Raw genomic sequence first — 72,089 nt, 5'->3', positions numbered from 1 at the left:
ACGCAATACCACCTCTCTTAATGTTGTGGCAGGTTTAGAGCAACCTGATTGGTCAATAAAAGAGAGGGCCGGCCAAGCATGGGCGTGGCCACACTTCTGGTGCGCGTGGTAGATTTAACGCGACCTGATTGGTCGATGGAGAAAAGGGCCGACAAGTATGGTCCCAGCCACAACTTATGTGCGTGTGGCGGGTTTAAGGCGACCTGATTGGTCGAGGGAAATAGGGCCGGTTTAGGCAACATGGGACGTGGCCAATGGAAAAGGGCGCCGGCTGGCCTGAGGCATGGCCACGCCTCTCTTTACTGCTGCTCCTATTCTGCGGCTCCTTTATTTCTTTTTTTCTGATTCTGGGCAAGATTTTACACCTACTCATCCATGGAGGATTAATTACCCAGTTTTCCTACGCTTAATTTCGACAAGAAAGGTCTAATATACTGCGCAAGGCGCAAAACCCTAATTTTTACAAATTAGTCAGGGTAATATCTTAATCTTGTGAATTATCACAAAATCGATCGAAATTTATGTGTTGGCACAAAGTTCTTTTAAGTTCATTGACAGAGAGAAGTACGCTTTCTGATTGAATACTTTATGCAAAGAATTTATCCTTGATATTTGGAAATCCGTGCTACTCTGCTGCGAGTGAACACAAATCGTCATGCCATATCAACATTAAAGGTTCAGCTGGGGAACATACCACAGAAAGCATTCAAAGAGACTTATATTAATTGAGTAATACAGGTAAGGTGCCAAAATTTACAGAATATCTGGGATTGTTGCTACATGCACCATTTTGGACAAATTTCATGAGAAAATATTGAGATGCTCAATAAATGCGCCAGTGAAGAGGTTGAACACTCATCACTTTTACAGGGATCCGTTTCCTTCAGAGTGACAGCACATCAAATGCAGGGTTTTATAAATTTATCCATGAAATAAAAACTACCATCAACATTAAGTCCCCTTCTTATCACGTAATAGTGGCATTGTTGGGGGGTAAGCATGAGATGGTGACAGACAAGCGAAAAAGGCCAAGCTAGAGTAAGTAAATATTACCAGGAAAGTGACTGCCAGGGCTTCAAGATGGAGACGCATCTGTCGTTAGACTATCTGGCCATTTCCCTCCAGTCTTTCTTAGGGTTTCGATGAGAAACGTTACCCGGTCAGGGTTGAATCTTGGCTATTGGATAAGTCCCGTAAGGGTTGTTCGGCATCCGTTTCTTCTTATGGTTTCCTCAATATATATGTAGATGAAACTAAATTGTTCCTCTCAGTTCAGAATAAAGGCCCTTCTCGTCGAATTCACATCTCTTCATTATGTCGAACAGATGTGAATCATCCTCGAGTCAGCCAGATTCCTCAGTAAAACACATGCGGCTCGTTTCCAGAGTATGATTCTAATTATCTCCTGATTTTGAAGTGATAATTCCTCTTTTCCTCATAACATTGCTGCTTCTTTTTTCTTCCAGAATGGGCAAACTCCTGGGTCTTGTGACAACTCCCCCATCCGGGTCATCTAAGTCAAGAAGATCATTCCGGTATGCTTTTCACTGACATATAGATATTTTCTTGCCACCATCAGTAGTTAACAAATAGATTTTTTTTTTGTGTAGAGGTACCCAATTGGAACATGCGTGACTGTGGTTGATGACGACGATCTGACCACACCTCTTCCTTCAAAATCGAGTACGCCAACTGTTGCAAACCTGGAAAATGCTGATTTGGGTATTTCTTGCTACGAATAACCCAATGTAGGTTTGCTGTTCGATATCCACATGAAGTGTTTATCTTCTAGCTACCGAAGTTTAGGTAGATTCTTGGTGCGGAAGGAGTTCGTGGCTTTGTACACGAAAATATGGAGAAGATACGGCCACATTCCAACCAGGAACGTGGTGCAGCATTGCTCGTCTGCGTTGGTCACCACAGTGAACTGTTTTCTTCCCATGATTCCTGAAATGGAAGGCACATCCATTCTCGATGTCACTGAAGCAACTGTTGAAAAGTGGGAAAACATGGTATCTATCCCTGAAGTTTAATGTAAGCTGGCTGCGGAACCGCCTTGACATTGTTAAAGTTGATCGAGCCGGAATCTTTTCCAACGTCGTTCATGCTACAAAGGCTATTTTGGAAGAGGAAAAGGCTCTGACTGCTGAATCTCAAAAGGTGGAACAGGAAATCCGGGATTTGAAGAGTAGGACTGAAAGGTACCAAAACAGGCTGAAAATGATGCTTTCAAGAAACTACAACTTATTGAATGGTCTTTTATGAGTTGTTATTTTGAATGTGTAGCCATGAGAACGTCTGATTTTTCTTTTGGGTTCTGAACATTTTTTTTTTTTAATTATATTGGTTTTCGGAAAAGCAAATGGAATTTTCATTAATACGTTCTGACTAAATGAAATTATGATAACTCAAAAACGAGGAAAACGGAAAATGCCTGGCTGGCCGCGTCGTGGAACGGCGAAAGATGGAGTGATGGTCACGCGTAGTACGCCTTGAGCCATTTTCCATTGATGACCGCTTCCAATTTTCCTCCATCTTCTTTGACAACCTTGTAGTACCCACTGTTATACGCTTTGGTAACCACATAAGGTCCTTCCCATTTTGGAGAGAACTTCGGTGTAGACATGTCATGTTGAATGTGATTAGCAGTCTTCAATAACAGATCTCCTGTTTGAAAAAATCGAGGTTTACGACCTTAACGTATGCCCTGCAAACTCTATTTCTGTATACCTGAGTATGTTCTTCCGCCTTAGTTCTCTTAGAGTCCAGAGTATCTAGCTATGTTATTCTTGCACTTGATGCTGTCAATTCCCCAGCTGTAAAATGTCCATAGACTACTCACCGAGTGCAGGGGAGTAGAAGGTGCGTGGATGAGGCTTCCGTGAATTTGGCACTCATGACACTTTTTAACAAACGCCGCTGCATCATCTTCCATAGTTGGCCAGTAATACTTCTCGTGTATTTGGAGGAATAGTTTCTTCTTCCCTTGGTGTTCACCTTCATGCGTCTCTTTCAACATAATTGGGACATCGTAACAGATCATCTCCGAAGCATTTACGGTACAGAGTTCCTTCGTGAAACACAAATCTTTTGGTTCTTTGCTTCATCTTGGTTGCGTCCTTCTTCTTAGCAGGGAGTACACCATCGCGGAGGTAATTGATGTATGGCTCTCGCCAGTCCCCGGCATGGTCAATGTTAAAGATCTCCAATTGATGTGGTGGTGCTTGACAGTTGGAGCAAGACCATTGGAGCAATCGGGAATGAACCTCTACATCCGACCAGTACTAGCCAAGGCGTTGGAGACGACGGTAAAGAGTTACCACCAACGTTTGTCCAAAAACTTCGCCATGAACGTGGTTAAGCTGTAGCTGTGCTTCTTCATCGCCGAGACATCTCGACAGGAATCCATATGGGTTTCGATGATACAACACTCCGTGAAGCATGAAGAAATTTTGTAGGGTTTTGAGACTAACCTTCCCTTGGGAAATTTAACTGTTGAGCTCTTGGATAATCGGTGTTCTCCAATCGTTTATTTCAGCATCCTTGGACTGTAAGAGCCATGTCGATGCTACAGTCCGTATCCTCACCATTAGGGTTTCTTTTAAACCTTCGAATTGCAGCTTCGAGGCCAATGTGGCTAGGAAATTAGCGTGTTTGTTGTTACTTCGCCAACATGAGTTATGGTTGCATCAGCGAAGTAATTCAATAACTTTTGCGCCTCAGATATATTCGGAGCCAATGTTACCTATTTTAGTGCGTGTACTCCATTCATCTAGTTAACCAGTAACTTAGAGTCGCCTATAACTTCCAGGTGTGTGGCGCATGCTTGTTTGTCCAGCGACAACCCTATGAGAAAAGCTTCATATTCCGCTGAATTATTGGTGCACTGAAAGTCCAGCTTTAAGGAATGTGAAAAGACTTCACCAGTGGGAGACACCAGAACTACACCCGCTCCCCCAGTATTATTGCTAGGGGTGGCAGAGCCATCGAAATACAGTATCCACGCTTCTTCTTTAACAAAAGAGATTTCCGGAAATTCTCCGGGAAGGTCTTCATATAGTGTGGTGGTTCCTTCTCCCGGGAAAACTGCTAGTAAATATACGACTGCTTGTCCTTTGATGGCCCTTGGGGAAGCACATGTTATATCCATCTATGACATTTGGAGGAGCCATTTGGCCGGCCTTCCCATCAAGGCCGGTTTTGAAAGAAAAAATTTGACGGGGTCAGCCTTAGATATCAGCACCACTTTGTTCGATAGCAAATAATGTCTAAACTTCTGAATGGAGTGAATTAGGGCTAAGCACGCTTTTTCTGCTTTGGCATATCTGAGTTCAGCATCCCTTAAAGTTAGAATGAAATAGTAGATAGGATGTTCAATTCCTTCATCATCTTCTTGAGCGAGGAGAGCTCCAACGGCAGTATCACTGAAAGCGGTGTAGAGACACAATGGTCTTCCTTGTACAAGAGACTTCATGACTGCAGGAGATGACAATATTTGTTGGATCTTCTGAAACGCCTCTTTCTGAAGCGCGGTCCAAACGAACTTTCTCCTTTCTTCAGCAAGGGAGTGAACGAAGCGATAAGCTGGGCTAAACCAGGTATAAAGCGCCAAATGTAATTTACCTTGCCCATAAAGCTCTGGAGTTCTTTCACCGTTCGAAGAGGCGGCATCGTGAGGATGGCTTGGGTCTTGGTTGGGTCCACCTTGATTCCATCAGCAGTCACTTGGAATCCCAGAAATTTTCCTGAAGAGAAGCAAAAGCACACTTCAAAGGGTTCATTTTCAGTTTGTACTCGCGACATCTTTCAAACACTTGCCGCAGAACCTCTGTGTGTGTCGCTCGGGTTTTTGATTTGACCACTATGTCATCCACGTAATCCTCAACTTTCTTATGCATCATGTCGTGGAAAATTGCAATCATGGCGCGTTGGTAGGTAACACCAGTATTTTTTAAGCCGAAAGGCATCACGGTGTAATAAAAATTCCCGAGAGGGGTTCGAAAAGCTGTCTTACTTGCGTCATGCTCATACATATTTATCTGATTTTATCCGTTATACCCGTCCATGAAGGAGAACATGCCATGCACACTGGTGGAGTCTACCATCATATCAATGTTGGGAAGAGGAAAATCATCCTTGGGGCAGCATTTGTTCAGATCCCTAAAATTGACACAACACCTGATTTGGATGTTCTTCTTCTTTAAATGGACTACATTGGCCAGCCAGGTAGGATGGTGAATGGGTTTAATGAAGCCGGCGGCCTGAAACTTCTGAATCTCAGTCTTGATTTGTTCCTCCACATCGTGTCTGAACTGCCTTGGAGATTGCTTAACTGGTTTGGATCCGGGTATTATGTGTAGATGATGAGTAACCAGTTTTTCATCCAAGCCGGGAATTTCCTCGTATGTCTACGCGAATACATCATGATATTCCTTAAGAAGGTTCACAAGTTTTGTGCGTTCGTCTGTACATAGAGCCGAGCTGATGGAGATGGGCCGCGGGGATTCTTCACTTCCGATGTTGACAATCTCGAGTTCATCTGTGGTGGAATTCCTTTCATCTTGTAACTGTCGCGGAGCGTCTGGTACTTCTTCTTGTAGCTTGCCATTATGATTGCATTCCATTGGGCGGAGAGACTGGATGGTAGTATCCCCTGATAATTGCCAACAGTGGCGCCGATCTACGGTTTTCCCTTTTTCATCACGGCTTGCAACAAAAGCCCGCTCTCTTTTTGTATGAGGATGAGCCACACTTCCGTTTGATGAGGGTAAATTGGCGTGCCTTATGGGTAGAGGTATGCCGTGAGCCTGGGTCCCTTTGTTTAGAGACGCAAGTCTGTCTTCCTCCTCAATTGACGTCCATGTAGGGAATGGAGTGCAGTAAACCTTTCCTGACGAGCTTCGTGAATTTTCCTTTGGCTCAAACAGCTCCATGCCACATTGGTGCATAAGGAGACAATGACGCGGGAATACGGATAACTTCTTCGTTTAGCATGGTTTTCAGGCATTGGTGATACGTTGAAGGGATGATCCTGTTGTCATGGAGCCACGGTCTTCCTAGAATCATGTGGTAGTCCGGATATTTCTCTATTACTTCGAATTTTACCTTCGTCTAGACTGGTCCTATTGACAGATTTAGGATAATATGTCCATATGTGCTGGTTTGGTTTCCTTTGAAATCTGTCATTGTGGTAGGTTGTCGTACGATTTCATTTGGCCTCACCTTGGATGTCTTGAGTGTTCTAAGAGTAATAACATTCGAGGATGCCCATGTGTCGATGATATCTCTTTTGAATTCTGAATCCTTAATGCGTGCAGTGACATGTAGGGCTCTATTATGACCTTCTTCTGCCATCATGTCATTTTCGGTAAATGTAACGTTTTTGACGGATATCTCTGACATTCTTGAGGTCTCAGAATGTGAAGGATCCAAACGCGCATCCAAGGCTATCTGATTGAGTGCAGCAAATGTCTCTGCTCGCTGATCCCTTGAAAGGTGTAGTAGTTCATATAAACTTTCTACCAAAGAAGCTGCTTCCTGGTCCACTAGCCTCTGGTTGGTGGTGAAACTGTTGATCTGAGGGAGATCATCCGGGGCGTCAGTCCCCAGCGTTTGAATTTCTGGGACAGGTGAACTGCTCTAATCTGATGTCAATCTGGCATGAAAATCGAGTATGTTGTTTATCGCCTCCTTTATCAGGTCCATGTTTCTTGTGTGGCTCTCCTGAACTCGTGCCAACTCGATCAGTCTTGGGATTTGTTCATTAGATGCACCATTGGGTATAACATTGGGAGGGGAGATGTCGCCCTTTTTCAGGTTCTGAGCGGAACTTGAATTTGTGGAAACAGTTCTAAGACCGACCATCTTTTTGAAATTGGAATTGCAACCGAGATATTAATATCCCACTATGGTCGCCAGTTGTTTATGGGTAAAAACTTTTTCTGCTGGTTTTGGTAATTTGGGTGTGTGGATGAGAAACGAGTCTAAATCTAAAACAAATGCACTGCGCGGGAGTACTTTTAGATTCGAGAGATTAATCTGTACAATACTTGCCTAAACCAAGAAATGACCGTTCCAGTCTTGCTTCAGTCACAAAATGAAGGAGAAGGGTTGGTCTTAGGGAGGGAAGAGAAGAAGGTGTTGAGACCATAATGGTTAATTCTGAAGGTGTGGCTATTTTATGACTTGTATCAGAATTTGGAACTGGATTTGCAGAATGAAAGTTATGAGTTCTTTGGTATTTTTCTGGATACTGTGTTGTTCTCACCAAAACTTGTTGTTTGATGGAAATAGGTGAAACCTATTTATACAGGTCATAATTGAACGCACCCTGGTATCGTAGGAAGTGGGAGTGATTGGGTGATGGAAGATTGGAGTAATGTGTAACCGCCAGAAACCACACTTCCACGACGAAGGAAATGGATTTGTTTACACCCATTACTTCCTGCCACCACTAACTGCCATGTTTCCTTACACTTTCTTATAATGGGCGTATTGCACACCGCACGTTGTAAACCTCCAGACCAATACCCTGATGAGTATCCCCCAGTTTGTGACATGTTTGATGTCTCGAGTGTTTTCGTGAAAAACGTGTAGCAGTATGCTACGTGTGGCAAGTCAAAGTCAAGAGACTTACCACAGGAAAATAGCACGTGATGCTATTAGGCTTGTCTTGGCTGGTCGCTAGAAACTTTCCACAGGTCTGTCAATTCCATGGAGAATTTGGACAGCTAAGATTGTATCTCATGAGAAAGGGTAGCCATTGATTATGTCCACAGCCTGTTGGCGCCTGAAAATAGCACAGTGGCGCCATTGATACATGTTAATGGCTGAGTGGCGCTTTTAGCGCATGCCACTGACACGGTGACATGGTTGGTAGGGTCAGCGCATGCCAGTAGCACAATGGTGCAAGTGGTGCCTGGCGTAGCCATGACCACCAGATTTTGGCACATTGGTGTTGGACTCAAATGTGGTGTGGAAACATCAGTTCTAGTAGCCACATCAATCTCAATGTTCTGTGGAACATTATTTGGCTTGGTTGGCGTGGCAACTTTTCCTAAATTAGGGTTGGGCATGCCGAAACCCTAATTAGCACATGCGGCATGTGACCGTGGTACAATGGTGTTTTGTGCAAGTGATGTCAAAGCCACGCCAAAGGAACCATAGCCAGGCTATCATGTGGAAATGGCCACAGGAGCAAGTATTGCCACGAGTGGCTATGGTATGGCGCCTTTATTAGGGTTTCCTAAGTCCACACGGCTCGTGGCATGTTGTGGGGCCCGAAGTGGCATAATCTACGCCACGACTGGAAATTAGGGTTTCATCCATCGCCACTAGAGCAAGGTCGTGCTACTGGCTAGGAGAACCACGTTGAAGTCTGTTATGGCGTTGGCCACGAACAGAAAGTGGGTTGGCACGTAAGTGCGCTATTCATGGCGCGTTGGCGCGTTTGGCGTGCTACTACGGTAAAGTGGCACGTTTGGCATGTTTTTTTGGCATACCATTGGCATTTTGGCACGGGCGCTGGCTTTGTGAATCCAATTTGTCATAGCGGCCACTTGATGCAATACCACCTCTCTTAATCTTGTGGCAGGTTTAGAGCAACCTGATTGGTAAATAAAAGAGACGGCCGGCCAAGCATGGGCGTGGCCACACTTCTAGTGCGCGTGGTAGATTTAATGCGATATGATTGGTCGATGGGGAATAAGGCCGGCAAGTATGGGACCAGGCACAGCTTATGTGTGTGTGGCGGGTTTAAGGCGACCTGATTGGTAGAGGGAAATAGGGCCGGTTTAGGCAACATGGGGCGTGGCCAATGTCAAATTACGCCGGCTGTCCTAAGGCATGGCCACGCCTCCCTTTGCTGCTGCGCCTATTCTGCGGCTCCTTTATTTCTTGTTTTCAGATTCTGGGCAAGATTTTGCACCTACTCATCCATGGCGGACTAATTACCCAGTTTGCCTAGGCTTAATTTCGACAGACAAGGTCTAATATACTGCGCAAGGCGCAAAACCCTAATTTTTACAAATTAGTTAGGGTAATATCTGAATCTTGTGAATTACCACAAAATCGATCGAATTCTATGTGTTGGCACAGAGTTATTTTAAGTTCATTGCCAGAGAGCAGTATGCTTTCTGATAAAATACTTTATGCAAAGACTTTATCCTTGATATTTGGAAATTCGTGCTACTCTGCTGCGAGCGAACATAAATCGTCATGCCATATCAACATTAAAGGTTCAGTCGGGGAACATAGCACAGAAAGCATTCAAGGAAACTTATATTAATTGATTAATACTGTCAAGGTGCCAAAATTTACAGAATATCTGGGATTGTTGCTACATGCACCATTCTGGAAAAATTTCATGAGAAAATATTGAGTTGCTCAATAAATGCGCCAGTGAAGAGGTTGAACACTCGTCACTTTTACATGGCTCCGTTTCCTTGCAGAGTGACGGCACATTAAATGCAGGGTTTTACAAATTTAACCCTGAACTAAAAACCACCATCAACACAAAGATATTGTGGCTGACGATGTTGATGACGGTCATTATCATTTTACGCAGTCGGTTAACCAAGTGCTACAGTGAATGCCGACACGGCTGTAGCAGCGGATAAATCTTTTGTAGCGGCCATTGCGAGAGACGAATTTGGTTCTATTCTCGGTGCAGGATCTGTTGTTGTCAACACTACAAACCCTCTTATGGCTGAAGCTAACAGTTTTTGTCTAGCTGTGGAGCTTGCACAACGTATTGAAGCGCAAAACGTCATTGTGGAGGATGACTGTCAACAAGTAGTGTTCACTTTACAGAAGGAAAACAAAACCACCCCCTGGAGAATAATTCATGCTATCAATGAAATTGCTTCCATGACCAGTTCCTTCAATTTGGTGGAGTACAGTTTTATTCCGAAGAGAGCCAATACTTTGGCTCATGATCTAGCAGAATACACGAAACGTCATAATGTCCAGCGTTGGTGGACATCTTCCCAACTCCCATCTTTTATTCTACAACAAGCTATTTCTTAGGTTTGCTTTTTCTTTGTTCAGTTCCTTCGCTCGTGTTTTTTTCTCCTTTGTTTCTCTGCCCAGGCAGACGTCAAAAAAAAAAAAAAAAAAAACCTCATGCTTAAGTAATAGCATATGTCTACCATCCAAATATTTAAATTAATGGTTGAAAATGTTCAATTCAGGAAATCCATAATTAATTACAATCTAATGTCTAGCTGGATACTCTTAGATTTTACTAACATTATGTATGGGATTGCCTATGGATACGATTACGGCAGTGCACGGTGTGAGTTTTGAACTGTGATTCTTATTGGTATTGCCGTTGTTACTACTACTAAATGAATCTGGACAGTTTAACCTTAAATTCCATTTCTGTAGTTTTAACTTGGGAACTGATGACTGTTTGCAATGGAACTCCGCTTAAATTGGTTTTACTTGTAAATTGTTAGTATTCCCTTTTTCTTGTGGGAGCACACGATATTAGGGTGCTAAGTAAATTTTTTGTTTGTTTTGAGCTCACTAAATTCTAAGTGTCACAGGACCTACGTCTCATGGATGTGCGGTCCAAAATGATAGTTTTTTGGTCTTATCTTTTTCATGTATATAAAGTATTTAATATTTATCCATGTAACTATACTAATTCTATTCAATAGAAAATCCTTCTCTTTGTGTCTCTTTTATCTTTCTCTATATTTTTCCTTCAAAATGTTATCATGCACGATGCTATACCGGAGAGCTAAATTCGATCGGTTGGTATTATATTTTTTTCGCTGAAATGAAATCAATTAGCTAAAAAATTCTCGTTGGAATCAAATCAATCAGATAAGTTGCATCTACTTTCTCCTATATATATATTTTTTTTCCCTTTTCCTGTTTTTGATTTTGGCATATACATTGGGTATATTAAATCTGCGGTGAAAATTGATTTAATCAGGAATTTGGTACTGTTTTGATTAGCCGAAATTACAAATCAAGAATTAGGGATCGTTTTGATTAATAGTTTGGAATTTTCGTACAGTTTTTGATTGAAATTACAAATCAGAAATTAAGGGTTGTCTTGATTAAGCGCTTGTAATTTTGGTACTGTTTTTCATTAACCTCGCTTTGATTAAGGTTTGATCACCTGTAATATGGGATGTGTTTGTGGATCTAAATTCAGATCGGTGGTAATCTGTTGGCGTTCCGAGGAGAAGAGAATCTCCAAACCGGTTCGGCTCAACTTGATCGGGTCCAGCCGGGTCCTGTTCCAACCATCCCGATCCAACTCGGTCATGTTCCAGCCGTCTCGATCCAACTCGGTCATGTTCTAGCCGGGTTTTGGGGAGTGCGCGATTAAGGTCATTCCAGTTTTGATTAGCATTGGTGTTTCCATTCTATATATATAAAAGCTAAGTTAAATGGTTACTTCATTTTTTATTAATCCGAGAACCTATAATTCTCTTACTCGGTGGCGGATCTACAGCCGTACATGGACTGGTTTAAGCCACCCCTAAATTTAGAATTTTTTTAAAAATAGGTAGTGAAGCTTAGCCAATTGTGATGCAAACCAAGCTAAAATTGTTCAAAGCTACCCCTAGCATGCATAGATTTTTTTCAAGCCACTCCTAATTTCAAATCCTAATTCCGCCCCTGCTCTTACCGAGGCATGAGATTTAGTTACCCATCGTTTGTCAAACAGTATCATTATCTTCCACTTTGGATCAAAATTCATGAAACAAGTCCAAATCATTTTACTCGGGAGATGATGACCCCATCCAAAAGAATGTTGGGAGAGTGATTTGGACAGTGACGAGTGACTTGTACTTCGCCTGTTGCACCTCATCAAATCGAGCCTATATACGATGATGCACCACCTATAACGCTCTTGGATCATGGTGTGTCAGATTGAGTCTTTCCTTGATTCTTGGGTGTTCACCTATAATACTGTTCATCGTTGCCAAAGCTTAGTTTTGCATGTGTACTGTACAATGGGAACTAAAGCTCGCTTGAGACATGAGGCATGTAACTAATGTGAATTTTTACATTGAGTATTTGCTAGGCTTATTTATCTATTTTTTTTTAGAACATGTCTAGTTGTCTTTTTTTTTTATGATAAGTCCTTAAGCAATCAATTTAAATTATGAGTGTTGATCTTGTTCATTAAAAATGTTGGTCTTAATGTTACTTTGTTCTCTTGAATATGATACTGGCTATAGTTGAATGGTGTCTTTTGTTTAATTGGTTGTACCAACTCGATTCCAACATATTCATTTGAGGTTTAAAAGTACTTGAACACCATGATTGCGTACATGATATTTTCTCCCCAAATTTGAATGTTCCATGGGATGTAATCCACTTACTCGACTATTAAAGAGTCGGTATTTTCAAAAGATATGTTCAAATAAAATCACATGTATCCCAATTTTTGTGGAAGAACTCACAAAATATGATATGCGTCAGAAAATTTATGTTTCTCTACTTCATCCATGATACTAACGAACAAATATATGTTGAAGTATAACAACAAGAGAACCATCTTCAGTAATCTATTCAACCTAAAGTAAGTGGTTGACATGTGTAGTAAGATTTTCTTGGCCTATTGAGATAAAGAAATTTCTCAAATTAAGGTAACTGTAGCAAAATTGAAAATGGAAAGAACCCCGAAGTAATAAGGGTTAGACGTAATGACTCATATAAAACATGTGAAAAGAGACATATATATCATGAGACAAAGATGTATTTTTTCCCAGTAGTAATGACACTAAAGTACAGGTATCAGCTGAATATGGGATGAAGCTAAGATATAATTTTAGCTCCCATCATAAATGAAAGAGTTGGAAATGCGCCTGGTCATAGGTGTTGATATATACAATGTAATGTGTGTATCATAGTAGCAACCAATTTTCACATCAACTTTAATGGCAACAAGAACCTTGTCGGGACAATTGACTATCTTATTCAATTAAACTAGATCCAATATCTACACCTATGGAATGAAAACACGAGACATAAATTCTCTAAAGCACTTGAGATATATTGGGTGAGACGTAATATATATTCAGTCTAAAGTACTTGATTTGAATCCCACTTTTATTACGTAATAAGGCCACACCACTTATTAAAACTCTCAAGACCCAAATGTCTAACTCATAGTTGTTTTTCTTCCACTAGCTTAAGGAATTTAAACTAGTTGTTGAACTATTTACTTATAACGTGACGACGAGGATTGGATCATCGAGCGCAACACTGCTCAAAAAATTGTTTTCAAGATAGAAAAAAGACGTCACAAAATCTTTATATCTGCCGAGAGATAATCACACCTTGTTAAATTCCAAAGAAACCCATGCAAATGGATATCATGTGGAACCTGATTGTGATGATAATGTAATTGATTGCATCTTTTATAGTCACTAATGTATTTGGAAGGAAACATACTTTAGAGAGACTAATGAGTCAATTTAGTGAAATGTAAATACTATAGTATTAATTTGGGTTATTGAATCCATATTGACTCCGACGATGAAATGTCAGAAATTTACTCATAGAGACTTTGACATAACCATAAAAGCACTTTGGTTGTGACATGATGTTTCGTTTTGAAAGGACTCATACGTACATCACTGTGTTTGAGTGGACGCGACAACGAGAAAAAGTTTGGCAGAATGCGAAGTAACAACATAGCTCTTAATAAGTGTTTTCTAAAGTACCAGATGCACAATCCCCTCCTCCCCACCATTATTCTTTTAAGTAAGAGAGCATATTACTCATTTTACAAAGTCTTCAGTAAAACATGATCGAAACCATCCTAAGATGCAAATGGTAAACAATCCATATTACAAAGATAACAAAGTGAAATTTAGAAAAATATTCATGCAGAATGCGGACCATTAAAGTGACTTATGGCTCTGGTGAATGTTTTGAAATTTTGGACTAGTTATAATTCCCAAGAAATTTGCGTTTAAAAACTCCTAGCACATATTACACAATACAAAGTGCAAAGGTTCACCACCCTTATTAATGCTAGAGAATTTACATCAAAAGGACTTGATGAATATTGCATGCTTAATAGGTCTCGCAAAGGATGCCATCAAAGGTTACAGATGGTGCCTAAGGAATAGGTTATGCTTACCAACCTATCTTTTATTGCTTTGTGGATATGCAATATTACACGCATCTTACTTAATTCGTTTTTAGAACCCAATATTAATCAACCATTTCCGTATACCAGTTGGTAACTGTATTTAAGCCTGACATTCATGTTCTTATGCATTTTTGGTTGCACTATACATATGCCACTACGACTCCACATCGTACTATGATGGGTCTTCAAAACTGTTAAGTATTTATGTTGGAAATGAGTTCCCAACAATTATCCGCATTTAAAACTTTTAGCAGGAGATCTCTTACCGCTAGATTTGAGGGTTATCACTTTAATGAGACAGTCTTCCCGTCGTTAGGGGAAGATAAGAAAAAGTATTTCTAAGGGAACGACAGGAATTGTCGTGGTGTGTTCCCACTGTGTCTCATATTGATTCTTGTACTCCACAAATGTAAATGTGAAGTGATAAAAAATATTTGATTTTCAAAATGTAATGTTGCTAAGATGAGATCACACATACCAGCTGCAAACCTACCTGCAAAGTTACAAATCCTCAATACGGGATATAAACCATAGACTAAGGTGTTGCAACTACACTTAGTGGAATTGTGGTTGAGGTCATGGATGGAGGTTGGAGAGACCAATTGGTTCGATCAATCCTCACCTAGAAAGGAAGTAGGTGAATAAGGCACAACTTATTTATATCATCAGAAATCATCTCATATGATTGTCTCTGAATATGTCCATGAATAAAACTGGAGGACGCTCCGAAATTTTAAATGATTCTAGAGAACAATGAAATCTTGACGGATTATGAGAATGCATATGAGTCAATGGAAGGATCATGCCTGCACAATGATGATATAATCCATAAACAGTTGCTCCAGAAATAGAGCACAATGAGATCGAACCATGCTTTATTTTGATTAATTTCAAATAAATAACATATTTGGCCTATGCAATCCAGGTAGAACTTAATTCTTTGACAAATATACAGGTATTTGGTGTGGTAGTGCTAACCAACCTAGTGTAAAGTCTGTGGGACATATGTGGTTATTTATCACAAAGTGTAGCGAGAAAAATGAGGTCTTAAAGTATAAAGAATCACCTTGTGGCGTGAGGTTTCTCACAAACCCCTGGATCAGTTACTCTTTTGAACATCGTAATGTTCAGTTAATTAGTTTGCTTGGTAGTTTCAAAAGAACTTGAAATATAATAGATGTGGTTATATCTCTGGAGATTTAGACTCAAAGATATTTGCAAAAGTGCATGATGGCCTTTTGCTTCCCAAGTCGAATGACTCTAAACCATAGAGTGTGTTTGCAGTTACACTGGAACACTCATTTATTGATTTAAATAATCAGGCGGATGTGGTATACCCGTCTAAGTGACTATTTGATTGGGAAGGTATAAACAAGTAAGGTTTCGTGCCATGCGTATTAAATAAGTTCCTGATTCAGAATTATAACTATCTATGTCGACGGTATGGACATGATAAGTACTCTTAATGGAATAAGAGATCTTACAAGCTATTTAAAATCTGAATTTGCGATGAAAATCCTGGGAAATCTCGATCTTATCTATCTTCTAAACTAGAAGACCGAGCTTGTGGTATATTATTCCACCAGTTTGCATATGTCCATTGTCAGGAAATTCAACAAGGACGTACATGCTTCTAGCACTCCCATGATTAGTCGATTTTCAAATGTACATAAATAACCAATTCGTCTAAAGGAAAATGACGAAGTTGGGTCTGGAGATGAACTTTCCTTATCTAAGTATAATAGACGCATTATTGTACTTAGCATAATGTACTCGACCAAATGTTACATCCTCAGTGAACTTGTTAGATAGATATAGCTCAGCGCCAACGCAATGTCATTGGAATGGTATAATGAACGTAATCATGTACATAAAAATAACCATTGACATGAATTTGTTTACCTGCAAAGACGTAAAAAGGAATGCTAAAGGAACTGCAATCCAAAGGTTGTTGATTATGAAGGAACAATAATATCTTCTCCAACAAAAGTAATCAGGGGGAGATATGGTAGACTATTTTCTAAGTCATTACCGATATTCAGTTTCGAAAAGTACATGACTAAAGGAAATGTCTGGTACAACTCTGAATGTAATCAGGGGGAGATGCCGACATCAGGGGGAGGATCCAAGGATATGATGTCGACATATTTTACTTCAAAATGAAGTTGTGTTGTACTCTTTTTCCCTTCGATCGAGAATAGTTTTTTCCAAATGGTTTTGTTACTCGATAAGGTTTTTAGCGAGACAACACTAGAAAATCAAGTACGTTGAACGTTGAAGACATAAAGATTGCGTTGATATTAGTGAAAATATCTGAATCAAAGAAATGAAACGCGATAGTTTGTTAAGCAACGTAACTTCCAGATTCAACAACATGATCTTATAAGCTTTCAAGTCACCAAGGTAAAGTGTGATAAACTCCTTTTGACTGCATTGGACTAATGAAAATTGTCTGACATTAAGGGGAGCATCTAATGGTGTGTTGTACTCTTTTCCCTTCGTCAAGGTTTTGTCCCATTGGGTTTCCTTGTCAAGGTTTTAATGAGGCAACAAATACGAGTCCAACTATGTTCAAAGTTTGCTTAATATTGTACACTTTTTCTTTACTCTAGGTTTTGTCCCTCTGGGTTTTGACGAAGTTTTAACGAGTCAATTAACTTAGACTTGTCGGTCTTTGAAGATCGTATTGCATGTGATGAATTATATGTAAATTACGAGACAACATGTGAACTACATCATGTGAAGAGTTGTACCAAGGTTTTATCCCACTGGATTTTTCCTTGTCAGAGTTTTAATAAGGCAATTGATTTCGGCACAAGTCATCAAGGAGAGAACGACATTTGAAGTAGCACTATGAATAGAGTTTTGTTATTGAACCGCACAAGGGGGAGTGTTACAGGGCCTACGGCCCATGGATGTGCGATCCAAAAGAATAGTCTTTTGGTCTTCTCTTTTCCATGTATATAAAGTATTTATCCATGTAACTATACTAACTCTATTCAATGGAAAATCCTTCTCTTTGTGTCTCTTTTATCTTTATCTATATTTCTCCTTCAAAACTAAGTAAATTCTTTGTTAATATTCCCTTTTTCTTGTGGGAGCACACGATATTAGGGTGCTAAGTAAATTCTAAGTAAATTCCTTTCCACAAAATTGGTTAAAAAGACCAAAATCAATAATTCCTGGGTGAAAAGGACATTTAGATTTTGATACTGTTTAAATGGACAAAAATGTAAAAACAGCCAGGATGTAAACAGTTTCATCCTACCTATTTTTAAATACTTTTTCTTATTTTTAATTTACATCAGGATGCATCCAATTTCATCCTTGCTATTTTTTTGGTGTCCATTTCACTCATAATAATTTTTATTCGTACATTTGAATCATGTTTTAAAAATATTTGGACAAATGACCAATTTTTCGTAATTGTTGATTTTGATATTTTTAATCAATTTTGTGAATTGATTGTATGTGCTAAGTAAATTCTCTGTTTGTTTTGGGCACGCGATATTAGGGTGCTAAGTAAATCATATTTTTATTTGAAATGCTTATTATGAACATCGACTATTTACTGATTCCACACTTAACTACTACCATGTGCAAGTATGAAGCTCGGCTAGTGTACAGTTTCATTTATGTTGGACAACATTTTAGCACTACTCTTGTATCGTGTAAATATTTTCAGTGATTCCTTGAAATTATAGGAAGATTGGTTTTGATTAAGCACCTAACCGTATTCCATAATTTGCAAGTCCTGTATCGGCGTTTCCATTATGGTTTAATAGTTTCTCATTGTCACCGCCGTGTACAAATTATCCATTATGTAGCTCCCAATCTACGACTGGTTGGATATTTCTTTAAATGCGAGCAAGTTATGCAAATACGGACTGTGAATTGTAAAATAGTTATATAACATCCGCTTGACTGTGCTAACTATTTGGTCCACATTCTTACTGCCCTAAAATATTTATAGAAATGCATTTTTCTTTCTTATAAATAGGACTTAACTAGCTAATGGTTCTCATGTGTGGACTGAGACGAGAAGACTAGAATTTGAAAGTGACGTCGTGTCAGCTTAATGTGGTATGGCTGGCTAGTCTAAAAGTGTTAGTTTTGGGTATCTTTTGAACTTATGTATTGTGGATAATTTCCAAAGAAGGTTGTGTTAGTTGGAGGAAAAATCAGTACGTTCTTAGTTTCGGATTAAGGGTAGTCCTTTTGCTGTATTAGTTTTTTTATGACTATAACATATTATGGTCTATTGTCTTGTATGTTTTGAGGCATTTTATCGTGGTAGCTAGTATACCTGTGAACACGAGAATAACAACGGTATCATCGTGTCCACAAACAAAGTTCGCAGTATTAGTAAAACTGAGCAAAAGATAGAAATGTATGATATGTGTCACATAGTAACGGACAGGGAAACTCTGAGCCTTCGGGCTCGTCCTCGTTTCACATCATAGGGATTCCTATGATGATATAAATGATACAAAGCGTTAAGTATAAGTGCGTAAACGTAAATGAGACAATGATTTACGTGATTCGGCACTAAGGCCTACGTCCACGGGGGTTGGTTTTTCACTATGTATTATATGAGAGTTACAATGGATAGTCAAATGACTTTGAGTAGGGAACGAAGCTAGAGGGTTTATTGACAAATTCATACTTACTCTCTCTCCTTTTTCTCTCCTGAAACTATAGTTCCTTCTTCCTAAAATTTTTCGACCCCTTATCTCCTCATCAAACTGGGTATTTATATAGGTTGAGTGTGGGGTCTTCTTCTAGGGACAGCTATATCCTTATCGTCTTGGTCTCTGTGCTAATCCCGATGGTACCTTCGTAATATGCCGATGGCCCCAACGGTAACATACTGTAACGCTGGTGTTAGTGGGTGAAAACTGTTTCTGCTGATTTTGGTAATTTTGGGTGTGTGGATGAGAAACAAATCTAAACCCAAAACAATGTACTGCACGGGAGTACTTTTGATTCGAGAGATCAATGTGTACAATCCTTGCCTAAACCAAGAAATGACCGTTCCAAGCTTGCTTCGGTCACAAAGTGAAGGAGAATGGTTGGTCTTAGGGAGGGAAACGAAGAAAGTGTTGAGACCAGAATAGTTGATTCCGGAAGTGTGGGTGTTTCGTGACTTGTATCAGAAAGTTGAACTGGCTAGCTGAATGAAAAGCTATCAGATGATTTTTGGATGTTGTATTATTCTCCTGACCAAAACTTGTTGTTTGGTGGAAATAGGTGTGACCTATTTATACAAGTCGCAACAAAACGTACCATGGTCTCATAGGAAGTTGAAGTGGAAGTGATTGAGTGGTGGAAGAATGGAGTAACGTGTAACCGTCAGACGTTATGCTTCTATTATGAGGGAAGTGAATTCGTGTAATTGTCAGTCATTACGTTTTTATGATGAAGGAAATGAATTGTTTACACCGTTAATTTTACCACCACTAATTGTCCTACTTCATGACACTCTCTTGTAACGGACGCATTGCATGCCGCATGTTGTAAACCGCCAGACCAATACCCTGATGAGTATCCCCCAGTTTGTGACATGTTTGATGTCTCTAGTGTTTCGTGGAAAACATGCAGCAGGTTACTATGTGTGGAAAGTCAAAGTCAAGATACTTTGCCACAGGAAAATAGCATATGATGCTATTAGGCTTTCCTTGGTCGGCCGCCTAAAACTTGCCACAGGTCTGTTAGCTTGGTGTCGAACTTGAATGGCTGAGATTACATCTCATGAGGAAGGGTATCCGTTGAATATGGCAACATCTTGTTGTATACCGAAGTGGTGCCATTGGCATAGTAGCGCATGGTGAATCCATGGCATAACGGCATGCTAGTGGCATGCCAGTAGCGTAGCCATGGCATAGTGGCATGCCAATGGCGTAGCTGCGGCATAGCAGCATGCTAGGCATGGCGGCATGCCAGGGACCGTGGCATAAAGACATGCTAGTAGCTGTGGCTTGGTGGCATGCCAGTGGCTGTGGCATAACGACATGCTAGTAGCCGTGGCATGGTGGCATGCCAGTGGCCGTGGCATGGCGGCATGCTAGTAGCCGTGGCATGGGGGCATGCCAGTGGCCGTGGCATAGCGACATGCTAGTAGCCGTGGCATGGCGGCATGCTAGTAGCCGTGGCATGGTGGAATGCCAGTGGCCGTGGCATAGCGACATGCTAGTAGCTGTGGCACGGTGGCATGCTAGTGATTGTGGCATAACAGCATGTCAGTGGCATGGCCACGTCTGTAGTGTTGTAGCATGGACAAGTTTAAGATTTGGCTCCGTGACTAAAGTTAAGGCTTGGCGGCATGGCCAAGGTTAGGGCTTGGCGCCATGACCAAGGCTAGGTCTTGGCGGCGTGGCCAAGGTTAGGGTTTGGAACTGTGGCCGAAATTAGGCGTCGTGGCCAAACTGGGATTTGAGCCGTGGCCAAAGTTTAGGGTTTGGCGACATGGTCGCTCAAAAGTTGCCACAAGCATGTTAGTTTCGTGGCGAACTTTGATGGATGAGATTGCATCTCAGGAGAAAAGGTAGCCGTCTATCATGGCTACCTTTAATTGGCAGTGCCGCCTTTAACTTGTGCTAGCGGTATTGCGGCATGGATGGCATGGATCGTGCATGCACAACCACTGAAATTTTGGCACGTTGGTGTGGAAATCTTGCCTAAATTAGGGTTTAGCTTGTCGAAACCTAATTAGCGTATATGGCACGTCGCATGGGGTGAGTGGCCATGTTTGGCATGTTTGGCATGTGCATCTGGCATGTGTGCCTGGTATGTGCGTTTGGCATGGTGGTGCATTTTTGGGAAGCCAATTGGATTTGCGGACATCTGGCGCGATTTCCTTCTTTTCAACATTGTGGCGAGTTTAAAGTAACCTGATTGGTTAATGTAAGAGGGTCGTCCAGGCGGCGTGGATACACTTCCGTGTGAGTGTGGCGGATTTAAAGTGACCTGATTGGTCGATGGGAAGTGGGGCCGGCAAGCTAAGGCGTGGCCACACTTCCAGTTCCCTGTGGCGGATTTAATCGCCTAGTTTGTCTAAGCATAGTTTTTCGACCAACGGGGTCTAGTGTACTGTGCGGGGCGCGAAACCCTATTTTTACAAATTAGTCGGGTTTACGAGTTTTTTATGAGTTATCACAATAATTGGCTGGATTTTGTATGCTTCCATAAAAATCCTTATCTACAGAATGCAGTGTGCTTTCCGTCTGAGTATTTCGTGCGATGGCCTAAACTTTAGTACTTGGAGGTTCATGTTACTCCGCTGCGAGTGAACACAAATACGTCATGCCATATCGATATTAAGGGTTCTGCCGGGGAACATAGAACAGGAAAGTACTCAGTGAGTCTTGTATTGGCGAGGTGCTGAAATTTACAGAGTGTTTGGGATGGTTGCTACATTCGCCAGTCTGGATAAATTTCATGTAAATATATTGAATGGCTCAATAAATACGCTGGTGGAGAGGTTAGCACTCACGAAACCGTTTCCTTGCAGAGTGACGTCAGATGCAAGGTTTTGCGATTTTAACCCTAACATAAAAACCACCATCAACATTAAGTCCCCTGCTTAGCACGTAACAGTGGCATTGTTGCGGGGTAAGCATGAGATGGTGACGGACGAGAGTAAAATCGAAAGAGCAAGATGTGAGATTTCCAAGGAAATTCAACTAACCTTTGGTGGAAGGCTTGAGGAATCTGTGATCCTTGTGTTGGCAGATTTTGCATAAATTCTTCTTGGCCATGGGATGTTGGCACCAGTGCGGCATCTTTGGCTACTGGTTGAGGAATGGTTCATGGCGCTGTTGGCTAGGGCATTGGTTAGGACGCGGTTGGAGTTTGCTTGGGCTGTGGATGGCACTTGTCAGGAGCGGAGAAGTTGGCGTTGAGAAGGATGCAGGTGCATCGGCTATCGAGCAGAGAAGCTAGCGCTGGGAGGATGCAAGCTATTGGTGCTGGCTAGGGCGTGGAGTCGTTGGCGTTGGCTTGGCCGTGACGCTGCTGTCTTGGCTTGGCTTGGTCGTGGCGCTGCTGGCTTGGCTTGGCCACGGAGATGATGCTGGTTTTGGCGTGGAGCCGTTGGCGCTGTATTGGTTGTGGCGCCGTTTTCTTGGGTTGGCGCGAGCTGTTGGCGCTGGCTTGACCGTATTCTTGCATGGTTAATGCCTTTGTGTAAAGGAGAATACATTCCATGTACGCGTCCACGCCAGGGTTCCGATCTAGGAAACGTATTCCTCCTTTGAATGTTTGAACGTTTTTTTTTCATCTTCATTAAGGTTTCGACGAGAGATTTCATTGAGGATGATTTTTCGGCTGTCATGTAGCCTCATCGCGTTTGCTCAGCATCCGTTTCTCTCTAGGGTTTCCGCAGTATATATGCTGGTGAAACTGTATCATCTTTCCCAGTTCAAGGAAGAGGTTTCTCTTGTTGAATCCATATTTTTTCATCATGTCGAGCATAAGTGAATCATCCTCGAGCCGAACAGATTCTTCAGTCGAGCGCAGGCGGTCTGGCTCTTGCGACAATTCCCCTATCCGGATTATCAGAGTCAAGAAGATCATACCGGTATGCTTTCGTTAACCAATGGATATTTGTTTATTATTGTTGGCGAGTGACGAAGGGAAACTTTCTTTTGCTTAGAGATATCCAACTGGGACATGTGTGACCGTCGTTGATGATGATGATCTGACCACCCCCTTTCTTCGAACCCGAGCACAACGACCGCTACTGATCTGGAAAATGTTGATTTGGGTATCTCTTTCCATGAATATCCCAATGCAGGCTTGTCATTTTAAATCCGCATGAAGTGTTTATCTTCTAGCTACCGAAACGTCGGTAAATTCTTAGTGAGAAAGTAATTCGTTACTCTGTATACGAAAATATGGAGAAGATATGGCCATATTGCCACCAGGATCGTGGTGAAGCATTGTTCGTCGTCTTTGGTTACTACAGTGAATTGTCTTATGCATATGATTGTTGAAATGGAAGGCACATCCATCCGCGACATCAGGGAATCAACTATTGAAAGGTTGGAAAACATGGTGTCTACCTATGAATCCCTTGAGTTTAATGTAAGTTGGTTGCGGCATCGCCTTGACATTGTGAAGGTTGACAGAGCCAGTATTCTTGCTAATGTCGTTCCTGCCACAAAAGCCATTTTGGAAGAGGAGAAGGCTCTGGCCGTGGAATCCCAAAAGGTGGGAAAGGCTATCCAGGACTTGAAGAGTAGGACTGAAAGATATCAAAACAGGTTCAAGATGATGCTTTCAAGGAATTACAATATATTGGATGGGCTTTTCTGAGTTATGTAGTTGTGAGACGCCTGGTTTTCTTTCTGGTCTCGAACATATGTATTTTTTTTGTACTGGTTTTTGGAGAAATGAGATAATTTTCATTAATATGCTTTGACTAAATGAAATTTGATAACTGGGATGTGAAGGAAACATAAAAATGCCTGGTTAGCCGTGCTATGAGACGACGAGAGGTGGGGTAAGGGTTAGGCGTAATATGCCTTGAGCCATTTTCCATTGATGATTGTTTCCAATCTGCCTCCATCTTTCTTGACAACCTTGTAGTATCCACTGTTATATGCTTTGGTGACCACATAAGGCCCTTCCCATTTTGGGGAGAATTTTGGTGCTGACATGTCTTGTTGGATGTGTTTGGCGGTCTTCAACACCAGATTCCCTACTTGAAAAACTCGAGGTTTCACATCTTTGGCGTATGCTCGGGAAATTCTATTTATTTATGCTTGCGCGTGATCCTCTTCTTTAGATCTTCTGGAATCCAAAGTGTCTAGCTCCGCTACCCTGGAATTTGCTGTTTTGGCTTCATTCCATTGAACTCCGCTTGCTTTGACAATCCTAGCCGATGGGATTTTAATTTCTTCCGGGAGAATGACGTCTGCTCCGTAGACGAGGGAATAGGGGGAGGCGCCAGTATAGCTCCTTGGTGATGTCCGATATGCCCAAAGCACCATTGGCAGTTGTTCGTGCCATGTCTGAGGGCTATCGTGCACTGTCCGGCTAAGGATTCGAATTAGAGTCTTGTTGGTGCTTTCGGGCTGCCCATTCCCTTGGGGGTAGTAAATAGTGGAGAATACTTGTTTAATTACATATTCTTCAAGTAACTCCCGTACCTTCTTGTTGGTAAAAGGAGTGCCGTTGTCGGTGATGATGTGCTTGGGTACGCCAAAACGAAAAATGATGTATTCCTTAATGAACGCTGCAATTGTGGATCCAGTAGTCCCTCGTAAATGGATGGCTTCGACCCATTTGGTGAAATACTCCGTTGCGGTTATTATATACTCATGTTGTTTTGATGACGGCGGGTTGATTTTCCTAATGATGTCGAGTCCCCAGCTATAAAACGACCATGGATTACTTACCGAATGCATGGGAGTAGAGGGTGCGTGGATAAAATTTCCATGAATTTGACATTTGTGGCATCTTTGAAAAAAAGCAGATGCATCGTCTTCCATGGTCGACCAGTAGTATCGCTTGTGTATTTGGAGAAACAACTTCTTTTTCCCTTGGTGCTCGCCTTCGTGCATTTATTTCAGCATGATTGGGATTTCTTCTTCGTCCAGGCATCGTAACAAATCTCCTCCAAAACTTTTTCAATACAAGATTCCTTCATGGAATATGAATTTCTTGGATCTTTGTTTCATCTTGGTTGCTTCTTTCTTGCTTGCAGGGAGTATGCCATCGCGAAGATAACTGATGTACGTCTTTTACCAGTCCCCAGCATGGTCAACAGAAAAAACTTCTAATTGATGCGGCGGTGCTTGACAATTGGATCAAGATCCTTGGAGTAATCGAGATTGAGTCTCCATTTCTGGACAGTAGTAGCCAAGGGTTTGCAGGCGATAATAAAGTGTTACCACAAACGTTTGTCCGCAAATTTCGCTATGAATACAGTTAAGCTGTCGCTATGCCTCTTCGTCTCCGAGGCATCTTGACAGGGAACCATCTGAGTTCTGGTGGTACAACATCCCGTGAAGCATGAAGAAGTTTTGCAAGGTCTTGAGACTGACCTTTCCTTGGGAGAGCGAGTTGTTAAGCTCTTAGATAATCGGTGTTCTCCAGCCGTTGTCTTCAGTCTCCTCAGGTTGAGAGATCCATGTCGAAGCTATGGTTCGTCTCTTCACTGTCAAGGTTTCCTATAAACCTTCAAACTGCAGCTTCGATGCTAACGTGGCTAGGAAATCAGCAGGTTTGTTGCTTCCACGGCCAACATGTGTTATGGTCGCATCGGCGAAGAATTTTAGCATCCTTTGTGCCTCATATCTATATGGGTCCAATATCACTTCCTTCAGTGTGTACACTCCATTCATCTGGTTGACCAGTAATTTAGAATCACCTCTTTTTCCAGACGCGTGGCTCCGGCTTGTTTGGCTAATGATAATCCTATGAGAAAGGCCTCATATTCTGCTGAATTGTTGGTGCAATGAAAGTCTAGATTAAAGGAATGCGAGAAGACTTCACCCGTTGGGGATACTAGAACCACGCCTGCTCCTCCAGTATTATTGCTAGGGGTGTCAGAGACATAAGAAAACAATAGTGACGCTTCTTCTTTGACAAAAGAGATTTCTGGAAAACTTCTAGGAAGGTCCTCGTGTAGCGCTGTGGTACTCTCTCCTTGGAAAACTGCTAGAAAATCCGCAACCGCTTGTCCTTTGATAGCTCTTGGGGAAGCACATGTTATATCAAACTATGACATTTGGAGGAGCCATTTGGCTGGCCTTCCTATCAGGGACGGTTTTGAAAGCAGGAACTTCACAGGATCAGACTTAGGTATCAGCACCACTTTGTTTGAGAGCAGATAATGCCTAAACTTTTGGATGGATTGAATCAGGGCTAGGCACGCTTTTTCTGCTTTGGGATATCTGAGTTCGGCATCTCTCAAAGTTCGACTGAAGTAGTATATAAGGTGCTCAATTCCTTCGTCATCTTCTTGGGAGAGAAGATCTCCAACAGCAGTGTCACTGAAGGAAGTGTAGAGGCACAACGGTCTTCCTTGTATCGGGGATTTCATGATGGCTGGGGATGACAATATTTGTTGAATCTTTCGAAACGCCTCTTGTTGTAGTGCGGTCCATACGAAGCTTGCTCCCTTTTTCAGCAAGGGGGTAAATGAAGCGACAAGGTGAGCTAAACCCGGTATAGAACGCCGAATGTAGTTTACCTTACCCATGAAGCTTTAGAGCTCTTTCACGGTTCGTGGGGCGGCATCGTGAGGATGGCTTGGGTTTTGACTGGATCGACTTTGATTCCCTCGGCGGTCACCTGGAAACCTAGGAATTTGCCCGAAGAAACACCAAAGGCACACTTCAACGGGTTCATCTTCAGTTTGTATTCACGACACCTTTCAAACACCTGTCGCAGCACCTCTGTATAAGCCGCCCGAGTTTTTGATTTAACCACTATGTCATATACATAATCTTCAACTTTATTGTGCATCATATCATGGAAAATAGTGGTCATGGCGTGTTGGTAGGTGGCGCCGGCATTTTTCAAGCCCAAAGGCATCACAGTATAGTAAAAGTTTCCGAGAGGAGTTCGAAAAGCTGTTTTACTTGCATCTTGATCGTACATCTTTATTTGATTGTAGTCGTTGTATCCGTCCATAAAAGAGAACATACCGTGTCTACTGGTGGCGTATACCAGCATGCCAATGTTTGGAAGAGGAAAATCGTCCTTAGGGAAGCATTTTTTTAGGTCCCTAAAATCAACACGGCACCTGATTTGGCCGCTCTTCTTCTTCATTGGCACCATATTGGCCAACCAGGTTGGATGGTGGATGGGTTTGATGAAACCTACGGTTAGGAGTTTTTGAATCTCTATCTTGATCGGTTCCTCCACATCGTGTCTGAACTGTCTCGGAGATTGTTTGACTGGTTTGGATCCGGGTATTATATTTAGATGATGAGTGACCAGCTTCTCATCCAAACCAGGAATTTCCTCGTATGTCCATGCGAACACATCTTGATATTCCCTAAGAAGGTCCACAAGGTTTGCGCGCTCGTCAGCACATAGAGCCGAGATGATTGAGACAGGCCGCGGATATTCCTCGCTTCCGATGTTGACTACTTCAACTTCATCCGTGGTGAAGTTGGTTTCTTCTTGTAGTTGTCAAGGTGCATCTGGCACCTCTTCTTGTGGCTTGATGCTGTGATTGCATTCTACTGGGCGGAGAGACTGGGAGGTAGTCTCCCCTGTTAATTGCTAACAACGGCGCCGATATACGGTTTTCCCTTTTTCATCAAGACTTGCGATAAAAGCCCGCTCACGCTTGACATGACAATGAGCCAGATCTCCGCTTGACGAGGGAAAACTGACGTGATTTTCCTTTGTAGGGATTGCGTGAGATCGAGCTTCTCTGTGAAATGATGTGAGACTGTCCTCCTCTTCGATTGATGCCCACGTCGGTAGTGGAGTGTATCAAACCTTTCCTGCTAAACCCAGCGAATATTTCTTTGGTTCGAACATCTCCAAACCACATATTGGTGCATAAGGAGATAATGATGCAGGGATACGGATGACTTCTGCGTTCAACATGGTCTTCAGGCACTGGTGATATGTCGAAGAAATTATCCTGTTGTCGTGGAGCCATGGTCTTCCCAGTATCATGCGGTAGTCTGACTCTTTTTAGATTACTTCGAACTTTATCTTTGACTGGACTGGTCCCACTGATAAATTTAGGTTGATATATTCGTACGTGCTGGTTTGGTTGCCTTCGAAATATGTCATCATGATAGGCTGTCGTACGACTTCGCTCGGCCGCACCTTGGTTGTCCTAAGCATTCTAAGGGTAATGACATTGGAGGACGCTCTTGTGTCTACGAGGGCCCTTTTGAACTCCATATCCTTGTTGGAGGCAGCGACTGTAGAGCCCGGTTATGTCCTTCTTCTGCCATCATATCTTCTTCAGTAAATGTTACATTGTTGACGGACACCTCTGACATCCTTGAAGTTTATGGGCGTAAAGGAACCAAACACGCGTCTAGGGTTATTTGATTGATAGCAGCAAATATTTTCTGCTCGTTGGTCTTTGAAAGGTGTAGAAGTTCACACAAGTTCGACCGACGCGGCTGCCTCCTGGTCTACCGGTTTCTGATTGGTGGTGAAGCTGTTAACTTGAGAGCGATCATCCGAGACGTCATTCCCCAGTCTTGGAGTTTCTGGGATGGGCGAATCACTCAGATTCGATGTCAGGCTGATAAGAAAGTTGAGTATGCTTGATCGCTTCCTTCATAAGGTCCATGTTCCTTGCGTGGATCTCCTGAACCCGTACCAATGCGGCCAACCTTGGAATTTCCCCGTCGGTTGCGCCATTATGTGTCGTGTTGGGATAGGGAACATCTCCATTCTCCAAATTCTGAGCGGAGTTTGGGATCATGGATTTAGCTCTAAGACCGACCATCTTCTGAGAATTGGGGTCGAAAAGTGAAATTGGGGATTGAAAATTGATATTGCAACCGAGAGATTAATCTCCCACTGTGGTCGCCAATTGTTTGTGGGTGAAAACTGTTTCTGCTGATTTTGGTAATTTTGGGTATGTGGATGAGAAACAAATATAAACCCAAAACAACGTACTGCACGGGAGTACTTTTGATTCGAGAGATCAATCTGTATTGTTAGAGCATTGATCGGTCGAACTCGCATGCGTTGTTATCTCAAGCATGTTTGTCAATGTTAGTGATCAAAACTATAAGTCTTGATTTCTAGTCTACTATAGATAAGGTCTCGGACTAGGATAGAGAGTGTGGTTGAGCTCAAGAACTCCATGGAAATCATCATACAAGACGAAGGACTACTCAAGGAACTGGTGGATCTTCATCGACTATGTGGAGACTTGAACTTATCTATCACTCAAAAGTCTATTTATCTCCTATCTTGAGATAAAAGTCGTTTTTCTATATAGACTTAGATTATACATATTTGGCATTTCAAGCCGAGTTTACCCCGCCTATCTATTTCTCGAAATATGTGTTGGTAAAGCTTTCGCTTTAGCCAAGTTCATATTTACCTAGTGAAGAGAGTCATGTTATGTTTCAATCACTCTGAAAATTTCTCTGACGAAAAATGGTTTGTGAACAACAACTATATAACGTCCTATGAGAATGTTTCAATGATTGAAATAAGAGTTTAGACTGTATAACCATTTGGAGGATATACGCATTGTTGTGGAAACACATATATGTATAAGTCCTTATTGCTTGAACCGAAGTTTGCGAAATTTTTGATCAAGTGAAACGGAGAAGTGCGTGAGCTAAGTCCGCGAACCCATTCTGCGAACTGGCGAAGTTCTCAAACCCGAGAATTTCTGCTGGAGTTTGTGAACTCCATCCGGGAACTTAAGTCCGCGAACCCAGTCCGCGAACTTGAGCAGGTTATTTCTAAAAACGATGTTTAGTGAACTTATCTTTATAAACTAAGGAATACAATTGCAAACCGTGGCTATAGAGTTCATGAACCAATTCATGTGAATCAAATTGTTTTTGCTTCAATTGTGTCTTGTGTAGTACATAAGATTTCCTTGCAATTGAACAACTCTCTAACTAGTTCATTTGAGTCATTTGAACCAGTTATGGTGAAGAAGAATATGGTTGATATGAAAGTAATCATATGGATAACCATTTGGTTAACTATTGTTGAACCAACTAATGTACAAGTTTGGGTACGGTTACACAAGCCCAGGAATGTGCATTTCATTTGTGTATAACAAGCTATGTTTTCGATCTAACGGTTGATAAATATTAGCTTGAATCCAAATCAGGTTTTCATCTAACGGTGAATATTGAATGCTTTGTTACCAAGCTAACATTGATTGTAAACCTTGATTTGAAAGACTATAAAAGGGAGAACTCTAGCAACTGGGAAACCTAATCCCCACATATTCTGTGTGATACTAGTTGTGCTAAGCTAGAGTCGATTCTCCTTTAACCTTTGGTTTCTTCTTCTAAACCAGGTTAACGACTTAAAGACTTCATTGGGATTGTGAAGCCAGACCGATACTACTTTTCTTGTAGTTGTGTGATCTGATCTTGTTGTTTCTATCGTACGAATACAATTGTAATAATTGGATTGAGATTTATATCTCCGATAGGCAAGATAAAAAGTAATTACAAACATCTTCTCAGCGTTTGTGATTCCACAATATCTTTTTTCGCTGCGTCGATTAATACTATTGTGAGGTGATTGATAATACTAGGATGTTCTTCGGGAATATAAGTCCGGATTATCAATTGGTTCCTGTTTACCTTGATTATCAAAATACGGAACAAAACTCGTAGGTATATTCGTGGGAGACGGATTTATCTATTATCATAGACTTTTCTGTGTGATACAGATTTGTTTATTAAAGTCTTAGACTTTGGGTCGTAGCAACTCTTGGTTGTGGGTGAAATCAGCTAAGGAAATCAAGTACGTAGCATCCTGTTGGGATCATAGATGTAGGAGCATAACTGTACCTTGGATCAGTGTGAGATTGGTTAGGGTTCAACTACAGTCCATACCGAAGTTAGTTTGGAGTAGGCTAGTGTCTGTAGCGGCTTAATACATTGTATGTTCAATCTGGATTAGGTCCCTGAGTTTTTCTGCATTTGCGGTTTCCTCATTAACAAAATTCTGGTGTCTATGTGTTTGAGGGTGAAAATAGTTTCTGCTGGTTCCGGTAATTTCGTGTGATGTGGGTGAGAAACAAATCTAAACCCTAAACAATGTACTGCAAGGGAGTACTTTAGATTCGAGAGATCAATCTGTACAAGTCCGGCCTAAAACAAGAAATGGCAATTCCATACTTGCTTCGGTCACAAAGTAGAGGAGAAGGGTTGGTTTTGGGGAGGGAAGCAAAGAGAGTGTTGAGACCAGAATAGTTGATTCTGGAAGAGTAGTTGTTTTTTGACTTGTATCAGAAAGTGGGAAGCTAACAGATGGGAAATCTAGCAAACGTTTTCTGATTGTTGTATGCTTCTAACAAGAACTTGTTGTTCGGTGGAAATAGGTAATGCCTATTTATACAAGTCGAAGTGAAATGTACTCTGGTCTCATTAAGAAATGGAAAATGGGTGATTAAATGGGAGGAGGTGGTAACCGTTAACGTTTATAATTGATGTTGCATAAAAGAAAGCGTTTCACCATTACTCCCTGTATTTACTAACCGCCTCATCCTTATGACACTTTCTAATAACGAGCGTAGTGTACGCCGCATGTTGTAAACCGCCAAACCAATACCCAATGAGCATCCCCCAGTTTGTGACATGTGTTGATGTCTCGAGTGTTTTCGTGGAAAACATGTAGCATGTTGTTGTTGTCTGGAAAGTTGATCTTGGGAGACTTGCCGGCTCGGTGGTGACCTTCAACGGTCGAGATTTTGCATCTTAAGAGGAAGGTAGCCGTTGATTATTGCACCCTTTAGTTTGGTAGCCAGTAGCATGAAAGTATGATCAGTATGGATTTAATAGGTCCAAGCTTAGGCGCGGCCAAAAGTTAGGGTTTTGGATTTGTTTAGGCGCGACTAAACTAGTGCCAAAGGTTGCCATGCGTTAGCTGGTAACCTTGGACGGCTAAGATCTGCATCTTAGATGATAAATTGGCCATTGGTTGTTGCAGGCCTTCATTTTGGTAGCCGCATAGGGAAGGCCGGCATGGTATGGCGCGGAAAGGTGGTTGGCATGCCATTGTCACATGTGGCGTGGCATGCCTTGGCGCGATTTGGTGTGGCCAAAACTAGGCCTTTGGGCCAAAGGTTACCATGCGTTGTTTGGCGACCTTGGACAGCTAGGATTTTCATCTAAGATGGAAGGGTGGTCGTTGATCGTCGCACGCCCTCGTTTTGGTAGCCGCATGGGAAAGGCCGGCATGACGCGGGAAGGTGGTTGACAGGCCACACATTTTTACTAAAAATCATATGGAAGTAAAAAGATTGGCTGGACGCGTAAGTGAGCAAACTGTTCATGATAACGAGTTTTGGCGAGATGGATCAAAAGGCGGTCATGACTACGAAGGTTGGCTGGCTATGATCATGATCCTTGACATGGGGAGCGTGGTGGTACGACCCTTTGATGGAAGAAACGACGTTGAAGCAGCTTCGTCTCTTGGAAAGGATGTTGAAACTTAAGGAACCAAACGCTGAAGCTTCGGCTTCGGATTCTGAAGAAGCTTATGGAGAGAACGCTGAAGCGGAGCGGCTGCTTGAGCGAGCGTTGAAGTGGAGTGGATGTCGGAGCGAACGTTGAAGCAGAGCCGCTGCTGGAGGACATTGAAGTGAAGCGGCTGTTGGAGTGAACGTTGAAGCGGAGCAGCTACGTTAATCAGTGTGCTGTCAAACTGGACACCCTTCAAGCGAACAATGGTTAGGAGTCCCCAGTTCCATCTATCAATCGTGCTTTCCAACAGAGGTTGGGGTTTGGGAACGGCTTCTCTGGCTGGAAACAGCTGCTTCCCTGATGCAGTGCGGTTGAGGGCTGCGAATATGTTTTGACGCTGCGCCTACATAATCTCACATAAGTGTTTCATCATAGACTGCATGATTTTGTGGGTGAAGTCCCCGGAAATCATGCATCTCCTGACAGGAAGAGAGTCTTTGTGAACTCAGGGGGGTTGCTGATTTTCTTTGCTTCGATTTTGGAGAAGTTGTTCCTGATCTTTACGTGTGATGAAATTAGATTGCTGATTCCTTTCTATTGGGCGTTCAAAAGGCATTGCTGGAAGGATGCAAGCTGCTGGCGCTGAAAAGATTCAAGTTGTTAGCACTGGAAGGATTCAAGCTGCTGGCGTTGGAAAGATGCCAGCTGTTAGCGCTGGATCGGCTTGGAATGGGCGGTGGCTTGGCGTGGACACTGTCTTGGATTTGGTATGGTGCGGACTGTTGGCTGGGCATAGCGCGGACTGTTGGCTTGGCACGGCGCTGGCTTGGCGTGGCGCAGACTTGTTCTTGCGGGCCCAGTTGCCTCTTTCCATACGTAGATCAAATAGGAAATCATTTCTTTATTCAAATTCCAAAAGTGTTATGCGTATTAAAGGGGTTGGCTCTCCTTTTTATCTCGTATCTTTTTTCTCACGTCCTGGTGTTAGAGGTAGCAATAAAGTGGGAAAGCGTATTCCAGCTATGTACTCCAGCGTTTCTCTTTCAATTTGTTTTCTTATTTTGGGGAAAATCCTAGCCATAGGTATTCCTTCCATGAATCTGTAGAAATATTGTTCTTTTCTTTGAATATTACTGTAGTAGCGTCGGCTACCTCATGAATAGTGACTTGTACAGTTATTATGCAAAGTAGGTACGTACAGGTAGGTGACTGATTCCACGAGGAACTGGACGTTAAGGTTTCTCTGAGATCCAAAAGTTGTAGGCCAAGGTGACCGAAGGTCCTTCTACGGACATGGTCAAACAACAAGAAGCGGAGGTCGAAAGGCTGTCCAAAGAGTTGGAGATGAAACAGGCGGTCCTCCAAATGACGAAGGACGCCTTCTTCGAGAAAAGCAAAATACCGTTGAATGGCTTCTTTTGAATGCACTTCTGTCTTCTGAAATTCTTCTGTTTCGTTTTTTTTTTTTTGAAAGGAAAATGACACACCTGGATTTATGGTTTTTATTTTCTGGATTTTTGGGTTGATAGAAAAGTGTTACCTATGAGGGTTTTGGATTATTATTCCGGATGAACTGTTTTAGGATGATTCCGTTTTTGGTTATGATTGTAAGTGACACAAGCATCCCAGGGAAGATATGGAACCGTGAAATTTGCGTGTCGGTAGATGACATGGGATGAAACATAACATGTCTATTGGTTTTATCATTCCCGTGAAAACTTGAAATAGTAAACCATGTATTTTTTCTAGGCAAGACTTACTCGGTTTTTTGGATCTGCTAACGAAAAATGAGTCAGGTGCACGTCCGAGTTTTGTGAGAAGTACCGAAATTGTGGAAAGTCCCCAGTCGTCCTTGAGTCACTTGATAATCGAGTCGTCAATCCCTGGGCGGATCGTTTGCTTTTAACCTCTGGGAAGTCCCCATACGCCCCTTGCCATGTCATGACTGGTAATCGGGTCGTCTGGTAACTGAGTCGTCGATCCCTGAGCGGATCGTATCGGGCCGTCTGGTAGCTGAGTCTTTAATCCCTGAGCGGATCGTTTGCCTCTATCGTTCTTACGTATGGGTCGAAGTATGAGATCGATGATTGAAAATTGACATTGTAACCGAAAGACCAATCTCCCACCATGGTCGCCAATTGTATGAGGGTGAAAACAGTTTCTGCTGGTTTCGGTAATTTCGCGTGATGTGGGTGAGAAATAAATCTAAACCCTAAACAACATACTGCAAGGGAGTACTTTAGATTCGTGAGATCAATCTGTACAAGTCCGGCCTAAAACAAGAAATGGCCGTTCCAGACTTGCTTCGGTCACAAATTGGAGGAGAAGGGTTGGTTTTGGGGAGAGAAGCAAAGAGAGTGTTGAGACCATAATAGTTGATTCTGGAAGAGTAGTTGTTTTGTGACTTGTATCAGAAAGTGGGAAGCTAACATATGGGAAAGCTAGCAAACGTTTTATGATTGTTGTATGCTCCTGACCAGAACTTGTTGTTCCGTGGAAATAGGTAATGCCTATTTATACAAGTCAAAGTGAAACGTACTCTGGTCTCATTAAGAAACGGAAAACGGGTGAGTAAATGGGAGGAGGTGGTAACCGGTAACGCTTGTAATTGATGTTCCATAAAAGAAAGCGTTTCACCATTACTCCCTGTATTTACTAACCGCCTCATCCTTATGACACTTTCTAATAAGGAGCGTAGTGTACGCCGCACGTTGTAAACCGCCAAACCAATACTCAATGAGCATCCCCCAGTTTGCGACATGTGTTGATGTCTCGAGCGTTTTAGTGGAAAACATGTAGCATGTTGTTGTTTTCTGGAAAGTTGAGCTTGGGAGACTTGCCGGCTCGGTGGTGACCTTCAATGGTCGAGATTTTGCATCTTAAGAGGAAGGTAGTCGTTGATTATTGCAACCTTTCATTTGGTAGCCAGTGGCATGAAAGTATGATCAGTATGTCTTTAATATGTCCCAGTTTAAGCGCGGCCAAAATTTAGGGTTTTGGCTTTGTTTAGGAGCGACCAAACTATGGCCAAAGGTTTCCATGCGTTAGCTGGTAACCTTGGACGGCTAAGATCTGCATCTTAGATGAAAAATGGCCGCTTATTGTTGGAGGCCTTCGTTTTGGTATCCCCATAGGGAAGACCGGCATGGTATGGCGCGGAAAGGTGGTTGGCATGCCATTGGAACATGTGGCATGGCATGCCTTGACGCGGTTCGGCGTGGCCAAAACTAGGGTTTTGGGCCAAAGGTTACCATGCGTTGTTTGGCGACCTTGGAAGGCTAGGATTTGCATCTAGGATGGAAGTGTAGTCGTTGATCGTCGCACACCTTCGTTTTGGTAGCCATGGGGAAGGCCGACATTGCGCGGCAAGGTGGTTGGCATGCCATTGGCACATGTGGCATGGCATGCCTTGGCGCGGTTTGGCGTGGCCAAAACTAGGGTTTTGGGCCAAAGGTTACCATGCGTTGTTTGGCGACCTTGGACGGCTAGGATTTGCATCTAGTATGGAAGGGTGGCCGTTGATCGTCGCACGCCTTCGTTTTAGTAGCCTCATAGGGAAGGCCGGCATGGTGTGGCGCGTCAATGTGGTTTGCATTCCATTGGCACATGTGGCATGGCATGCCTTAGAGCGCTTTGGCGTGGCCAAAACTAGGGTTTTGGGACAAAGGTTACCATGCGTTGTTTGGCGACCTTGGACGGCTAGGATTTTCATCTAGGATGGAAGGGTGGCCGTTGATCGTCGCACGCCTTCGTTTTAGTAGCCGCATGGGGAATGCCGGCATGGTATGGCACGACAAGGTGGTTGGCATGCCATTGGCACATGTGGCATGGCATGCCTTGGCGCGGTTTGGCGTGGCCAAAACTAGGGTTTTGGGACAAAGGTTACCATGCGTTGTTTGGCGACCTTGGACGGCTAGGAGTTTCATCTAGGATGGAAGGGTGGTCGTTGATCGTCGCACGCCTTCGATTTGGTAGCCGCATAGGGAAGGCCGGTATTGTGTGGCGCGGCAAGGTGGTTGGCATGCCATTGGCACATGTGGCATGGCATGCCTTGGCACGGTTTGGCGTGGCCAAAACTAGGGTTTTGGGCCAAAGGTTACCATGCGTTGTTTGGCGACCTTGGACGGATAGGATTTTCATCAGGATGGAAGGGTGGATATTGATCGTCGCACGCCTTCGTTTTGGTAGCCGCATGGAGAAGGCCGGCATGGTATGGCGTGACAAGGTGGTTGGCATGCCATTGGCACATGTGGCATGGCATGCCTTGGAGCGGTTTGGCGTGGCCAAAACTAGGGTTTTGGGCCAAAGGTTACCATGTTTTTTGGCAACCTTGGACGGCTAGTATTTGCATCTAGAATGGAAGGGTGGTCGTTGATCGTCACACGCCTTCGTTTTGGTATCCGCATAGGGAAGGACGGCATGGTGGGGCCAAGGCCAATAGCGCGGATAGCTTGGTATAGTGTGGCCAAGGGTTTGGTACGGTTGGCTTGGTATGGTGTGGCCAAGGAAAGGTGCGGTTGGCTTGGCATGGTGGGGCCAAGGGTTTGGCATGCCATTGGCGCATGGTGCGGCTAGCATGGTTGGGGCCAAGGCAAGGCGCGATTGGCTTGGCATGGTGGGGCCAAGGGTTTGGCATGCCATTGGCGCATGGTGCGGCTAGCATGGTTGGGTCCAAGGAAAGGTGCGGTTGGATTGGCATGGTGGGGACAAGGGTTTGACATGAAATTGGTGCATGGTGCGGCTAGCATGGTTGGCATGCCTTGGCGCGGTAGACGTGGCTGGCATGGTTTGTCGTTGGCACAGTGGTGCGGCTGGCATTGTTGGCATGCCTTGGCGCGGAGATGTGGCTGGCATGGTTTTCCATTGGCACAGTGGTGCATGGCATGGTTGGCATGCCTTGGCGCGGAGATGTGGATGGCATGGTTTTCCATTGGCACAGTGGTGCATGGCATGGTTGGCATGCCTTGGCGCGGAGATGTGGCTGGCATGGTTTGCCATTGGCACAGTGGTGCGGCTGGCATGGTTAGCATGCCTTGGCGCGGAGATGTGGCTGGCATGGTTTTTCATTGGCACAGTGGTGCGGCTGGCATGGTTTGCATGCCTTGGCGCGGTAGCATGAGAATTAGGGTTTGGTATGTACGAAGATGATGCCGGTCAATACTAAGGGTTCTGCCGTGGAACATGACACATGTATATAAAAAAAAGGTACCCTGCTAATTCTTACGTAGGTATGTTGAATGATTCAATAAATGCTCTAGTGGTTGTAGTGACGTCATGTCAGATGTAAGGTTTTACGATTTTAACCCTAAGATAAAAACCACCATCAACACTATGTTATTTCTTTTCCGCATTATATTTTGTTATATAATTGAAATATCACAGGTTGTGCATTTTTCAATCAATTAGAATATCCGACCTTTTGGTTGTTGATTTAAATTGACTGAAACTTGGATATTGGTCTTTGGTACCATCCAAGTTATCTCTCCTTGATAAAGACTCGCAGATTTCTATTTGGTTGAGTATAGATCAAATCGAGAGATTGAGATATAAACTCGCAGAAAAGGTTGGATGAACAAATATAGAGCAATTCTGATCTTGTTGTGGAAATAGAAATACTTAAGGATTTGAAACCCATTATAAATCCTTTATTGGATGTGACTAACTCCAGACGTTCTTCTCTGAAGAATGATCATATATCAGGTAATAAACAACGAGTAAATGTTGTGAAAACTGATGTGAATCAGAACTACTCTATCAAACTAAAAGGTGTTGGCTCATGTGATTCCTATAATCGCTTTCAACATGTTTGTGTGTATTTTCAAAAGAGATTAAAAGTTTCAAGTAATCTTCACAAGAAAACTAAGCAACCCGTGGCATCTCTAAAAAGACATACAAAACTATCAGGAAATTCTAAACAGAATAGTACTAATAGCATGGGAGCTTTTGCTTTAAAATCAACATCACCCTTACAATGGTTTCTTGACAGTGGATGTAGAAGACATATGGCGGGTGATCTCACTTGGTTTATTTCTTCAAATGACTATGAAGGTGGACCAGTAACATTCTGAGATGGGAGTTGTTGCTACATAAGCAAGAATGGAACGATCAAATTACCAGGCGTACCTGAAATTCATGATGTAGTCTACGTAAAAGGTATGACCGCAAATCTTCTTTCTATTAGTCAAATCTGTGACAAAGGCCATCGAGTTGTCTTTAATGCAAATGGATGTGACATTGTAGACAAAACTGGGAAAGTAATTTTTCAGGGAATTCGTGGCAAAAATAACTATTTTCTTCCGGATACTCAGTTCAGCAATTGTTGCAATTTGACTAAAGTGGAATCTACACATCTTTGGCATGAGTGTTTTGGTCACATCAACTATCATCTTCTAACTAAGATCATTAACAAAGAACTTGTTAGAGGCGTTCCTAAAATCAATGCAAAGATTGAAGGTGTATGTGGTGCCTGTCAAAAGGGTAAACAAACGAAAGTTCACCATAAATCATCTCGAGATATTCTCATTAAAGCTCCACTTGATTTTATTCATATGGATCTCTTCGGGCCAATTCAACAACCCACAGTTGATGGTAAGAAGTATGCTTTGGTTATGGTAGATGATTACACCAGGTTCACTTGGGTTGCATTCTTATCTCATAAGAATGAAACCCTCGATGAATTCAAGATTATTGTAAATAGAATCCAGAAAGAACAAGGTCGCAAACTAAAGAAGATTAAAAGCGACCGTGGAACTGAATTCAAGGACAACAAGGTGTTTGAATTCTGTGACGAACTGGGAATTACTCAACAATATTCTCCACCCATTACTCCTCAAGCTAATGGAGTTGCAGAAAGAAAAAACATAAACATCAGGAAATGTCCAAGATAATGCTCCATAACAAAAACTTACCTTCAAGGTTTTGGGGAGAAGCTGTCTTTACAGCATGCTATTTGATCAACTGTGTCTACTTATGGTCTAAAACCCTCAATACTCCTTATGAGTTGTGGTACGGTAGAAAACCCAACTTGCGCTATTCTAGAGTGTTTGGTAGTAAGTGAAATTTTTTAAAAGATCTAGAACAGAGAGGTAAATTGGATACCAAAATTGATGAAGGTATCTTCCTTGTCTATGCTTCTGATAGTCATGGTTTCCGAGTATTTAATCTCAGAACCCAGGTCATGATGGAGTCTGCTAATGTTATCATTGATTATATTAGTAAATTTCATCATGATAAACCTCCCGCTGAATTGCCTCCAACTGAGACAATTGAGAAAGTCAAAGAAATACCAGATTCAGTTGAAGTCATCCCAAATGTTACTGATCCTAATATTTCTAGTGACGAGGAGAAGAGCACTGATCAGGCTGCTCCTGAAGAATAAGAACGTGTCCCTCCACGACACCTCTGGGTTCAGAGGAATCATGATACCAACAGTATTATTGGAGCAAGAGATTATACAGCTAAAATTAGAGGACAACTTCAAAATATGTGCAATTTTGGTTGTTATCTGTCACAAGTAGAACCAAGAAATATTGATGAATCTCTTAGCGATCCCTTATGGGTGAATGCAATGCATGAAGAGTTAAATCAATTTCAGAGACAAGACATATGGGAACTTGTACCTTGTCCCTCCAATATTAATATTTTTGGTACAAAATGGATATTCAAGAACAAGTCTGATGAATTTGGCACAATTGTCAGAAATAAAGCCAGACTTGTCGCTCAAGGATACTCACAAATTGAAGGTATCGACTTTGATGAAACCTTTTCTCCTGTGGCACGCCTTGAGTCCATTAAACTTTTATTAGCTCATGCTTGTTTTCTCAAGGTCAAGCTTTTCTAAATGGATATTAAATCTGCGTTCCTAAACGGAATCTTAAAGGAGGAAGTCTATGTTGCTCAACCTAAAGGATTTGAAAACCTTGATTTCCCAGATCGTGTCCTTAAGCTCAAAAAAACATTATATGGGTTAAAACAAGCACCTAGAGCCTGGTTTGAAAAATTTACCACTTCTCTTATTAGGAAAGGTTTTTCAAGAGGCGGAGCTGATAAAACCTTGTTTACCAAATGAAGTGGGAAAGATGTTGTCATTACTCAAGTCTATGTAGATGATATTATCTGTGGATCAACTTCTGAGAAACTTGCAAGGGATTTCCAAGTCTCACTTGCTAAAGAATTTGAAATGAGCAATGTTGGTGAATTAAAGTTCTTCTTAGGATTGCAAATTCAACAACATAAGGATGAAATTTACTTATCCCAGGAAAATTATGCAAGGGATCTTGTGACAAGATTCGGCCTGGATAAGTCATCTCCAAAACTGACACCTATGCCCACTACTGGTAAACTGCACAGAGATGAGAAATGAGTAAAAGTAGATCAAAAATTGTATCGATCTATTATTGGTAGCCTTTTATATCTTACATCTACTAGACCTGATATTTCTTTTAGTGTTGGTTATTGTGCTAGGTTTCAGGATAATCCAAAGGAATCTCATCTTGCAGCTGCAAATAGGATCATACGATATGTCAATCACACTGTCGGGTATGGTCATTCTTAAACTTTTGATACTAACACTGACTTTTCTGCCTATTCAAATGCTGATTGGGAAGGATGTGTAGAAGACAGAAAAGTACATCAGGGGGATTCTACTATGTAAGACTGAATCTTGTGGCTTGGCATAAAAAGAAACAAAATTCACAATCCTTGTCTACATGCGAATCAGAGTATATTGTTGCTGGGTCATGTTGTACTCAACTTCTATGGATGAAACGAATGTTGGATGGCTATGGAGTTGAAAATGGAATAATGAAGATCTTTTGTGATAACTCTAGCACGATTCGTATTACTGAAAATTCTGTTGAGCACTCAAGAATGAAGCACACTGACATAAGGTACCATTTTATTCGATATCTCTATGAGAATGGTATCATAAATATGGAATTTGTTCCTTCCGAACAACAATTGGCTGACATTCTCACCAAACCATTAGACACTGCTACGTTTCAACACCTGAGGCGGTCTATTGGTGTTGTTCTGGTTCATTAGTTGTTTCCATGACTCTTTCCCCTATGTTTATCTCGATATTTTGGGAAATTGAGTTAGAACTCCAGTAAGTGTTTGCTTCAGGTTTGCATTTGTTTACATAGGTTGATTTTTTGTTAGGTTGTTTAGTATGAAATCCTTCTTTTCTTTTGAAATTAAGGTCGCTCTTGTTGTTCTTTCGGGAATGACATTTTATGGGGGAGAGTTCTTAATTGAACTTGTGCTTAATTGCCAAATCTTTGTGGGGAGTGCTGATGTGGAATATTATAGGAGTTATCTTGTATCTTTAAACTCCTTGATGAATGCATTTAGCTTCAGCTTTATGATTGCATCTAAATAAGATGATATATGCTTTCTTTTGTTCATGAAATGTCTTTTTTGGAAATTTCATTAGGATCTCGTTCTTGTACCTTTGCCAATTTTATTGACAAAAAGGGGGAGAATTAATATGTAGTTCACACTACAAATACATATGGTTTTCGGATCATTATGCAAGGGGGAGTGCTTTCCATATGAGATGGAGTATTGACTAAGGGGGAGTGACATACCACCATAGTATTGTTGTTAAAGTTGTGATACAATTGAACTTTGACGATGTGTAATGATACTATGACACTGTATATCAATGATTGAGAACTCTTGTTTTCTCGTTATTATAGCTACGGATTTTCAACAACGATGATGCTAAACTTACAACATTTGGGATCATTGGAGTACTTGGAAGTGACGAAGATTTCAAGTAATTTTGAAGATTAGGCATGTGGAATAGGAGCTAAAAAAGTTTATTTATATATTTTTTGTATTCCATATGTATTGATAGTTTTGTCACTAAATTGACAAATGGGAAGATTGTTAGAGCATTGCTCGGTCGAACTCGCATGTGTTTATATCTCAAGCATGTTTGTCAATGTTAGTGATCAAAACTATAAGTCTTGATTTCTAGTCTACTATAGCTAAGGTCTCGGACTAGGATAGAAAGTCTAGTTGAGCTCAAGAACTCCATGGCAATCATCATACAAGATGAAGGACTACTCAAAGAATTGGTGGATCTTCATCGACTAAAAGGTATGTGGATACTTGAACTTATCTATCAATCAAAAGTCTATTTATCTCCTATCTTGAGACAAAATTCGTTTTGCTATATATACTTAGATAATACACATTTAGTATTTCGAGCCGAGTTTACCTCGCCTATCTATTTCTCAAAATATGTGTTGGTAAATCTTTCGCTTTAGCCAAGTTCATCTTTACCTAGTGACGAAAGTCATGTTATGTTTCAATCACTTTGAAAATTTCTCTGACAAAAATGGTTTGTGAATAACAACTATATAACGTCCTCTGAGAATGTTTCAATGATTGAAAAGAGAGTTTAGACTATGTAACCATTTGGAGGATACAAGCTTTATTATGGAAACACATATATGTATAAGTCTTTATTACTTGAACCGAAGTTTACGAACTTTGTTGATCAACTGAACGGAGAAGTGCGTGAGCTAAGTCCGCGAACCCAGTCCACGAACTGGCGAAGTTCTCAAACCCGAGAATTTCTGCTGGAGTTTGTGAACTCCATCCGGGAACTTAAGTACGCGAACCCAGTCCGCGAACTTGAGTAGGTTATGTCTAAAAACGATGTTTAGTGAACTTATCTTTATAAACTAAGGAATGCAATTGCAAACCGTGGCTATAGAGTTCATGAACCGATTCATGTGAATCAAATCTTTTTTGTTTCATTTGTGTCTTGTGTAGTACATAAGATTTCCTTGCATTTGAACAACCTCTAACTATTTCATTTGAGTCATTTGAACTAGTTGTGGTGAAGAAGAATATGGTTGATATGAAAGTAATCATATGGATAACCATTTGGTTAACTATTGTTGAACCAACTAATGTACAAGTTTGGGTACGGTTACACAAGCCCAGGAACGTGCATTTCATTTATGTATAACAAGCTATGTTTTCGATCTAACGGTTGATAAATATTAACTTGAATCCAAATCAGGTTTTCATCTAACAGTTAATATTGAATGTTTTATTACCAAGCTAACATTGATTGCAAAACCTGATTTGAAAGACTATATAAGGGAGAACTCTAGCAACTGGGAAACCTAATCCCCACACATTTTGTGTGATACTAGTTGTGCTAAGCTAGAGTCCATTCTCCTTTAACCTTTGGTTTCTTCTTCTAAACCAGGTTAACGACTTAAATACTTCATTGGGATTGTGAAGCCGGACTGATACTAGTTTTCTTGTAGTTGTGTGATCTGATCTTGCTGTTTTTATCGTACGAGTACAATTGTAATAATTGGCTTGAGATTTCTATCTCCGATAGGTAAGATAAAAAGTAATCACAAGCGTCTTCGTCTCATCGTTTTTGATTCCACAATATCTTTTTTCGCTGCGTCGATTAAGACTATTGTGAGGTGATTGATAATACTAGGTTGTTCTTCGGGAATATAAGTCCGGATTATCAATTGGTTCATGTTAACCTTGATTTATCAAAAGACGTAACAAAACTCGTAGGTATATTCGTGGGAGACGGATTTATCTATTATCATAGACTTTTCTTTGTGATACATATTTGTTTATTAAAGTCTTCGACTTTGGGTCATAGCAACTCTTCGTTGTGGGTGAGATCAGCTAAGGGAATCAGGTACGTAGCATCCTGTTGGGATCAGAGACGTATGAGTATAATTGTACCTTGGATCAGTGTGAGATTTGTTGGGGTTCAACTACAGTCCTGGCCGAAGTTAGTTTGGAGTAGGCTAGTGTCTGTAGCGGCTTAATACAGTGTATGTTCAATCTAGACTAGGTTCCGGGGTCTTTCTTCATTTGCGGTTTCCTCGTTAGAAAAATTCTGGAGTCTGTGTTATTTCTTTTCCGCATTATATTTTGTTATATAATTGAAATATCACAGGTTGTGCGTCATTCAATCAATTAGAATATCCGACCTTTTGGTTGTTGATTTAAATTGATTGACACTTGGATATTGGTCTTTAATACCATCCAAGTTATCTCTCTTTGATAAAGACTCGCAGATTTCAATTTTCTTGAGTATAGATCAAATCAAGAGATTGAGATATAAACTCTTTGATATACTTTTTTATCTAGATTGAGTCTGACTGTCTAGTAGATTCTCTAGAAAGTATATTGGAGTTTGTCCATACAGATTGCTAAGCGATATATTGGGTGTGGTTGTTAGACCCCCGCTTTTTCATGTACAATTCTGGCATAAACCAAGAAATGGTCGTTCCAGGAATGCTTCGGTCACAAAGTGAAGGAGAAGGGTTGGTCTTAGGAAGGGAAGCGAAGAAAGTGTTGAGACTAGAATAGTTGATTCCGGAAGTGTGGGTGTTTCGTGACTTGTATCAGAAAGTTGAACTGGCTAGCTGAATGAAAAGCTATCAGATGATTTCTGGATGTTGTATTGTTCTCCTGACCAAAACTTGTTGTTTGGTGGAAATAGGTGAGACCTATTTATACAAGTCGTACCAAAACGTACCCTGGTCTCTTAGGAAGTGGAAATGATTGAGTGGTGGAAGAATGGAGTAACGTGTAACCGTCAGACGTTATGCTTCCATGATGAGGGAAGTGAATTCGTGTAACCGTCAGTCATTACGCTTTTATGATGAATGAAATGAATTGTTTACACCGTTACTTTTACCACCACTAACTGTACTACTTCATGACACTCTCTTGTAACGGACACATTGCACGCCGCGTGCTGTAAACCGCCAGACCAATACCCTGATGAGTATCCCCCAGTTTGTGACATGTTAAAAGGCTTGCCTTTGTCGACCGCCTAAAACTTTCCACAGGTCCGTCATCTTGGCGTCGAACTTGAATGTCTAGGATTACATCTCATGAGGAAGGGTAGTCGTTGATTATGGCCGCATCTTGTTGTATAGCAAAGTGGTGTCATTGGCATAGTAGCGCCTGGTGGAGCCATGGAACAACGGCATGCTAGTGGCATTACAGTGGCGTAGCCATGGCGTAATCGCATGCCAATGGCGTAGCTTCTGCGTAGCACCATGCTAGTACCTGTGGAATGGCGGCATGCCAGGGGCCGTGACATGGCGGCACGCCAGTGGCTGTGGCGTGGTGGAATTTCAGTGGCCATGGAACAGCGACAAGCTAGTATCCGTGGCATGGTGGCATGCCAGTGGCCGTGGCATAGCGACATTCTAGTAGTCGTGGCATGGTGGCATGCCAGTGACCGTAGCATAGCGACATGATAGTAGTCGTGGCATGGCGGCATGATAGTAGCTGTGGCATGGTGGCATGCCAGTGGCCGTGGAATAGTGATATGCTAGTAGACGTGGCATGGTGGCATGCTAGTAGCTGTGGCATGGTGGCATGCAAGTAGCTGTGGCATGGTGACATGCTAGTTGTTGTGGCATGGTGGCATGCCAGTGGCTGTGGCATAGCAGCATGTCAGTGGCATGGCCACGTCTATAGTGTTGTAGCATGGCCAGGGTTAAGATTTAGCTCCGTGACTAAAGTTAAGGCTTGGCGGCATGGCCAAGGTTAGGGTTTAACACTGTGGACAAAATTAGGCGCCGTGGCCAAACTGGGATTTGATGTCGTGGCCAAAGTTTAGGTTTTGGCGGCATGGTCGCTCAGAAGCTTCCACAAGCCTATTAGTTTGGTGGCGAACTTTGATGTCTGAGATTGCATCTCGGGAGGAAAGGTAGTCGTCGATCATGGCTACCTTTAATTGGCAGTGGCGCCTTTAACTTGCGCTAGCGGTATTGCGGCATGGCTCGTGCATGCCTTTAGTACGGTTGCGCGCGTATCCATAGCCACTGAAATTTTGGCACGTTGGTGTGGAAATCTTGCTTAAATTAGGGTTTAGCTTGTCGAAACCCTAGTTGTCCTATATGGCACATCGCATGGGGTGAGTGGCCATGTTTGGCGCGTTTGGCATGTGCATATGGCATGTCTTCCTGGTATGTGCGTTCGGCATGTTTGGCATGCTGCTTTGCATGGTGGTGCGGTTTTGGGAAGCCAATTGGCTTTGCTTCCATCTGGCGCGATTTCCTTCTTTTCAACACTGTGGCGAGTTTAAAGTAACCTGATTGGTTAATGTAAGAGGGATGTCCAGGCATGGGCGTGGCTACACTTCTGTGTGAGTGTGGCAGATTTAAAGTGACCTGATTGGTCGACGGGAAGTGGGGCCGGCAAGCTAGGACGTGGACACACTTCCAGTGCGCTGTGGTGGATTTAATCGCCTAGTTTGGCTAACATAGTTTTTCGACCAACGGGGTCTAGTGTACTGCACGGGGAGCGAAACCTTAATTTTGCAAATTAGTCGGGTTTACGAGTTTTTTATGAGTTATCCCAATAATTGCCTAGATTTTGTATGCTTCCATTTAAATCCTTATCTACATATGCAGTGTGCTTTCCGTCTGAGCATTTCGTGCGATGGCCTTAACTTTAGTACTTGGAGGTTCATGCTACTCCACTGCGAGTGAAACAAATCCGTCATTCCATACCGATATTAAGGGTTCTTCCGGGGAATATAGCACAGGAAAGTACTCAGTGAGTTTTGTATTGGCGAGGTGCCGAAATTTACAGAGTGTGTGGGATGGTTGCTACATTCGCCAGTCTGGATAAATTTCATGTAAATATATTGAATGGCTCAATAAATACGCTGGTGGAGAGGTTAGCACTCATAGCACCGTTTCCTTGCAGAGTGACGTCAGATGCAAGGTTTTACGATTTTAAACCTAAGCTAAAAACCACCATCAACAGCTGGGTCGCCTCTTTCTCCTTCATAGGATAGTTGACACGTATCCTATGTTCGTAGCATTTAATGCGGGTAGTTGAGTAGTCTGCATGCGTCAGACAGTTGTCTGATGCCCCTGTCACACCCTTGTCAATGAGGCTCATCCTTTCCCTTGATCTTGGATCTTTCTCGGGATAGAGTAAAGTAGGTTTTTGGGTCTTCTATGGTACTTCGCGGTAGTTTATTCTTCTGGTGCCCCTCGATTCTCCATCGTTGGATCAGTCCGATGACGAGTAGGTGGAGATGACATATGCCCCTTGAGTGTTGGTACGTGACATCATATCTTGATATCTAAGTGTCGTGTGCCTTCCACGTGTGATTCCTTCGACACGTGGAAAGCGATGGATTATGTGTATACAATTTGCCCCTTTTCTTCAAGTTTGAAGTTGGTTAAAGTTTGAAGAAAACTGTCCTCACAGTCTTCTCCACTTCTCTCATTAACTTCTCCTGGTTCTTAGGGCACGTTTCCCTCTCTTGGCATTTATTTATTCTTGATTCTCGGGACGGGTTTCTCCCACTTATCACGGTTATAAATGCGATAGGTTGGTGCAACATAATAACTTGTATTCTTCCTTCATTCTCTTGTCAGTTCATACCTGTTTAATTTCTTCTCTGAACTTTTTAACTCTTCCTTCTTTTTTTCTTTTGCTCTTAATTTCTTCTGATACTGCCCTGAACCTTGTCTGATAAGATCGCCATAGATTTTTTGTTGTCGTTGTTTATCGATTGCTTATTGATTATCTTCATCTACTAATAACGTTGTTGCTTCAGGTATGATGTTCTTCCCTATTACATCTGTATTCTGGTCGATTTTATCTCTTATGTTGTTATTCCTGGGTTTCGTGATGAAAAACATGATATACGAAAGTATATATTCTTGCCCATGTTCTTTATCACAAAACCTAGGGCTACTTGGCTGATTGATATGATTAGGTTCTTCCGCGTTCTTGATAAAAAAATGATAGTGTTCTTGATAAAAAATGATGATCAGGATTTTGTTTTTCAATCTCCATCAAACCTGTTGTTTGACCTTCATTTTCTCTATATGCCCCTTGCAGATATGGCGGATCGTCATCGGGTCCCCTACAAAACTCCACCGTCGAGTCCTTACAGATCTCCTCCATCTAGGAGTCCCGATATATCTCCGCCGAGGGGTGGTCCGTATAGATCTTACGAACTGGTTCCTCCTACTCTTAAGACTTCCTCTTCGTCTGGTCCTAGGGTTTCTTCTCAGAAAAAAGGGGATCCACCGAAGGGTTCTCGATATGCAGTTAATCGTCCTTGGACTAAGCCTTCTTCTCAGCGTTCGGAACCGATGAATGTTCAACCCCTTCGTTTTATAGCTCCTCCTGCTGCGATGCCTCCCCAGAAATCTAAGGCTTCGCAAACCCCTGCTTGGGTGAAGGATCCTTCTTCAAGAGGTGCTATGCCGAAGGTGGATTTATTGAGGAATCCTCCGACCAAGAGAAAAGCTTCGGATATGAGTCCTCCGAAGAAGTCGTCGTCGGGCAAGGTCGTATCTTCTGAAGTTTCCCCGGTTATACGAACTTCAAAGAATAAGAAGAAGGTCTCTTTCAGGCATATTGACCTTGAACATTTTAAGGCGAGGCATGGTCTCGAGGCCTTCGATGTGAAATTTTATGATCAAGGGGATGATCTTACGTATGATATGATCGTGAATTATAAATACGATGCTTTCCATATGATGACAACCGTGAGATCCTTCGAAGCCGGTCTTATGTTGCATTTGTATAAGTCAGGGGATTCTTTCTACTACGACGCCTTGGCAAATCGTGAGGGTTCCACTTTTTATACCCATTGTCGCTCGGTAGTTCAGTTGAGTGAGAACTATCTTCGGACACTTAAAGAGTGTTATCTTCGGAGCAAGGGTGAGACGATGATGACCTTCTACACTCCTAACCCCGCGGAGAAGGATTAGTATACTCCTGAGAATTTCAATGCTTCTTTTGGAGATTACGTCAATGGTAGGAACCGAAAGCCATGGAGCGTTGTTCTTCGTACGATGGTCGCTTCCCATGGTGAGATTCGTCTTTTGAGTGAGGTGAGTGATTCTAAGCTTCGATTTGTCCCTGGTACCGAAGGGTCTGAAAATCCAAGACTTTTTCCTAAGAACGAGCATCTCAATCGTGACCATGATTTTGAGTGGCATGACACTTCTCTTGAAGTCATTGGTCCTTGGGCTCACAGTTGGGTTCCCGACCCCCATGGATGGCGTCCTATTTCTGGTAGCCAGCCTCGTGATGGTGCTCCGTCTCGCTATGGTGACTTCTTTCCTTGGAAACTGAATTTTGCTGGTATGAATTTTGAGTATGTTGTTGATGTTGCCGATGCAGATGAAGAAGAGAGTTTTGATGCAGTTCTTCCTTCGAAGGGTGCTGCCACTGTCAAGGTATGATTCCTTATAATAATGTATGGTTCATGTATGTTTGCCCCTGGAATCAGAAGTTTATCATGTGCTTGTTTCAGGCTTCGAGGAAGAATAAAATTGGTACCGTTTAGTCTTCTACCGTTGGTGAAGAGGAGATGGAAGTTCCCGAGGTCAACAACCCAGTAAATGATGAAGAGAACTCTGAAGAAGAGGTTACGGATGAGGAGGAACGTACTGATACTTCCCCTCATGATCACGAAGATTATGAAGAAGCTGGTGACAAGAACGGTGGAGAGAAAACCATTCCTGAAACTCAAATGCACGATCCTGCTACCGAGCCTTCACATGTACAGAGGAACGAGGATGCTGATCTTCAATCAATGAACCCCGAGCCGCTAAAGTTGTCAGATACCAACCAAGAATTCTCCTTTAGGAATATCTACTCTGCTAGGGGTCAAGTTGATATTGGAGCCGCTATGGGAATAGCTTCATATTTCTCTCTGCTATCTCCGAACGATGATTGGGACGTTGTTGCTGAGGACCGTGGTAAAAAGGCGGCTGAGGAAGAAGAAAGTTCCGATGGTGAGGAATCCAAAGCTAGAGATATTAAAGAGGCCGAAGGTAAGAAGACCTCTGATGGCCAGAGGACCGCTGGTGGTGAGGAGGCCGCCGTCGGTAAAGACATCGTCGCTGGTGAAGAGGTTGCCGCTGGTGTATCTTTTGAAGGCTTTGTAAGAGCTGTGATGAAGGGGCTGATGCCACCTTCGATTGTTTGATGAAGAAGGGTATGATGTGTTTACCTCATCCCGCTCCCGTGGTTCCTAGTGAGAGAGATTCCGATGCTTTTACGCGTCATAGAAGGCAGCTATCATCCCATGATGATGTCGCAGAGATCTGGGAAAAGGATCTGGGGGCTACTTTGTCCAGTCTTCTAGTCGATCCACCTTCTTCTACCTCTGATATGATGGCCATAGCTGATGGGTATCAATATGGTTTCACTCAGCAGCGCATTCTTGAGGTAAGTCGTTGTAATTTCTTTCTAAGCTAAGTGGCACAACGTCCTTTTATTGGTTATATTTATTTGCTTATTATCAATGCAGCTGGTGAGAAGTGAGCACTGCAACCACACCCTATACCAGTTCTTTAAGGCAAACTCTCTTAAGATAGAGGCGAAGCTACGTCAGAGGGAAGACGAGCTGAATTCTGCTGAGGAAATCCTTGCAGCTAAGGATAAGGATATATTGGAGTTGAAGGATCAGCTGAAAGGGAAACAGCATCCCGATGCTTCAGAAATAGAGCTTCTTCAGGAATTGGCTTCTCTTAAGGTTGAACTGGAGAAAGCTCGGACAGAAGCATCTTCTGATGGTGCATCGTCTAAAGGTTTGTCTCTTCGCTTTTTCTTATTCTTCTCCTTTTTAGTGTTCGTTCTGAGTTGGACGGCCTTGTCTTCAGCGGGCGATGACAGAGAATTGATATGGCTTCGGGGTGAGAGAAATCGTCAAGCTTCTCGGTGTGGTGGGGAAAAACGGTTTGCCGGTTTTTTGGGAAAGTGGAGAGTCGAGCGTGCTATCGAGACTCCTCAGCCTGGAAAAATGTTAATCCTCACACAGATGCACCGCCGCAAAGGGGGTGCTTAGATTCGGTAAATCAATCTGTATGACTCCGGCCTAAACCAAGACAATGGCCGTTCCAGAGTCAATTCGGTCGCAAATAGGGAAATAGTTTGATCTGTAGGAGGGAAGCTGAGAGTTGTATGGGATCAGTGATGATCAAAGATTGTAGGTGTGTTGAAGGTTTCTGCAATATTGCTGAACTGCTGAAGTTGAGTTATGTGAATAAGTTTATATCGAGTTGTTGACGGATAATGATGATAATCGATGATTGATGATATTCTATTGATCCTCCTGATGTCCTCGATTTAGACTTATTTATATTGCAAGAATGATGTACCACTGATCCCTGTAAGTGTGACGGTTTCTTGAGTGAAAGAGTGGGAAAGTGGGAGATCGTGGTAAATTCAGTTCCATGTCGTGCGGAGACTTGACTGATCGTGCACCCACTACTTTGCTAACTTCTTCAACCGTTTACACGACTTATGCACATTTCTCATTGTAGATGAATCCACGTGCCGTAGACCGCCAGACCAAAACCCTAAGTGATATCCCCCATTTGTGACGTGATTGATATTTCACGAATCGTGGAGTCTGCAAGGCAGACATGTATTAGTTGGTCAGTTGTTGACTGATATAGACTGTGAGTCTAATTTTGTTGAATCGAGCATAAGGGGTGAATGCTAGGCGATTCATGGATTGAACATGTAGTTCTCTGAGATGTCAATGAATTACTGACTAGAGACTGAGCAAGTATTGCTCAACTCGATGAATTGCCGAATATGGAGAGTTTGTCAAGCAACTGAGCAAGTATTGCTCAATTCGACGAATTTGATAATTTTGGTGTGCAACTGAGCAAGTGTTGCTCAATTCACCAAAATACTGAATATTGATAATTTTACGTGCAATTGAGCAAGTGTTGCTCAATTCGACAAACTACTGATGAATTACCGATTATTGATGGTTTGATCAATATTCGAGCAACTGAGCAAGTATTGCTCAATTCAAAGAATTATTTACTGGTGCCGTGACCCAATAAAATATTAATCAAAAATATTGGTGAATTACCGAATATTATTAATTTGGATTTTGATTGCTGAATCAACATAATTTTGTGTTTGAACTTGCTCCGAATGGTGATTCGTGGAACGTTTGTTCGAAACCCTAATTTTTTGATCAATCCTTCAACAATTGGTGAATTGCTGAAAATTGGTCATGAATGAAGAGGGACCGACCATATGGGATGATGAGCGTCCATGTGATTCCCAGTGCTCGAGTGAGCACGCACCAGGGTTCTCAGTTTGAGAGTTGGTGAAAGAACAATGATTAAATGCAGGTTTCATCACTTATTGAAATATTGCTGGATTCAGCGTTAGGTGGAAAACCTAGGTATGAGAAATGAGGACCGACCAAGAGAGCATGGGACCGGCTCTTGATGGTCACTGGAACAGTTGTTGGTCATTCGAAGGATTCTCCAGTTGGTTGGAGAGAGTTCGGGCCCAGTATGAGCAATTGAACAAATTAGGTCAGAATTATGAAAACATGTGGGACCGGCTTTGTGAAAGCCCTAGGAATGACTCTGGTCGGTCATGGAGGCATGCACGTGTTTTCGTGGTGCTCGTGTTTCCATACTGAGAGTTTCAGTATTTTCTGATGCGCGTTCGAGCAACATAGTGAATTTTCAGAAGAGTTTCATCTTGACTGAGAATTCTCGATTTTTGTTGGAATGAGCATGTATGCTCAATTCATCAACATTTTGAAAATATTAAAACAAAAGTGTTTTAATATTTAAAATTGCCGTGAGAGGCTAGCCAGTCCCGCGACTATGTTGGCTTTTGGTTTTTCGTGATTTGAGCAATATTTGAGAAAATATGGAGAAATCATGAATTTTGCTCAAACCCAGGAGTTTCATGAATTGAGGAAAATAATAATTATGCAAGATTAGGGATTGCAAGGTGTGGGACCGACCATGGCTAGGGCATGGCCGGCCGGCTAGGTTGCTCGGTCCCGCACACCTTTCCCTATTTTATTATTTTTCATGAATCCTTGAAGTTATGGAGAATCCACGAGTTTTTGTTGAAACGGAGGAGTTTCGTGAGATTAGGGAATAATAATTATAAAAGGATAAGGATTGTGAGGTGTGGGACTGGCCACGGCTTAGGCATGCCCGGCCGGTTAGGTTGCCCGGTCTCGCATACTTCTCCTTATTTTATAATAATATTATTTCGTGAATCCACCAAGTTATGGAGAATTCACGAGTTTTGCAAAAACAAGGAAAGTTGCTAAAACCAAGGAGTTTTCATGAGTTCACGAAATAACAAAAAATAAGGAAAATAATGGGAGAGGCACGGACCGACCATGGCTAGGGTATGGCCGGCCGGTGGGCCCGTCCTTGGGAGCCTCTTATTATTTTATTAATATTCATTGTTTTCTCTTATTTTGCGAAGGATTCCTCATTATTTCATATTTTTGGACACTCGTTCGTGCATCCGGGTTCTCATTCGTGTATCATTGTCGAGTACACTCGCACCATTTTTGTGGGGCTTACTCAGTGATGGTCCAGATGCCCGGTTGTTGGGTATTTATTACTGATTTATGAAATTCAGTGGAGAATAATTCATGAAACTGAGTAATAAGATGAGTAGTTATTTTATTATCAATCCATAAAATCAGCAGCGGATTGGACTATGGATTCAGAATAATAAAATGATAATTTCATCACCATCTCATGGAATCGCAGATTTGACCATAAAATCAGAGTAATGAAATGAGCGGTGATATCACCATTCCATGGAACTGTGGTGATTCGACCATGAAATCGGAGTAATATCTATTACCATTTCATGAGATCACCCGTGGATTCGATCATGAAATCGGAGTAATAAAATAAGTGGTAATATTACCATTTCATGAGATCAGCCGTGGATTCGACCATGAAATCGGAGTAACATCTATTACCATTTCATGAGATCATCCGTGGACTCGATCATGAAATCGGAGTAATACATTTATCTATTACCATTTCGATCATGAAATAGGAGTAATGAGATAAGATAAATTATCTTCTAGGAATTCAGTGGTGAATATGATCTAGAATTTAATCTCTTGCGTATAGTCAGTATATCAGCGAGTGTTGCTAATGTCCCGAAGACGTTTTTCCCTCTCAACATTTCATGTATGGAGGACCTCCTGAGTCTATACACGGTTCTCTCTACATAGTCAGGAACAGTGAGTATCACCGTCCTGAAGACGTTATTGCTCTCAATCTTATGGATAATCCGCCCAATTGTTCTTTTTTGTAAAGGCAAATTCCTCTATATAGTCAGGGAACAGTGAGTGTCACCGGCATCCTGAAGGCGTTAAGCTCTCAATCTTACACAGAACCTCCAAATTACGTTATTCTACATAGAGGCTATGATGAAATGCCCGGTGTCGAACGCTCCAGAGAGGCCTTTCGAGCGACATATGCATCATACTTCGTAAAACACGAATCGTCACATGGATCTCTGAAGTCGTGTCAGAAATATGCAGTATCATGATTTTACGGTTTTGACCTTTGTTGAAAATCCACCATCTACACCCGTATTAAAGAGTTAGTTGCAAAGATCATAAAGGAGGCTAATAAGTGGAATGGTCGCGCCGCTCAACATAACAGGATGTTGGCGGAGGTGCGCAGTCAGAGAGATTATATGATATCATTGTGAAATTCTCTATCTGAAGCTCGTATTCAGTATGAAGGTTCCATGGAGTGGACTCGTCAATCTCTTCATGATGCCAGAAATGAGGTTTCCCGTCTGGAGACGAAGGTGAAGGATCTAGAAGCGGAGCTTCGTCAAGATCGATCATCTCATGATCCTGATATTCGAGAATATATACAGCGGTTAGTTCGGGAGAGAGATGATGCTAAGGCAGAGGAACATGCTCTTAGTAAATCTTTGTATGCTTCTCGTGCCGATGTGGCCCAATTGGTGGATTCGGAAAAGGACCTGGAGATTAACATGTATAGGATTACCAAAGGGATAAATGAAATAAGTAACGAAGTCAATCGTCTTCATCATTTAGACTCTGTGAAGCAGGTAGAGTTGGATGAGTGTCAATTTACTCTCAAAGACCTTCAAATAGACTATAAGAAAATTTCCGACGAATACGATTTCCTTGAAGAAGCTCGAGATGCCGTAGTTAATGAGTTTGAGATAGCTTCGGTTAATATCGGAGGTATACGTCCGTTTGGTCATGGATAACTTTGTAATTCTTTTCTTCTAACCATGTTGCTTCTTTTGTTTCAGAGCTCGAGGGACAGCTTAGCCTTGCAAATGAGAAGCTTAAAGAGGCTCAATCTGACTTAGTGCAGTAGCAAGGACAAACTAAGTACTTTGAAGCGTTGGATGGGTCTCGGGACACAGCGGCAAAGGATGAAACCAAGGAAGTGGTGTGGTTGAAGTCTTCGTTATCGCATTCCGAGCTCAAGGTTACTGTTATTGCGCATAAGGCTCGTTGTCAGCTTGTCGAGGAGGTTAACAAAACTTTAACTAAGATAGAACAAAGCCTTCTGAAAGAGCACGGCATCGTTAAGACGTACATCCGTCGTCCTATGCCTGAGCCTTTTACCTACACCTCTGATCCTTCTTGGGGAGGAAGTGTACCTTAGTCTCAAAAGAAAGGTCCAGCCGATAATGTTGAGTCTTTTAAGGGGAAGTAGGTCTCTGGGTTAGCATAGAAAGTTGATCTTTGTTGATTACTTGGATTTGGGCCATTTTTTGTATATCTTTTGTATTTCTTTCCTAACTCTCCAGGATTGTAATCAATTTTCATGGAATGGATCAGCGTTTATTTTCAGTATGTACAATTTTGATTCATCTGCATTGTCAGTTCATTTAGTTTTTTAGAGAATGAACAACCCTAAGTATTAAGAAACGAATAAGTAAAAAATGAAAAGTGTTTGACGTAAATAACAAAGGTATGTACCTTCATTATTGACTTTGGACCTGTCACCCCGTCGGCTAACCCTGGGCCAGAGGGTTACCGAGCGGTTGGGGATAATGCAGCGTTCTCAGACATGTGATTCGTTATTGAATTATTTACATGCACCCATTTTACCGAACTGCTGCCTTATTGATTGGTTGGGTATCTCTTTCTACTGGAACCCTTCTCCATGGTCCTACACTTATAGACGATGATAGGGGAGTCCTGAGAGATTGCATATAATTACTTTCCCCAATAGAGTAATTGCAAAAGGTTTGTTTGATTGATGTGGAGAGGTATACTACTCCTCGACCAGAGATAGAAACATGTCAAGCGGATACGCCATCTTCTTCTTCTTCTGGTACTCTTCATGGAGGTGCAGAACTTCATTGCTTCATGGATAGTATGGCTTGAGGTATTTTGCGTTCCAGGGTGCCTGAGGACTTATCCTTTTAGATTACGTAGATAGTAGGATCTGTTCCCTGCGATGTCATGTATCATAAATGGTCCTCCCCATGTTGGTGCTAATTTGCCCCACTTTTTCTCTCATTGACATTGCGGTATAGTTCTTAGCACATATTGTCCTTCTACAAAATTTCTAAGCTTAACCTTTTTATTGTATTATCTTGCTAATCTTCGTTGGTAGTTTTTAATTTTCTGTAACGATGTCTCCCTCCTTTCTTCTAGATCATCGAGACTTTCCAACATCATGTCCGCTGTAAGGTTCTTTTCTCATGCTTCAATATTCGTGGTTGGCATGATGATCTCTGTCGGGATGACTTCTTCGGCTCCATAAGTGAGGAGGAACGGAGATTCACCAGTAGCGGACCTTCGGGTGGTTCGGTATGACCATAATTCATATGTAGCTGTTCACACCATCGGCCCTTGTGTTCATCCAGTGATTTCTTGAGGATAAGAGCGAGAGTTTTATTTGTGGCTTCATCTTGTCCGTTGCTCTGGGGTTAGATGGGAATCTATTTGTTTTTCCTGATCTTAAAGGTGTCAAAGAGCATATCTATGTTCTTTCCTTGTAATTGCTTGCCGTTGTCGGAGAAAATTTCTACGGGGATGCCGAACCTGCAAATGATATTTTGAAAAGTGAAGGTGAATACGTCTATGTCTCTGATCCTGGCTAGAGATTTGGCTTCCACCCATTTGATAAAATAATCCGTGTCCACGATCAAGAATCGTCTTTTCCCTGATCCTTCGACCAGGGGTCCGACGATATCTATGCCGCATTTTTTGAATGGCCAGGGACTATCTACTGAGTTTATCTTTTTTTCCGGGGAATGGATTCTCTTAGCGAAACGCTAATATTATTGGCATCTTCTAGACATCCTGGCCGCGTCTTGTACATTTGTGGCCAGTAATATCCTTTCATCTTAGATTTGTCGGCTAATGAACTCATCCCGCTGTGGTTTCCTGCGTCTCTATAATGGATGTCCTTCAGGATACAATGACCTTCCTCTCTGAATAAGCAACGTAACAAGGGACGAGTGATAGGGTGTAGAATACATCCTATTTATTATCTATTGTTTATGCTTTCTCTGTTATTTTTCTTGTAAAATATGTATTCCACGCATGTTTTTGAGTTATTAGGTATTTGGAGTCGCACGGAGGAAAAGAAGAAGAAATCACCCAATTTGTGCGAAATGGGAAATATTGTCATTTCATAGGCGACTCAATTAATGAAGAATTTTCTAGACTCATCTAGACTCATGGGTTTGAAGAATTAGGCTTGGATTTGGAAAGAGAAAATGGAAGATTTGAGAAAGACTTAAAATGGGAATTAGACTCAAATTGGGAAAGTGGTGTTATTATGGAATGAGGATTCTATTACTAAGAGGATTGATAGGAAATTGAAGCCTATAAATAGAGAAGTTCTCTACATAACTTTTTACACTTACAAACCTTTTACACACACAACACTTCTCTTTTCTTTATTCTTTGTGTGAACTCCTTAGCATGAATAGCTAATTTTATTGATTGAGGATGAATTCCTAGTTCTTGACATGTTTTGAGTTTTGTTTAAATCTACTTTGAAGTTTTCACATGATTATCGTTTGTTTTTACTAATAGGAATGTTTATACATTCATGGTTGAATGATAGGTTATTTAGGATGCATACTAAATTGATTTGTTAATTGATCTATATCTAGTGAAAGTTAGGGGATAAGTAATCGTTTCTTGACTCTTTACACAAGTGGAAAACACGAGACCTTGCGGAGAGATTACGTGGAACAATTGTGTGTGAAAACAACATTAGCAAGTAGACCTTGAGCTAAGAGTCTAACTACTAATATTAACCTAATAAATTCATAAATCTTAATGCGTTTAACTAAATTACATCTTCAGTGAGCTACTACTAGGTGGTTTGGTGAATAGAATCCGGTAGTCGAGAACTTTCGTATCCGGTGATACTAGGGATTTAGGGGTTTAGCACTGAGCTAGCTGCTTTACCTACGGTTGGTGATAATCTGTGACTAATAACATGTGGATGAAAAACATAATTTGAATCATTGTTTTGCAACGAAGAAGGATTCCTTGATCTAATCTCTCTTATTGATTTCAACTTTATCTTTTTAATTGCTTTGTTTATTCTTTTACTTTATAAAATCTAAAACCCCCCTTTTTTGTGACATTATAAGACAACTAAAACCTCTTGCTCCTCGTGGGAACGATCCTTACTATTGCTATATTACTTGTTAATTAGTGAGAAAAATATTAATTAATTTGTTGTGGTTACGACACGTATCAAATTTTTGGCGCCGTTGCCCGGGAGCAGCGGAGCAGCTTTAGTTGTTTTTGTTTTCGTTTTATTTTTGTTTTTAACTTTGTTTACTAGATTTTTTTTATTTCAGGTACCAGTTTTCCATGTCCGGTGGACAAGAGCAAGCATTTTACAACAATCAATACGGTTTTCAACCTCAACATTATGGCAACTTCCAACCATCTTTAGGATACAATCAAAACCAATCTTTTGGCTATGATAAATTTCCTACAAAACCTTATGGATATTCTCATACATATCAACAACCTTATAGTAGGTATGTAAGTCAAGCACCAAGGTGGGATAAGTCTACTTATAATTGGCTTCATGCGAGTTGTATGCAGATTATGAAAGAATTGCAAGATATGCGACAAATACTAGACCAACTTGACCGTGATAAAAAGAACGTCGCACAAACCAATTTCTGCAACATTTTTTCTTATCCGACTTTGGATCGTAGTTATGATCATTCACCCATTCAAAGGGAAGAGTCCTGAGAAAGAGAACCTATTGTAGCCAACGGTGGTAAGCGTGTGAACGTCAAGAAAATTGCACAGAAATTGTACAAGTTGGAAGATGATGGAACCTCGGAAGAGATTGTCGCAGAAATTAGTAGGACCATTCATATGGAACTTAAACGACGTCTGGATAAAGGTTATGAAACCGATGAAGATTCTTATTATGGTGAGTCTGAAAGTGAAGATGATTGTGTTGAAAAGGACCAACCTTTGGAGACTTTTGATGACGCTAGTGCAGCCTACTCGAGCCTTGATCTTAATAATGATCAATCACCTATTCAAAAGGTAGAGCTTGAGGAAGATGCAATTAGTGCTTTTAAAAAATTCCTTAGGGAAAGAAATGAGTCCGCGGTAGTGTATGAGTGTTGCAACAAGGATAAAGTTATTCCAACTCCGGATCATAATAACGATCCTTCACTTATTCAAAAAGAGGAGATTGGGTGTGACATACCTATTGTTATAAACGGTGTAACACCCTCACAAGATCTTACAATTTATACCGATGAAAATCATTTTAGTGAATGGCCCGATTCCGATGATGAGAATGTTGAAGAGATGATGCTAGAGGATGAAACCAAATTCATTTATTTTGTGGAAGACCCAATTGAACTTGTCAATGATTTTAATGATGCCGAGACTTTGGTTAAGGTAGAAAACGACGAAGAATGGTTGCAAGGTTTGATAGAGGACCACGATATACAAGAGGTAAGTAATTCACTTGAATTTTTTAAGGATGAAGAGGATTCTGTAATACAATAAATTGTGCAAGGTTTGTCAAACCCTTTGCATATTGATTCTTCTCCTTTACCTCTTATTGGTTTGAATGTATGTGCTTCGAAAGTATTTTTGGATAATTTTGTTTCTAGATATCAACCATTAGAAATACTTGATGCTAACACTAAGCAGGTTCGCCAAGAGGAATACATGGAAGTTCCCAAATTCTATGTTCTTTATACACTTCCGAGTGTGGACAAGAATAAGTGTGGGGGAAGTTTCTATCGAGCGATAATTTCACTATTGTTTTCTTGTGCTAACATTTGTATGGAGTTATTGTTTGCAAAACAGGTACTGTGGGTGGATCCCCAAATTTTCAGATTGTTAGTATATGGGGAGTGAATCTTACAAGAAGCGAAGTCGGGCCGTCGACTTTAAAACAAGCGCTTAATGGGAGGCAATCCATAGGTTTTGTATTTCTTATCCTTTTGTTTTTTGTTTTGTTTATTTATTTTTTCTTGTTCCATATCATGTTAGGATTTCCCACATTTACTTTACTTGGACGATTCAATTACATTAAGGACAATGTAAGGTTTAAGTGTGGGGGAGTGGTTAAGCATTTATTTAAAAAAACACAAAATTGCATAAAACCTCCAACTTGTAGAGATTTTAGAGTCACTAGCATACTTCTAGGTATATTTACATAGAGAATTCTGACCGACATAACTGAACTTGGAAGTGTTAGGGAACTACGTTCGGATTTCTTGTTTGTTAGAGTGTTAAATAATGGATTTAATCATGCCGGTGATGCAGATTAGGAGCAGGGAGACATGCATTATTAGAGTTGCTGATCAATCATTAGTGGAGACTACCCTATTTATATCATGCGAGGCACCAGCCAGATTTTTTTTTATAAATAATTAAAGAGCTTTCTTTTGAGTGTGTGTCACCGTACGTTAATTCCGGGTAAAATCGTGAGCTACCCAACCTCCCACCAATAGAAGCACTACTATTTGATCTCTTGAGTGCTAATTTTGTCAATCATGAGGGTGACGTCTATAGATGAAAGCCTCCTTCTTGTAGTTCAATTTGCAGTTAGCACCATTCTCTCTCTCAACAACAACGGATCCATAGAAACACCATCATCATCAAAAACGGAGCGACATCAAAACCTACAAGGAAAGTTGAAAACGTTCAAGGTTTACAAGCAACGGAACAAGAAAAGAGTAAATTTCATATCCAAGTAAAGCAACATATAATGAGCGGATTTTTATATATACATGTTGAAGACTTACATATAAGGAGCGTAATTTTATATCCAAGTTGAAGACTTATTTATAAGAGCAAAGAAAAGCAAAAGGTGAGAATTATTGAAGTTTATGATTTCGAGACGATACAAGTTGTGAAGAATCAAGTGGTAAAGTACTTTTCCCAAGGCCATGGTTTGTTTTGTATTTTATCTCTCTAAAAAAAATGATGGCAAGAGAAATTTTTGTTTTTGTTTATTTAATAAGCCGTGGGGAAGGAAAATCTATAAGGAAGTTTCAAGCGACAAGGATTTTGAGGAAGAAAGTTACAAATTGTCAAGGAATTACGAAGCTCGAGCATTTATCATCAATAGTTGAAGCTGAAGACGAAGACCAAGAAGATGAAGACGAGGAGTGGAAGACGTTTCTATAGGATGCCGTGAGAGTGGTGTAATCATAATTTGCGATCGGATGTGAAGGTGAGTAAGTAATATCATCCTCGATAATTGTGGTTGATTTCCTTTCTTAGAGATCATCAGAAAAATGGTTTTTCAAAATGTTAAAAGATACGGGGTTTTAAAATATTTCGGAAGTTGTCCTTCCCACAATTCAACGTGTTGCGGGATTTCTCTCTTCATTCCAACCTGCACACATGTGAGAACCATAAAAGTACGTCCTTTGAGTGCAATTTCATAAAACCCTTTTTGGTGAGGCAAAAGTCGAGGCGAAATGCTTATTGATCGCTCTCAAATATGTGTTCTCTCATTATGGTGTGGTTATTTCTCACTCAACATTTAAGAATGAGAATATGTTCTTTGGTATTTCTAACTTCTTATTACTAGCATGCAGAAACTCTATGTCTTCATATCTCTTTGGATGCTTGGGACGCTGGAAAGCTTTGAAGTTGTAAGTTTTAGTTTGATTTGCTCGAGGACTAGCAAAGTCTAAGTGTGGGGGAATTTCCTATTTATTATTTATTGTTTATGCTTTATCTGCTATTTTTCTTGTAAATTATGTATTTTACGCATGTTTTTGAGTTATTAGGCATTTGGAGTCGCATGGAGGAAAAGAAGAAGAAATCACCCAATTTGTGCGAAATGGGAAATATTATCATTTCATAGGCGACTCAATTAATGAAGAATTTTCTAGACTCACCTAGACTCATGGGTTTGAAGAATTGGGCTTGGATTTGGAAAGAGAAAATGGAAGATTTGAGAAAGACTTAAAATTATAATAAGGCTCAAATTGGGAAAGTGGTGTTATTATGGAGTGAGGATTCTATTCCTAAGAGGATTGATAGGAAATTGAAGCCTATAAATAGAGAAGTTCTCTACATAACTTTTTACACTTACAAACCTTTTACACACACAACACTTCTCTTTTCTTTATTCTTTGTGTGAACTCCTTAGCATGAGTAGCTAATTTTATTGATTGAGGATGAATTCCTAGTTCTTGACGTGTTTTGAGTTTTGTTTTAAATCTACTTTGAAGTTTTAACATGATTATCGTTTGTTTTTACTAATAGGAATGTTTATACATTCATGGTTGATTGATAGGTTGTTTAGGATGCATACTAAATTGATTTGTTAATTGATCTATATCTAGTGAAAGTTAGGGGATAAGTAATCGTTTCTTGACTCTTTACACAAGTGGCAAACACGAGACCTTGCGGAGAGATTCCGTGGAGCAATTGTGTGTGAAAACAGCGTTAGCAAGTGGACCTTGAGATAAGAGTCTAACTACTAATATCAACCTAATAAATTCATAAATCTTAATGCGTTTAACTAAATTACATCTTGAGTGAGCTACTACCAGGAGGTTTGGTGAATAGAATCCGGTAGTCGGGAACTTCCGTATCCGGTGATCCTAGGAATTTAGGGGTTTAGCACTGAGCTAGCTGCTTTACCTACGGTTGGTGATAATCTGTGACTAATAACATGTGGATGAAAAACATAATTTGAATCATTGTTTTGCAACGAAGAAGGATTCCTTGATCTAATCTCTCTTATTGATTTCAACTTTATCTTTTTAATTGCTTTGTTTATTCTTTTACTTTATAAAATCTAAAACCCCCTTTTTTGTGACATTATAAGACAACTAAAACCTCTTGCTCCTCGTGGGAACGATCCTTACTATCGCTATATTACTTGTTAATTAGTGAGAAAAATATTAATTAATTTGTTGTGGTTACGACACGCATCAAATTTTGGCGTCGTTGCCGGGGAAAAGAAAAATGATGGCAAGAGAAATTTTTGGTTTTATTTATTTAATAAGCCGTGGGGAAGGAAAATCTATAAGGAAGTTTCAAGCGACAAGGATTTTGAGGAAGAAAGTTACAAATTGTTAAGGAATTACGAAGCTCGAGCATTTATCATCAATAGTTGAAGCTGAAGACGAAGACCAAGAAGATGAAGACGAGGAGTGGAAGACGTTTCTATTGGATGCCGTGAGAGTGGTGTAATCATAATTTGCGATCGGATGTGATGGTGAGTAAATAATATCATCCTCGATAATAGTGGTTGATTTCCTTTCTTAGAGATCATCAGAAAAATGGTTTTTCAAAATGTTAAAAGATGTGGGTTTTTAAAATATTTCGGAAGTTGTCCTTCCCACCATTCAACTTGTTGCAGGATTTCTCTCTTCATTCCAACCTAAACACATGTGAGAACCATAAAAGTACATACTTTGAGTGCAATTTCATAAAACCCTTTTTGGTGAGGCAGAAGTCGAGGCGAAATGCTTATTGATCGCTCTCAAACATGAGTTCTCTCATTATGGTGTGGTTATTTCTCACTCAACATTTAAGAATGAGAATATGTTCTTTAGTATTTCTAACTTCTTATTACTAGCATGCAGAAACTCTATATCTTCATATCTCTTTGGATGCTTGGGACGATGGAAAGCTTTGAAGTTGTAAGTTTTAGTTTGATTTGCTCGAGGACTAGCAAAGTCTAAGTGTGGGGGAATTTTATAGGGTGTAGAATACATCCTATTTATTATATATTTTTTATGCTTTCTCTGCTATTTTTCTTGTAAATTATGTATTTTACACATGTTTTTGAGTTATCAGGTATTTGGAGTCGCACGGAGGAAAAGAAGAAGAAATCACCCAATTTGTGCGAAATGGGCAATATTATCATTTCATAGGCGACTCAATTAATGAAGAATTTTCTAGACTCATCTAGACTCATGGGTTTGAAGAATTGGGCTTGGATTTGGAAAGAGAAAATGGAAGATTTGAGAAAGACTTAAAATTGGAATTAGGCTCAAATTGGAAAAGTGGTGTTATTATGGAATGAGGATTCTATTCCTAAGAGGATTGATAGGAAATTGAAGCCTATAAATAGAGAAGTTCTCTACAGAACTTTTTACACTTACAAACATTTTACACACACAACACTTTTCTTTTCTTTATTCTTTGTGTGAACTCCTTAGCATGAGTAGCTAATTTTATTGATTGAGGATGAATTCCTAGTTCTTGACGTGTTTTGAGTTTTGTTTTAAATCTACATTGAAGTTTTCACATGATTATCGTTTGTTTTTACTAATAGGAATGTTTATACATTCATGGTTGATTGATAGGTTGTTTAGGATGCATACCAAATTGATTTGTTAATTGATCTATATCTAGTGAAAGTTAGGGGATAAGTAATCGTTTCTTGACTCTTTACACAAGTGGAAAACACGAGACCTTGAGGAGAGATTACGTGGAGAAATTGTGTGTGAAAACAACGTTAGCAAGTAGACCTTAAGCTAAGAGTCTAACTACTAATATCAACCTAATAAATTCATAAATCTTAATGTGTTTAACTAAATTACATCTTGAGTGAGCTACTACTAGGTGGTTTGGTAAATAGAATCCGGTAGTCGAGAACTTCCGTATCCGGTGATACTAGGAATTTAGGGGTTTAGCACTGAGCTAGATGCTTTACCTACGGTTGGTGATAATCTGTGACTAATAACATGTGGATGAAAAACATAATTTGAATCATTGTTTTGCAACGAATAAGGATTCCTTGATCTAATCTCTCTTATTGATTTCAACTTTATCTTTTTAATTTCTTTGTTTATTCTTTTACTTTATAAAATCTAAAACCCCCTTTTTTGTGACATTATAAGACAACTAAAACCTCTTGCTCCTCGTGGGAACGATCCTTACTATCGCTATATTACTTGTTAATTAGTGAGAAAAATATTAATTAATTTGTTGTGGTTACGACATGCATCAAATTTTTGGCGCAGTTGCCGGGGAGCAGCGGAGCATCTTTAGTTGTTTTTATTTTCGTTTTATTTTTGTTTTTAACTTTGTTTTCTCGATTTTTTTATTTCAGGTACCAGTTTTCCATGTACAGTGGACAAGAGAAAGCATTTTTTTATTTCAGGTACCAATCTTTGACAAAGTCATCGGTGATATCCTCCCCTACATCATCATCAGTGATGTCCTCCCCTACATCGTCTTCACGATTTGTAGCGAAGGATTTTTGTGGAGTGATCGAAAGTTCATATACTCTTGTTATCTTGATGGCCTTAACGCTTTCATCCTTTATCATAGACGATATGTATGCTAAGGCATCAGCATGCCTGAGGTCTTTTCAACATAAATGCCGGAACTTGATGTTGGGTACTTGTGATTCTAGGGTTTGGACCAAAGCGATATATGTTGAGAGGGTCTCATCATTAACATTATATTCCAGTTCTACTTGCCGAATGACTAGTTGTGAATCACTTGTTAGGCGTATATCCGTTATCCCCATTTCTATTATCAAACGAAGGGCATGTAGTACGGCTTCGTATTCCACGATGTTGTTGGTGTTCCCCCTGAATTCCAATCTTAGTGCGTGCACGATCTTATCTCCAGTTGGGGTGGTAATTACGATACCTATGCCTGCACCTTCTCTATTCCTCGATTCATCGACGAATACCTCCCATCTTCTTTGGATTGAGGGTTCGAGTACATCGACTGGATCTTTTCCGTCCTCTTCTGCTTCTGGTATGTCCTTCACTTCTTCATCATTATCCAGAGGTAAGTCCTCTAAAAAATTCGCCAAAACTTGTGACTTTTGGGAAGTTTGGATATCGTGGATAATATCGAATTGATCAAGATGAGTATTCCATTTCGCTATCCCTACCACTTTCCCAGCATTTTTGAGAACAGCTTCCAGCGGCGCTTTACATGGGACGCGAACATAATGAGTCAAGAAATAAGTTCTCAGCTTTTGGGTTGCCCATATTAATGCCAGTATGAGTTATTCAATTTTCGTGTAGTTTCTTTCTGCCGGGTTGAGAGTCTTGCTGACATAGTAGATTGGTTGTTCGACTTTCGTGTTGGTTTTGACCAGTACTGCACTGACTGCGTCCTCGGTCGCTGCTATGTAAAGATCCAACACCTCATCGGGATCGGGCTTCTGGAGGATCGGGATCGTGTCCAGGTACTCTTTAATCTTCTGGAAGGCTTCTTCGCATTCAGCAGTCCATGCAAACTTATTCCCTTTCTTGAGGATGTTGAAGAAGTGCTTTCATTTGTCCGACGATCTAGCGTTGAATCTCCCCAGTGCTGTCAGGGATCCGTTAAGCTTTTGGACTTCTTTCAAGTTCTTTGGGGACGGCATTTCCATAATGGCCTGGATCTTAGCAGGATCGACTTCGATGCCCCTCTTCGTCACTAGATATCTGAGGAACTTCCCTGACGTGACGCTGAATGTACATTTTTCTGGATTCACTTTCATGTTGTATTTCCTCATGGCATCTAAGATATCTTTCAGTTCTTGATGGTGATATTTTCACAGCTTACTCTTGATGAGCATATCATCAATGTAGATTTCTAAAGTTTTCCCAATCCATGGTTTGAAGATTGCATCAACCATCCTCTGGTATGTTTCCCCTGCATTCCTTAGTCTGAACGGCATGCGTGTGTAACATTAAAGTCCGTGAAGAGTGAAGAATGTGTTGTTGATATTCTTCTTCCAGAGCTATTTGGTTGTATCCTGAATATCCATCCATGAAAGATAAATCTTCGTGACCTTTCACTGCTTCTACCAGCTGATCGATGTTGGGGAGAGGGTAGCTATCCTTCGGGAAGGCTTTGTTGAGATTGGTCAAGTCGATGCATATCCTTACCCCTACGTTCTTTTTTGGTACGATGACCATGTTCGAAATCCAGGTAGGGTATCTGAATTCCTTGATGAATTCTTCCTCCATTAGCTTGGTTAGCTCCTTTTTGACCGTTTGATGGTATTCTGGCGCTACCTTGCACAGCTTCTGCCTGAAGGGGTTTGTGCTTGGCTTTATCCGAAGTTCTTGTTATATGATTTTCGGATCGATCCCGGGCATGTCTCCTAGTTTCCATGCAAAAATGTCCACATAATCCTTAAGCAACTTGATTCAAGCTTCTTCCCGATCCTTTTCCGTTAGAGTTCCTATCTTGATCATCTTAGGGTTCTCTTTGTTGATGGTAGATTTTCAACAAAGGTCAAGACCACAAAATCATGATACTTCATGTTTCTGACACGATTTCAGGAATCCATGTGACGATTCATTTTTTACGAAGTATGATGCATATGTCGCTCGAAAGGCCTCTCCGAAGCGTTCGACACCGGGCATTTTATCATAGACTCTATGTAGAATAACGTAATTGGGCGGTTCTCCGTAATATTGATAGCTTAACTCCTTCAGGATGTAGGTGACACTCACTGTTCCCTGACTACATAGAGGAATTCGCCTCTACATAGAAGAACGATTGGGCAGTTCTCCGTAAGATTGAGAGAAATGACGCCTTCAGGAGGCCGGTGACACTCACTTTTCCCTGACTATGTAGAGTGTCCGTGTATAGACTCAGGAGATTCTCCATACATGAAATATTGAGAGATAAAAACGTCTTCAAAGACATTGGCAATACTCGCTGATTCACTGACTATACACAAGATATTAAATTCTACGTTATATTCACCACTGAATTCCTAGAAGATAATCTAACTTATCTTATTGCTCTTATTCCATGGTCAAACTCACGACTGGTTCTATGGAATGGTAATAGATAAATGTATTACTCTGATTTCATGATCGAATCCACGGCTGATCTCATAAAATGGTAATAGATATTACTCCGATTTCATGGTCAAATCCACGGCTGATCTCATGAAATGGTAATATCACCACCTATCTTATTACTCTGGTTTCATGGTCAAATATACGATTCCATGAGATGGTGATAAAATTATCATTTTATTATTCCAAATCCATGGTCAAATCCACAACTGATTCTATGAATTGATAATAAATAACTACTCACCTTTATTACTTAGTTTCATGAATCATCCTCCATTGAATTTCATAAATTAGTAATAAAAACTCAACGATCGGGCATCTGGACCATCGCTGAGTAAGCCCCACAAAAATGGTGCAAGTGTACTCGACAATGATGCACGACTGAGCACCTGGATGTACAAACTAGCATCCAAAAACATGTACATACGAGGAAACCTACGCAAAACTGGAGAAAACGATAAATAATAATAAAATAATAAGAGGCGTCCAGGGGGCCGGGCCCCCCGGCTGGCTGGCCATGCCCTATCCGTGGACGGTCCCATGCCTCTTCCATTATTTTGCCCTATTTTGTTATTTTCATGAACTCATGAAAAACTCATGAGTTCCCCATAACTTCATGGATTCATGAAAATATTGTTATAAAATAGGGAAAGGTATGCGGGACCGGGCAACCTAGACGGTCGGCCATGCCTGAGCCGTGGCCGGTCCCACACCTCACAATCCCTAGATTTTTATAATTATTATTCCCTAATCTCATGAAACTCCTCCGTGTCAACAAAAACTCATGGATTCTCCATAACTTTACGGATTCATGAAAAATAATATTATAAAATAGGGAAAGGTGTGCGGGACCGGGCAACATAGCCGTCCGGCCATGCCTAGACGTGTCCGGTCCCACACCTTGCAATCCCTAGTCTTTTATAATTATTATTTTCCTAAATTCATGAAACTCCTTGGTTTGAGCAAAAATCATGATTTCTTCATAACTTCTCAAATTTTGCTCGAATCACGAAAAACCAAAAGCCAACATGGTCACACGACCGGCTAGCCTCTCCCGGTAATTTTAAATGTTAAAATACTCTTATTTTAATATTTAAAAAATGTTGATCAATTGAGCATACATGCTCATTCCAACAAAAATCAAGAATTTCAGTCAAGATGAAACTCTTCTGAAAATTCACAATGTTGCTCGAACGCACATCATAAAATACTGAGACTCTCAGTACGGAGACACGGACATCATGGTAACACGTGCATGCCTCCTTGACCGACCAGAGTCATTCCTAGGGCTTGCACAAAGCCGGTCCCACACGTTTTCATAATTCTAACCTAATTTTCTCAATTGCTCATATTGGGCCCAATTTCTCTCCAACGAACCCGAGGATTAATCAAACGACCAACAGCTGGTCCAGTGACCACCAAGAGCCGGTCCCATGCTTCTTAGTCGGTCCCCCATCTTTCATACTTAGGTTTTATCACCTAATGATGAACCCATCAATATTTCAGTAAATGATGAAACCGACATTTAATCATCATTCTTTCACCAACTCTTAAACTGAGAACCCGTGCGTGCTCACTCGAGCACCGGGAACCACATGGACGCCCATCATCCCATGTGGTCGGTCCCTCTATCATTCATAACCTATTTTCAGGGATTCATCAACTATGATATGAAATTAGGGTTTCAAATAAATGTTCTACGAATCATCATTCTGAGCAAGATTCAAGAACTAATGGATTTGTATTAATTCAACAACTAACATATGAATTAATCATATAATATTCGGTATTCTACCAATATTGTAATATTTTATTAGGTCACGCCACCAATAAATATTTCGTCGAATCGAGCAATACTTGCTCAGTTGTTAAAATATTGTTCAGTTTTCAATATTTAATAATTTATCAGTAATTTGTCGAATTGAGTAACACTTGCTCAATTGCACGTCAAATTATCAACATTCAGTGTTTTTTCAAATTGAGCAATACTTGCTCAGTTGCACGTCAAAATTATCAATTTGTCGAATTGAGCAATACTTGCTCAATTTCTTGTCAAATTCCCAATATTCAGCAATTCGTCGAATTGAGCAATACTTGCTCAGTCGTTCACTGTTCAGTAATTCATCACTGAACGTACAATATTGATACAATTTCAGAGAACTACATGTTCGATTCTTGAATCGCTGAGCATTTATCACTTATGCTGGATTCAACAAAACCTAGACTCACTGTCTAATCAGTCAACAACTGACTAATCAATACACGTCTGTCACTCAGACTCCACGATTCGTGAGACATCAATCACGTCAAATTGGGGGATAACAACTAGGGTTTTGGTCTGGCAGCCTACAGCACGTGGATTCATCCACAACGATAAATGTGAGTAAGTCGTGTCAACGGTTGGAGAAGTTAGCAAAGTAGTGGGTAAATGATCAACCCAGTCTCCGCACGACCTGGAACTGGTGGTACCACGATCTCCCACTTTCCCACTCTTTCACTCAGGAAACCGTCACACTTACAAGGATCAAGGTGTTCACAACTCTGACAATATAAATAAGTCTCTGAATCCATGATTGAGGACAACAGACAAGGAATGATCACTAGTTATCAGCAATCGTCCAGAATTTCTCGAGTAACTACTCTCAAGAATTCATCAATACATCAGAACTTATTCGAACTCACTAGTTCATCAATATTGCAGAAACCTTCAACACACTAACAATCCTTGATCATCATTGATCCCACGCAATTCTCAGCTTCCCTCCTACAGATCAACCCATTTCCCTCTTTGCGACCAAATTGACTCTGAAACGGGCATTGTCTTGGTTTAGGCCGGAGTCATACAGATTTATTTCCCGAATCTAAGCACCCTCTTTGCATCGGTGCATCTGTGTGAGGTTGAACATTTCTCCCGGCTGAGGAGTCTCGACAGCACGCTCGTCTCTTTGTTTCCTTAAAAACCAGCAAATCGTTTTTCCCCATCCACAAATTGGAGACCACAGTGGGAGATTAATCTCTCGGTTGCAATCTCAAGCTTTCACAAGATGGTTGGTCTCAGAACTAATTCAACTACTTCAAACTCGATCCCAAATCTTTCAGATGGTGATATTCCGCCTTCCAGCACTACATACAACGGCGTGGTCGGTGAAAGTACCATGACTCTAGCCTAATTGGCACGGGTCCAAAAGATTCACACCAGGAACATGGATCTGATGAAAGACACGATCAACCACATACTCGATTTCCTTATCAAGCTGACATCGGAGTTAAGCGGTACCTCCGCTCCGGAGATTCCAGCACTGGGGATGATTCGTCACCCAGCGATCCTCAAACCAACAGTTTCACCACTTACGAGAAACCGGTGGATCAAGAAGTTACGCATCTAATTAAAAATCTGCGTGAAATCCTCCATTTCTCCAGAGACCAGCGAACCAACACGTTTGCTGCACTCAACCAAATATCATCTGACGTGCAGATAGCTCCACCATCAGTTCAGCAGGTGTCCATGGTTTCTGAACATTCGATCAACAACATCACTTTCACTGAGGAAGACCGCATTGCAGAAGAAGGGCACAACCGGTCCCTGTTCGTAACTGCCTCTATCGAAGATTCTAAATTTAGAAGAGCTCTCGTCGATACAAGCGCTTCTAAAAATCTCATAACTATAAAGACTCTCAAGGAAGCCAAAATTCCACAAAGCAAGGTCATCCATCATCCTATACTGATGACAAGTTTTTAAGAAATCCAGAGTCATACATATGGATATGTTTATGTGGATC

The sequence above is a fragment of the Papaver somniferum genome, unplaced genomic scaffold, assembly GCF_003573695.1.
Source record: "Papaver somniferum cultivar HN1 unplaced genomic scaffold, ASM357369v1 unplaced-scaffold_123, whole genome shotgun sequence".
Lineage (NCBI taxonomy): Eukaryota > Viridiplantae > Streptophyta > Magnoliopsida > Ranunculales > Papaveraceae > Papaver > Papaver somniferum.
Note: the sequence above shows the minus strand (reverse complement) of the source record.